Source organism: Gopherus flavomarginatus, chromosome 21, assembly GCF_025201925.1.
Source record: "Gopherus flavomarginatus isolate rGopFla2 chromosome 21, rGopFla2.mat.asm, whole genome shotgun sequence".
NCBI lineage: Eukaryota > Metazoa > Chordata > Testudines > Testudinidae > Gopherus > Gopherus flavomarginatus.
In genome coordinates, this window is record NC_066637.1 from 17,544,003 (window position 1) to 17,612,536 (window position 68,534).

At 59.9% G+C, this 68,534-nt stretch overlaps 1 protein-coding gene and 1 long non-coding RNA gene across 6 annotated transcripts; one reads left to right on the forward strand and one right to left on the reverse strand.

Moving 5' to 3' along the window:
• The first annotated feature begins 5,162 nt into the window (after positions 1–5,162).
• ARHGEF19 (Rho guanine nucleotide exchange factor 19) lies at positions 5,163–33,723 on the forward strand. Of its 5 annotated transcripts, none has more exons than XM_050931201.1 (16): positions 5,163–5,499; positions 13,703–14,352; positions 18,504–18,896; positions 19,560–19,656; positions 20,554–20,630; positions 21,169–21,419; positions 23,049–23,209; positions 23,667–23,819; positions 25,712–25,841; positions 28,577–28,651; positions 29,252–29,341; positions 30,104–30,267; positions 30,863–31,021; positions 31,692–31,771; positions 32,492–32,596; positions 32,710–33,723. In XM_050931201.1, exons 2-16 carry the CDS (start codon positions 13,728–13,730, stop codon positions 32,865–32,867), a joined length of 2,718 nt encoding a protein of 905 aa, XP_050787158.1. In that variant the 5' UTR covers positions 5,163–5,499; positions 13,703–13,727; the 3' UTR covers positions 32,868–33,723. The 5 variants fall into 5 exon arrangements, with proteins under 5 accessions (XP_050787158.1, XP_050787160.1, XP_050787161.1 ...); XM_050931203.1 differs by having other exon boundaries at positions 14,249–14,352; XM_050931202.1 differs by lacking the exon at positions 5,163–5,499 and adding an exon at positions 7,328–7,386.
• Positions 33,724–34,019: 296 nt separating this feature from the next.
• LOC127038610 (uncharacterized) lies at positions 34,020–34,979 on the reverse strand. Its single transcript, XR_007770732.1, has 3 exons — positions 34,522–34,979; positions 34,388–34,453; positions 34,020–34,322 (listed from the first exon to the last, which is right to left on the reverse strand). It is a non-coding gene; the product is annotated as an uncharacterized LOC127038610 (long non-coding RNA).
• Positions 34,980–68,534: the final 33,555 nt, after the last annotated feature.

Genomic DNA, 68,534 nt, shown 5'->3' on the forward strand with positions numbered 1-68,534 from the left:
AGCGCCACTGAGGAGCTGATGTTTGCTCGGCGCTGCTGATCCCGCACGGTGGCTGGGGGGGGGAGGGGGGCAGGGGCAGCTGCCCCCTCCTCCTCCCGTGGCTCTGCAGGAGGCCGAATGGGCCAGCAGCGAGGGAGCAGGACTCTGCAGCATTGTGCCCCGTGCAATGGTGGTGGCCACCCAGCTGTCCCCACAGTGAGATCCTGGACTCTGCAGCATCTCACCTCACCGTACCCTGGTGGGTGAGGGCCATTTCCTCTCCAAAGCCCAGTGACTGACTGTGACGCTGCGGTTCTGGCAGGACCCAACTGAGAGTGCCAATTCAGGACCAATTGCTTAAACAGGGCAGTTACAGCCCTAGGCTGGGGTTTTTCCACCTCTAAGGCAAACCAAACCAGCCAGACAAAGAGGACTTTGGTCTCACCCCACTGGCTAACCACAAGTCACACAAGCAATTCCCTTGGGTTGTAGCAGTGATGGAGTAAACTGCAGGTTTAAATCAAGTCTCTGGAACATCCCCCGCTGGGATGGGTCATCAGTCCATTGTGCAGAGCTTCAGTTTGTAGCAAAGTCCCTCCAGAGGTAAGAAGCAAGACTGAAGACAAGCTGCAGATGAGGCATTAGCCTTATATAGGCTTTTCCAGGTGTAAGAACATCTCTTTGTTCTTACTGTGGAAAGTTACAGCAAAATGGAATCGGGAGTCACATGGGCAAGTCTCTGCATACTTTGCTGAGTTACAAGGCATGTCTGCCTTCTCTCCATGGGTCAATTGTGTAGCTGATGGTCCTTAATGGGCCATCAAGCAGGCTAGGCAGAGCTAACACCAACTTATCTGGGGTGTCTCCCAGAAGCAGAGCACAAATTTGAAATACAGACAGGATAGAGCCAATATTCATAACTTCAACTACAAAATGATACAGACATACAGACAGCATAATTATAACCAGCAACCCATAACCTGGTCTTAGACACCTTATATGACCCCCTTTACATAAGATATGGTGCCACTGCAGGACCTTGGTTGCAAACCGTGTTCTATACGGTCCTAGTTTATATCAATATTGTCACACTGACCACAGCAGAACCACCTCCCCCAGCACAAGAGACCATCCCAGCTGAGCCTACCAGACCCAGCTCACTCACGGCCCCGGGCTGAATTCAGAGATCCCGGCATGGAGCTCCCCTGGAAGCCCAGGGGCAGAAATCTCCTTTGTAGCAGCACGCCACCCCCACTCTCAGCCCAATCATGGAGGCGTGTCTCTCCCTCTCCCCAGTGTCCGGGCCAGTGCTGCCTTCATCTCCGTTCCAGGGCCCATGTTAACCCTGCTCAGCCATTCCAGAGTGGGTGACAGGGAGGTGCTTTCAGGAGCACGTGTTCTGGCTTGGGGGCAGGACCTCGCCTCTTAGCTCGCCAGCCAGGCCCGAGCGCCATCAGCACTGGAAGCAGAGAGGCCTTTACCGCTCGGTGCTCCAGGAATAACAGTCAGGTGGCAACTCGAACCGCAAGGAGGCCACGTCCCTCTTTGGCATTTGCCATGACGATGACAAATAACTCCCTTAGCTGGTGCTAAGAGGCTGGTATCCTTCCTTGTCTCAGAAATAGCCCATTACTGTAGGGCCTGGAGAGCCTGGCTGAGATCCAGGGCCCCGATGTGCCAGCTGCTGCACAGGTAACCCACACACCTCCTGGGTGTGGTGTGTGTCCCAGCTAGTGGCACCCAGACCACTTAGAGAGATTGATGAGTCTGGTCTACACCCTTAGCTAACAGCCCCTTGGCTATTCACTCATAGAATCATAGAATATCAGGGCTGGAAGGGACCTCAGGAGGTATCTAGTCCAACCCCCTGCTCAAAGCAGGACCAATCCCCAGACAGATTTTTCCCCAGATCCCTAAATGGCTCCCTCAAGGACTGAACTCACAACCCTGGGTTTAGCAGGCCACTGCTCAAACCACTGAAACTCCTGCACTGAGGTCCCAGGGTCGATCCTGCCCACCGACGCCTGGGGTCTGTGGGCATTACACACAGACAGAGTGAGAGCCAGTCCCTGCCCCAGAGCCCTGACAATCTAACTAGCCCCGGCGGATGCAGGCAGGAATATCACTGCCATTAAATAGCTGGAACTGAGGCCGGCCAGGATCCACAGAGAGATTTAGGCACCTGTCGCTCATTGACTTCAAAGGGTGTTAGGGCCCTAAATACCTTTGAGGATCTGGGCCCAGGGAATTGAATAGAATGTAGATCTCCCGTGTCCCAATCCAGCCCAGTTCTCTCGCAAGCCTCTCCTGTGAGCCAGCCACTAGCGAGAGGGCCGTCAGACTCTCAACCAGTGGGGAATAGCCAGGCTGCCCCCCAACGGGCCCCGTACAGAGCTGACAGGGGAGTTGAGCCTCTCTGCCCAGATCTACCCCCTGCAGTTGGTGCCAGGTGTGGTTTTGTGGCCTGGGAACTCATTTCATGGCCAGTCTGTCACAGGAGGCTGTGGGGCCACGCAGTGCCCTGCCAGGGGAGCCGTGGCACCATCAGTGGGTGCAGTGACCTGCTTTGCAGGGCACAGGGCCACGTCTCCATGCCACACAGGACAGGTTGTGGGCTGTGCCTGTGGGGACATGGCCCTGGCGATGCCAGTTCCACCCACACAGCCCGGTTTGTTGGCAGGCCCTTGTATTCCCTGGCTGCATCGCTGGGCTCTGCGGGGGGGGGGGGGGGGGGGGAGTGGGGGCTGGCTATCTCCAGTGGGGCCAGGCTGTAAGAAACTTGCAGGCTGGGATTTGGTGGGGGACGGGGGGGACTGCAATCTTAACATGCTGCAGTGAGTGCTGCAAACTTGAGCGGTGCAGCAACCCTGTGCGTGACCAGGTCACAACGCCACGCTCTGTGTGTGCGTGCGTGCGTGCGTGTGTGTGTGTGTAACAACCAAGAGAAGATGGCTGACTTTGTAAGTAGTGACTGTTCAGTTTGGCGACCAATCTTTTACTGCCCTTTTGCGTGTTCTGCATTACAGGTGGTGCAGTTATTTTTCGCTCCATTTTGTGACGTGTAACGCAAGGTGTGGAAACCGCCCCGTTGCAAGTGATGACTTGCCAGGCAGCGATAGAGGGATGCGTTTGAATCCCACAAAGGCGCTAGGAAATTATTTGCATGCCCCCCCTCCCCCGTGTGTTTGAACAGATGCTGGGAATCCATCTGGAAAGCAGGGATCCAGTAGCAAGCCCTGGCAAGTTTGTGTGTGTGTGTGTGTGTGTGTGGTACATGAACTGACCGCATCAAACCCACAACTTAAACAAATGTGGCCACAACTTCTGAACCCCCCAAATTGCTACTTCCTCACAGCGTTCTCCTGGGGAATCCCAGAGGGCCTCTTCACTAGCTCAGTTACTCTGTGATTTCAAGGGCATCTGTTAAAGGGAACAAAGGCTTTCCCAGAGATTCCCATTGTGGTGTATTGAAAACTGTGTCAAAATTACAGGCTGTCACACTTTAAAACCTAAGGTTTTTTCCTAGCCTGGCTTGCAGGTGAGGGGGCTCTGCAGGGAAGCCTGCAATCTAGTTTTAGAAGTCAGTGTGCAGAGAGCCAGCCTAAAGGAAGGTGGAGTGAATTGTGCCTCTCTTGGGGAGCAGCCTGCTTTGTCTCTCTCTGGTTTGGGGTTCTTGTGCATTAGCAATCTGGATTCTAGGAAATAAAGTGAAGTGACATCGAACCCTTCCAGCTAGAGTGTTTTGATGTTTTCATCTAACTTCTCTGTGTGCTGTGAATGTAACATCAACGCCCACCGGACAGCAGGTCATGGTTGTTTGATGAGGGGCTCACACACGACTCCTCTAGGTGCTGTGTTGGGAAGCTGCCCCCTAAACCATGGAGCTCACTGGGGCTTGGGCTTAAACACCTCCCTCTGTGTCTGCACCAGGTGTTGCTGGTGGGGGTGGTGGGGGTGTTCCGATGATGACGTGTTAATTACAACATGTCAGTTCACACAGCTCATGTTCCTGGTGCAGACCCAGCAGTGGGGAAATGGGAAAGGCCTGGTTTCCAGGCACTTGGGGGGAAGGGGTTGGCACCAGTGGTGGTGGGGATTGCAGGAGTGGTATTTGGTGGGTGGGTGTTTAATTCACACTCCCCCATGTAAACACAAGAAGGACTAAGGCCAGCTCTGGAGTCAGACTCCGTTCAGTGCATGAGGGGCAGGGAAGAGACACGTCCCTGGCCAAGAGGCCAGGGGCCTGGCTCTGAGTCAGTCGTCCCTGGCCATCCTCCTCGGGATTCGGAAGGGCCCATAACCCCGGGATCAGGGCTGTCCATTGCGACGGCTCCATAACGTGTTTGTGGGTGACACCCACGTACTTTTTGCAGTGGAAAGTTTTTTCTCAGGGAACCAACCTGCCCAGATAACCTCCGCTGGGTGCGTCTCTGAGAATGACGGGCAGCGCTGGTGTGGCCGTGTTGGGCCCAGGATAGTCCAGAGAGGAGATCTTTCCCTATGCCTGCTCGCCAGGCAGTGAAATAGTTAACGCCGGTGCCTTTCACGCTGGCATCATTAGGGCGCGAGTTACCACCCAGTATCAGTTCACACTCTCGGATGTGGCTGGTTTCCAGGACTGGCACTTGCATATTTTGGAAGTTTTCTTTGCCCCCAGCAGGGCTCCAAGCAAAGTTATTTCTCTCCAGGGCAACCCCCTGGTTCTTATCTAGCACTTTCTACCGGCTGAGCTCAGAGTGCTTTGCCAAGGCGGGCGGGAGCATTATCCCCCTATTGCAAGGGGGAAAGTGAGGCACGGGGGAGAGTGACCTGTCTAAGGTCACCCAGCTAGCTAATGACAGAGCTGGGACTAGAACCCGGGATCGACCACCGGCCCTGAGGACTCCAGGTCACCGAGCCCCTGCCCGGCTGTCTGCTGCCCGCTCTGGCTACCCGGGGGCAGGCTGCAGGCTCTCCCTCTCCGGAGCCGGCCCGGAGCACAGGGCAGCTATTGTGCCGCTCGCCCGCTCCCGCCCCTCCGCTGGCACCGTTCCCGGCTTCCTCTGCCTCCTGCCTCGCTACCGGCCAAACCTGTTTGCTTGGCTGCGAGGACCTGTCCCCCGGGGAGCGGGGAGGGCGCGGCGGGGAGCGGAGAAGCCAGCGGGCAAGTCAGCGCAGCCCCACGCCCCGCCGGGGCCTCCCCCTCCGCCTGGCTCCAGCGCCCGGGCAGCGAGGGAGTCACACGCACAGGCCAGCGGTGGCCACCGGCTACCCAGAGCCACCCCCGGCGCAGGCGGCTCCAGCAGCAGCCGGAGATGAAGCGAATAAATCTCTCGGCGCCGGGGATGCTTCGGGGCGGCTCCAGGCTGGCGCACGGCCGCTGAGGAGCCCTCTGCTCCCGGCGTCTCTGGTGGGCCGGGGCCGCTCGGCGGGGGGCGGCCCAGGGACCCCCGGGGGAACAGCTGCGGTGGGCTGAGGATGGACCCCGGGCGGCGGGGAGCTGCGGTGACATCTGAGGCCGGGAGCCGGCGGGCAGACGAGGTACCGCTTCGGGCAGGTCCCTTCTCCCCCACGCAGCCGAGAGATGTGACCCTGGGGGGGCGGGCGCCGGGTCCGGGGGCGGGGGGCAGGATCCTTCCTTTGCTTTGGGGCCGAGGGGCTGCACCGCGGGCTCCTAACCGAGCGCAGGGCAGCGGGGGAGGAGGTCCCGGGGGGGGCACAGACGGTCCCTGGCTCTCGGGAACGGGCAGCCCCCGGGCTCAGGGAGGGGAGAGCGAAGGGGGAGCCGCGGGCCGGGCTGGACGGCTCCAATCGGCTCCCACTCGCCTCTCCGGCTCGCCCCGGGTCCGCAGCCCTACCCCCGGGGCGAGCCGGGAACGGGGCCCGGGCGCCGTGTGGCGGGGGCCAGCTGACCCCGGAGCGGCGCTCCCCTCCCGGCAGGTGCTGATCCGGGCAGCCGCTGGAGCCGTTAGCGACCCGCGGGCCCGTTTCCCAAGATCCGGGGCTTAGGGGGCGGCCTCGCTAACCTCCCGCCTGCACTTTCACAGGGATACGGGCCACTTGCCGTCCTGCGCTCCCGTGCGGCCTCGCTGCGCGCCCGGGCCAGCGGTGCTGCTCCACCCCAGAGCCAGCTGCATGTGCGGGGCGGACACGTCCTGCCTGGCAGGCTCTGCTTCCGAGCTCGCCGCCTCCCTTACAACGCTCTGACTCGGGGTACGGGCCGCTGAGCCTTGGCCCAAGGGGTTAGCAGCGGGGGGAGAAGAGTCTGCAATGACCCCCCCCCCAGTGGCTGGTTCCTGTCAGCTGTCTCCGGCTGCGGGGTAGACCCTGGGGCTCAGGCCAGAACCAGAGCACCGGGTCCCGCTGGGTTCCACCCTCCTCCCCTCTCAGATGAGGCGATTTGGGGCAGCCCCCTCCGGGAGAATGGAGCCCAGGGAGCCCGCCCAGCGTATGGACATTGAGACATCCAGGTCAGCGGAGTTATGCCTGAGATCTGTCTGGCTCAGGTCCCTCCATGGACAGCTGGCAGGGTGCAGTGGGAGCTCCCCACCAGAGCCCTCCTTGCCCTGGAGCTCGTGGGACCCAGGAGTCCTAGCCCTGGGCCAGTGGTTGGCATTGAACCCCTATAAGAACCCAGCCATACTGGGTCAGATCACAGTATGCCCAGGGGCTGCTGGATCTTCCCCCCAGCCCTGGCGCGGGTGGCAGAACTTGGCAGGTCAGAAGAGCAGAATTGTTCCCTGATTCCACTTCAGGGGAACCCGCAGCTCCATTCCAGGATTTCGCCATGTCCCACATGCTGCTGCCTGCACTAAAGCCAGCTGGGAGGGGATCCTGTGCCCAGCTGGAGTATGTTTTGCTTCCAATCCCCTCCCCGGAGAGGTGAAGAAGCGGTGTGGCCGATGGAAGAACAGAAATGGGTTGAGAGCCTTAATTCCAAGACTGGGCCCTGTGGGCACCTTAGTTCTTGGGAAGTCACCCGCAATGCCCCTCTCCTCTGTTAAACAACAGGGATCTCAGGTTGCCCAGCACTGCCTCGCGCCCTTCTGGAACAGGGATAAACTTAGCCCACTGAAAACTGGGAAATACGGAGTTAAGGACACCCTACCCTATCATTCACCTTAACTCTGCCCCCTGGAGCTGGCAACAGCAGCAGGGAATAGCTGAATAGGGGTGCTGCCATCAGAAGACTTGAGGAAGGACTGGGAGAAGGCGGTTGTGTTGGGTTTCACTGATTTGAATCCCAGCATTTATTTGCATGTAATTGCCCTGCATGGTTTGGTGCAGTGGAACGGGGGAGGGATTGGCTGGCAGGGAGCACACATACCGGCACGGTTCCCCTAGAGACGCAACAGTAGAACCAAGCCCACGAGCCCTGCAGGACAACACCGAGCTCTTTCTGCTTGCTGCTACAAAACCCTGCTTCAGGTCAGAAACCCTCAAAGGCCAGGCTGACGGGCTGGGAATCTTCTGCAAGTCTGCCCCTAGCCCCAGCGCAGGGCGCACTGGGGTTTTCATTTTAACAGGGTGGAAAAGGTCTTCGGAAATGCTGCCTTTGAGGCTAGAGGACTGTTTTTAAAGGCTTAGTTTGTGCCCTGCTTAATTCAAGCAGTTCTATAGTCCTATTGTTTTATGTTCAACAGCTTGGGGGTGAGTGAGGTTTGCCAGGACTGTTTTAATAAGGGCTGGGTAAGGAACATTTTCCCAGTGTCTGAAATTTCCTTTAGCCCCCTTTTCCCAAGGAACAACAGCTCTTGTAGGGGTGTAAGTGACAGAGGACATCCCTTGGTTTGTGTAGATTGGTGTTAAAAGTTGGATTTTTGCTTTCTGCCTTGATTTCTCATGGGAAAAATAACTTGCTGTTTGACTGAAGCCAGAATCCTGGCACCACGTTGGTCAAGGCGGGCACCGTGCCAGTCTTGACAACAGGGCTTTCTGTGATGGGTGCATTTCCTGGTGCACAGCGACCCCTTTGATCAGGCTGCCGCTGAGAGTTGCAGATATTTGCTTTTCTTTGATCACACTCAGTCCCATTGTTCAGGAAACCCAGGATTACGTTACGGGAATGATGCTGCAAGGTACTGTCTTCCATCTTCCCTTGAGTTTAATGCTCTGCTCCTTGACAATGCTGCTGCCATAAAACTGGAGTCTGCCCACGGATTTTTGGAGCACTTTGGAACATCAGCTCTTAACGCGGAAGCTTTGCTCTGAGGGCAAAACTCTGAACAGGAGCCTCTGCAGAATGCAGCCAGTGTGCCCGACACCCATTCGTGAAAAGCTGGACATCAGCTGACAAAGCGTGGATGGGTCTCAGGTTTAATGACCCCAGCACGGCAGCGTGCTCTGACAGCTGGCTTTCTGCAAGTCCCCTGCCTTGCATCAGATCAGAGCCCTGGTCTTTTCTTTGTTCGGTGCCATAGTTCCACACGTTACCCCGATTCACTTCTTCAATATTGCTTCCCCAGAGGGGCAAGAAGTGCCAGCACCGGCCGAGATCAGCTCTGAGCAGGCCTCAGAGTGGGGCAGGTCAGAGCCAGGGTTGGAGCCCATGTGTTAGAAGAGCTGCCACATTTGGGAAGTGTGATATCTTTGTAGGGGGCTTGGATCTCAGGAACGCCTTACTCAAACAACCCCAAATTTGGCCTCCCCTCCCCTGATCCCTGATGAGGCAAACTGAGTCACCTCCCCCTTCCTATAGCACAGTGCCCCCTACTATGGTGTTGGGACACTGGCTCCGAGTCCCCCCTACTGAGTAACTTCCTGCAGCGCCCTGGATTTTTGGTGGCGGACTCACCTCTGGGTACCGATCGCTGCCAAGTCTGGTGAGATCTGCCCCTGAAGATGGTGGGGGCTGGATAAAAAGTCTTTGCAAACTTCTGCCGTGTCGCTTGGCTCAGTCTCCCCTTCCCACTCCCTCACCGTGCCCAGCTCCGGTTTCTCTGGTGCTCCCTGAGCTGCCTTCCTGATCTTCCCTTTATCCCTCTCTCCCCTTCTTTTCCCATCCCTCCCTCTCCTTCCCTGGGCTTTCCCCTCCTCTTCATTCTCTCCTGCTGCCTGTCCCCTTTTCACCTTCCCCTCTAACTCTCTCTCCTCTTCCAGCCCTGGCACAACGTGCCTGGAGTTACCTCTGGCCCACACACCTGCCGCTGGGGCGGGCTCTGGCTGTGTGCCTGGGCCCAGCGCCAACGCGAGTCCTGGGGAAGCAGGTGGTGTTCCACTGCCAAGGTCTTTACTGTTCAGTGCTTTGATCTGCACCTGGGATCCGTTTCTGGCTGGGCAGTAAACTCTGCTCCAGCCTTTCCCTATGACTGTGGCAGGTGAAAAGTGCTCCTGCCAGCCAAACCTGGGACGGGGGCAGACAGGCAGCCAAGGCAGGGTTCTGGGACAGGCTTTTTAGTCTTAGCCCCGAGGCCGGACCTGTCCTGGCCTCCCCGGCCTCCTCATCCACATCTTTTAAATTTCTCTAGCACCTCTCGTCTCAGTGCTGTGGAAATGCAGCCAGGTCTGGGGGAGGGCACAGACAGCAATGTGCACAGCTTGGGGAAGGAGCGATATTGACAAAGGACATCTCGGCAAACCCCATGGCTTATCCACTGCAAGGAGAGAGGACCTTGGTCTGGGGGAGGGCACAGACAGCATGTGCACAGCTTGGGGAAGGAGATCTTGGCAAAGGACAAAGATCTTGGCAAAGGACATCTTGGCAAACCCCATGGCTTATCCACTGCAAGGAGAGAGGACCTTGGTCTGGGGGTCTCTCCTGAAAGCTCCCTGCACAGCAAACTGCCTGGAACTCCCTGTATCTACAGGGCAGGTGGAAGGCCCGGGTCAGACGTGCAGGTGTTGAAGGTCGGGGGCCAGGCGCTGGTGAGTACCAGTGAGTCACCCGCTAGATCCTCGTGACCCCGTTGAAATGGGTGCTTGATCTTTGGAAGGATTTGAACCGCTGGGTTCTGCACGTGCTCCAGCACTAACTGAATATGGAACCAGTTAGTGAAGGGGGCTGGATCTAAACATGGCTGGTCTCTACCTGTGGGACATGCTCTGCAGAGGCTTTGGCTGGCTCAGGGCTGTCCCTGGCAGAGGGGATCCCCCCGTGTCACTGGACTGGCCCGTCCTCCTTCCTCCCGGCGCTCTGTGTGAAGGGGGATCCCCTAGTGTGTTGTGTCAGGGACTCAGTGGCCTCCGGGCTCGGCGGCCCAGTGAGCTTGGCTGGGACAATAAACCCTCGCTAAGTCCCTGTGCTCCTGGACTGGGCGGCAAAGCCACGGGATCCCCCTTGGAGCCCTGTAGCAACAGCCGCCTGCTTCCCGCCCAGCCCTCCTCCACACTGCCCCAGCGAGGTACAAAGCTGTAGCCAGCGCGATCGGTGCGGTGGTGTGTGGACACAACTAACTGCACTGGCTGTAACAGAGCCAGGGGTGGCCAGTTGTACTGACCGTATGAACAGGCCTCGTGCTGAATTCTCTGCCACGCACTCCCCGGCTCCCACGCCGTCCCCGTGGCCACCGGGCGAGGGTTCTCAGCCCGTCTGTGACGGGTGTGACCTGGGCAGCCATGCGGCGGTTTCACCTTCCGAGCAGGGGGAAAGGTGACCAATCAAACAGCCTCCGCGGGGAGCAGTCCTTTAGGTTTTCCAAGGTCCTTCGGTGTCGCCGAACGCAGGGCAAGCCCTGGTACTGTGAGCTCGCCCAGAGCAGTGTCTCATTGTTCATGCAGAGGAGTCACCGCTTCCCTCCTGAAAGTACCAGTGTCGTGTATGAAGTGAGCCAGGGCATGGCTGGAATCTGGCCCTGGGCCAGCCCAGGACCTGCTGGGTTCCCTTGGGCAAGTCACCTCCCCTCTCCAGGCCTCAGTTTCCCTGGCCCCAGTTGTCCAGTTAGACTGTAAGTTCTTCAGGGCCTGTAATTGTACAGCGCTTGCCATAATGGGGGCCTGGTCTCAGCTGGGGGCTCCAGGTTCTACTGTCGTACAAAGAATAAATCACGGCATCTTGCCCCCTGAAAGTCCTAACGCCAGGGGGACCTGCCCCATTGACCATAGCGAACTCAGACACTGGTCCCTTGAAAAACGGGATCTGGTCTTAACCAGCCCAGGGGCCATTCCCTGCAGAGTATGGGGGGATAGCTCAGTGGTTGGAGCATCGGCCTGCTAAACCCAGGGTTGTGAGTTCAATCCTTGAGGGGGCCATTTAGGGAACCGGGGCAAAAAACTTGAGCTGGGGGTTGGACTAGATGATCTCCTGAGGTGCCTTCCAACCCTGATATTCTAGAGTGACTCTGCTCCTGAGCTCGTCACCACGAGAGGCAGACGCCAGGCACATCCTGTAGGATCCTTCATCAGGATCTTGCAAGGCTCCTAGGCCAGCGTTGAGGTTGAGAACCCAGAGCCGGGAGCCCTATTTGATGCCATTGGCTCTGACCTGACTCTGTGGCCCCCTGTGCCATCAGGAATGGTAGGCCTGGAAGGGGGTGGATGTTTCCCTGGGCTCCTGTTCCTCTAGGCTTTGTGGTGGGCTGGCACCACCATGGAGGGAAGCTCCAGCTCTTAATGACAGGTGCACCCCAGGGTTGGCTGGCTGAGATAGGCAGCACCCATGGACCTGACACCTCGCCCCCATCTCCGGAGGCCCTCAGCAAAGCCCCGAGACGCTGGCTCTGGCAGGAGTGGGAGGGCACCTGGGGAACGCCCGCTGGCTTGGGTCCAGCTCTGGAAGCCTGCCCTGTTTCCTTACCACTGGGGCCAGTGGAGATCGAAGGGCGGTAAAGGGAGCGCCCGGCTGGTGGGGGCCGGGGCCCATCCCGGGGTGCTGTGCGGATTAAAGCGAGCCCGGGAATCGCACTGGGCAGCAACCAGGGCAGCGCCTGGAACACAGGGGCCCTGTGCCCACAGGGGGCACCTCATGGCCCTCCGGGCTCTGGTACATTCTGACCGGCTGCGCCCTGCTCAGCCCGTGTAGTGACGGCGAGGTCCGTGTCCCTAGCCAGCGCGCTGAGGGAGGGGATTGTAGGGTGGCCACCCGCCAGGCTGTGAGCTGGGACAGCCGGGCCCTGCAGGAGACTCCTGCCTCCTGTACCTCAGGTGCACACGGGAGAGCGGGTTACACTGGCCCTTGGCCATCTGGGCACCTAGAAGCCGCTGGGGCGCCTCACAGATCCCTTGGACTGCAACCCCCCTTGGCAAAGGGTGGGTGCCCCCCCTCGTCCCCACCAGTTCCTCTGGACGCTCCCTGCTACCCATCAGCACCTCGTCCATCTCTTCCCCTCCCCTGCTCCTAGCATGGCCAAGCAATGGGAGAGCAGGGCGGGCCCGATGAGGAGCAACCAGGGCTGCTGGCACTGCCACCTCTGCAGCTTCAGGAACATGAGGGGACCCTGCGAACACGGGAGAGACCTTAGGGAGGGGAGACTTGGTCCGACGCTGCCCTCTGGGCCTGGCCTGGCAGGGAAGGACCCGTGTGGGCAGCCCTGCCATAGAGCGCAGCACCCCAGCATTTCAAGGCAAGGTCGGGTCATTAGCCCCATTTTATGGATGGGAGAAACTGAGGCCCCGAGAAGGGAGGTGGCTGGCTCAGGAAGCGAATCCGGCTCTTCTGTCCTTAAGCCCCACCCACAGCTGTGTCACTACGATCACAGCCGGGGAACGTCACTGGCTTCCATGGAGCTACAGTGAATGACACCCGGCGGGATCTGGCCCATTAACGTCAATGGCGGTAGGCTGAGTTACACCAGCTGAGGATCTGGCCTTCTCCTACAGCCCTTCTTAGGGAGCAGATCACGGGGAGACACGTCCGTGTTCCCCGAGCTCGGTCCCCTGAGCCAGCTGATCTGCTGCCCCCCACAGCAGGCGAGCCCCAAATCCAAACCAACTGCAGGAGTTTGTGACTTGGGAGCCCCCCCAGGGGCCAGCGAGGGCTTGGAGCTGGCAGGGAGCGAGAGGCTCCGAGGTTCCCGGGGGGTGGGGGAGGAGTTTGGCAGAGGAGAGCCGGGCAGCTGCAAATGCCGGCAGGAGATTTTGTTCCATAGCTGTTCGCCTGTTGGCAGAGCTCAGAACCCCGGTCTGCTGGGCAGGACTCTGTCTGGGCGGCAGCGAGGGTGTGACAGGACGAGGGGTGCAGCGAGGGGTGTCTCTGTGCCGATTGCAGCCCATGCCCCTGGGTTCCCTGTTCTGGGCCCAGGCTCTCCCAGGAGGAGTTACCGTGATGGGGAACAGGTGTTGGGGAGCACGGACACGCCAGCCCCAGCCTCTCCCAGCAGGAGGCGCTGCAGGGAATAGGGCAAGAGCAGCAGGTCTCATGGGGGACCCGAGTGTCCTGCTCAAGCCCACACGGGTGCGGAGGGTCTTGAACCCAAGTCTGCTGCCTTGCAGGGCTGCCGGGCACATGCTGATGCACTCAGCGGCCAGGCCGTGTCGTGGGAGCAGACAGGGAGTGGGGATGAAGGGTGACATCTGGAGACGGGTTCTGAGATCCACTTGCAGAACGGGCAGACGGGTGCCCTGTTCCCCTTCCCCTCAGGCTGGCCAAGCCCAGGCCAGCTGGGAGAACTGGGTGGTTTAATGGTTGCTGCAGACGCTACCCTCTAATGGGGGGTGGGAGACTGATCCCATTTGGAGACACCCCCCCACTGACCCGGTTAGCTCCCGGGAAGATCTTGGGGGGCATTTCAGGCCCTGGCGTCACCTCAGAGGGGGACCTGGCCCATGGTCTGCCCGTGCCTGATGTGGTCCCATTGTTTCTCCCCTCCAGGTCTAGGGCAGGCCGGCCCTCGGTGATGGAATACCGCCCCCGGACAGACTTCCAGCCCCATCTGACGTCACTGCCGTACCAAGCGGGGAGCCAGCAGATGGGGATCCTCACCGTGGGTGGGCCCCAGGACCTGGGGGACAGGCCTTGCCGAGCGAGGCACCATGTGGCTGTCTGCAAACAGGAGAGTTTGTCCTTCGTGGAGCTCCCCAACCTCCAGCCTCCTAGTCAAGGGGACTTTAGTCTCGTCCCGTGCTCCTCAGAGGGCTGGGGGCTCCTCAGCTCCCACAGCAGCTCCATGGACGGGTGGGGAAGCCTGCAGCTGAGCCCCAAAGGCTGGCCCCCCTGCCATCACAGCTACCCAGACTTCCACCCCAGGCTGGGCTGGATCCCGGACTCCGGGGTCCCCTTGGGAGGCAGTGCTGCGAGCGGGAGCTCCGGGACTCACCCAGGGGTGGCAGGGATCTCTGCCCTGCAGGGACGGCAGGGAGTGGGGAAGGCGGACAGCTGGCCTCACAGCTCCACCTTCAAGCCACGCTCGCCCCACAGGGACTCTTCTCTCCATGACATCGTCAGTGGGCCTATGAGCCCCCCGCTGCTGCCCGAGTCCCAGGGGCGAGGATCTCACGGGGTGGAGAAGGAGAAGCTGGCCTGTGAGTATTGCATGCTGAGAAAAGGCTGGCCTCGTGGGGGAGGCTGGACAGGAAGGGCAGGCAGAGGGGGTCTGGCCACATCTTGGGAGTGGGAGCCCTGCCCACCTTGGATGCCCCTTTACGAGTACCACGCAAGCTGGGGGTGTCTGAGAGGGGGCATCTGGCAGGGCATGCTAGGGAGGAGGCCTAGAGCTGAAGGTCAGAAAGGAATGTTTATGATCTTCCACTCTCCCCTCCGGCCATGCTCCTTCAGCACAAGGGTGAGGCCTGTGGGGATCGAACAGGAGCAGGGGTCTGGTCCCAGGTCCCCAGCTGCAGGTGGTCCCAGCTGCCCTGCAGTGGCGTAAAAGCGTGAATGCCAACCTCCGGGCGGAATCTTAGGGCAGAACCCCCAATTGGTTGTGAGTTCCATACGTTGATTTCACCAACCAAGGATCAAGGGCAAACCCCTGTCACCGCCCTAACCATGGAGTCCCATCCAGTCCCCGTGGGCACCCTGATCTGTCTCGCCACCCGGGTGAGTCTGCCTTTGTGATGGATGGATGGCCGCTTACACCAAGGATCACAGCAATATTCAGATTACTTCCCATCCCACAGGACCGGTCTCTTACCCCAGGTCGATAGCATGTTAGAGCCTTACCCAAAGACGGAGTTTGTAGCCAATCCTGTAATAAAAAATCTGAAGGTTTATTCTAGAGCAGCAGTTTTCAACCTTTTCCCATTTGCGGACCCCTAACGCGTTTCAAATGGAGGCACGGACCCCTTTGGGAATCCTAGACATGGTCTGCGGACCCCTTTGGGTCTGCGGCCCACAGGCTGAAAAGCAAAGACGCCCCTCAGGGCTAACTCAGGCGAAGCACTGGGGATCTTTTGCTTCTGCCTAGTAACCCTTGCTCTCCTTCCCCCCAAGTCCAGGCAGCATAAAGATGCCGTTCCTTCCATTTAGGGCTTTTCATTCCCTTCCCCTCTTCTGCTCTGAGCTGCAAACTCAGCTAATGGGAGGAATTCACCTGCATGCCTCACCTTCATTGGGGAGAAAGTCTTTTGTCCTCGTTAATGTTCCAGGCTAGTCTGCCTGATGCGATGGGCCTTCCTTGCTGGGCAGACAACCCCTGCTGTGGGGGCCCAGCATTTCACATGACTAAGGCCTTGGCTAGACTTGTGAGTTACAGAGTACTGTACCTCACTCCCCGTCCACACTGGCAAGGCACGTACAGCGCTGTGTCTCTGCCACTGCAGCGCTGCTGGTACTCCACCTCCCCGAGAGGAATAACAGCTGCTGCGTAGCGGCTGAGACGCTGCTGTCCAGTGTAAACGGGGAGTAACATTACTACGCAGTGATTGACCTCCGGAAACTCTCCATAATCCTTTTAACTGGAGTGGCCTCTCTTGTTTTGTTGTGATCTCCGGAGGAGGAAGTGCCCTTTCAGAGCTCCGTTTTGGGGGCTGCTTATCAAAAAACCAAACACAGCTACAGCTAACGTTTGCTTGAAGAGAGGCAGCACGGGGGTGGTGGTGGTTGGGGTCTGTTTCGGCGAGCAGCTGCTTATCTGGTCTATGGGAAAAAAAGAAACAGCTGCTGTTTGCTTTCAGTGAGCGAGAGGGGTGGCGGAGGGAGGGGGGTCTGAACTTACAAGGCAGGGAGCTGACACACTCTCAGCAGCCCAAAAACCCACTCTCTCCCCCCACGCTCCCTGTCACACTCCACCCCACCCCGCACTTAAAAAGCATGTTGAATGCTGGGATAACTGCCCATAATGCACCGCTCCCAGTGCCGCTGCAGATGCTGCAAATGTGGCCACGCCAGTGCGCTGGCAGCTGGCAGTGTGGACAGGCTGCAGCGCTTTCTCTGCTGCGCTCTCCGAAGGCGGGTTTAACTCACAGCACTGTACAGCTGCAAGTGCAGCCAAGGCCTAAATGGGTCTCTCCTGTCTGGCGATTTACACAGCCCCAGAGGCTCACAAGGCAAGCGCTCAAACATTGCCCTACAATACGGGCTGCACGCTTTACACGTGAGACGAACGCCGGTGCCATGCACCAGCAGGCCGTCAGGTCAGAACACTAAGCACACTTGGATAACTCTAGTGCCTGTTTCCACAATCCCAATGCCCAGCTGTGTAGTTATCCGTAGTCAGCGGAGGCAGGGGGACCATGGCATGAGCTGGCACCTGGTCTACCAGCGTCACACCAGTGCTAGAATTTACCCCCCGCCAGAGCCTGGACTTGGGACCCCACCAGAGATGCCAGTTTTGGTTGGACGTATTTCTGGAAGTTTCATTGCATGACGTAATCTTGAATTCCTGGGGACTCCAGGAGGCAACTGTAGCCCCTACGGGGCACGTCATGTCAGTGATGGCAGGTGCTGAGGGGGTTTCTGGGAGGATCCTGTGCTGAACCAGTCTCCAAACCTTTGGGCTGAGCTTAGGGTGGCCCCCTGGCCCGTTTCCCGGGGTTGTTCCTGGTTTGAGGTAGCTGCCCCGGTAAATCTGTCAGGGTGCTCAGTCGCCACGGCCAGGCCAGTTTAACGGGCTCGGGATCATCCCAGATGCCCTGCTGTTCGGTTCCCCAGAAGTGGCAACCCCAGCTCCTGCGTTCCATGCCACACCCATGCCAGGAGAGAGCCCCAGCGTGGGCACAGCAAACCCCCGTCAGTAAACGACGGACCACGGAGCCCATCAGCCCCACAAGAGCAGCAACTCACTGCACCGGATGCTGCAAAGCATTCTGGGATAGCATTTCTGCAAAACTAGCAGGCCCTGCCATGCTCCCAAGGGGCCCCAGAGGTTTGCAGGGACCGGCCCTGTTCAGGGAGCAGATAAGAGGAGCTCAGTGAGCCACAGTCCAAACACAGGAGGCAATAGGTCATTCAGGGGGCCCTGTTCGCATAGCCCCTTGTCCTGGCCACACACGGTGCTCTGCAATAGCCCCCCTTTGGATAGCGCCCTCTGGGATCATAGGAAAGCAGCCGATCCTGGAAAATGCTCTTTGGTTATTTACTGTGCAGCGTCTGGTTTCGGACAGGCAGGACGGCCCAGTGGTTTCAGGGCCCTGCGAGCCCCGGGGTTCAGCTGGAACCCAGTTAGCACTGTCATTGACAATGCAGGAACCGGAATTGAATCCAGCTCCCTGGCCCGGCGCAGGGCTGCACCAGGAGCAGACTCCAGTGCCCTCTCCCCAAGCTGAGCCAGCTCCTGTGCGTGTGACAGGAGCAGAGGATGGCACACACCTCTCGGGAGGCAGCACCTGTGACAAACAGCTGGGCAGATGCCACTGTCTGCCATCTGCTCCCGCTATCTAGGGGAAGGAGGCTGCAGGTGAAATCCAGCTGGCTAAGTGCACATCACACGCCCTGGTGCCCTGGGGGGAACACAGTCCTGCCGTGCCAGAATCCGAGTCCCAGCTCCTCAAAGGGCTTGGGTGCCTAACTCCCATGGGCCCAGCTAATTCCATCTGGAAACACGTCTGCAAACAGTACCATGCAGACACGAGCCCACGACTTTGCTGGTGCAACCGCACGTTGGCTGCTCATGCTGCACCTAGAGGGAGGACGGCCTGGCAGCTGGGAGTCAGGAGGCCCAGATTCTATTTCAGGATCAGCCATTGGCTTCCTCTGTGCCTCAGTTTCCCCCTCTGTAGAACAGGGAACATCCTGTCTCACAATGGGGGCGGAGGGGGCAGCTGTGGGGCTTGATTTGCTGCGACCCCCTGGCCAGAAGTTGCTGTAAAGGTCGGGCGTTGTTGTGAAAACAGGTAGGGGTGGGCAGAAACGGGCTCAGCATTCTGGGGTCCCGGGGGAGGAAGGTTATGCACATGCCTTGTGTGTGTTGTGTCCTCTTCTGGTGATTAATCCACAGAGAGGATAATAGCCTTCTGCTGCTGCTAGCGGGTGGAGCTCCTTCAGCTCAAACGGCAGAGGTCTGTGCTAGCACTCCTGGGCTTAAGCCCTACTGATGTCCCGTGTGGCGGTAGCACCGTGAGGCTGGAAAAGCTCCCAGGGTGGCAGGCCACGAGTTCCAGGGGATGGAGCAGCCCCATGAGCTGTCTTCCCTGGGCAGCTCCGCTCCTTTGGGCCCAAGCAGCCCTGCTCCCACATGCCTCACTTCCCTGCTAGCTGGGGCCTAATCATCACTGTGGCTCCTCTCTCCTTCCAGGGAGGAAGATCAGGGTCTACTCCCCCGAGACCCTTAGCAACATGTCCCCCAGCCTGGACGGAGACGCCGTTTTCCTGGGGTCCCCAGTCCACGAGGATGGCAGGCATGTGGGGGAGCTCGCGCTGCGGGGGATGGAGCCGCTGGACCTGAGGCCGGCTCCTGAGGGGTCTCCACACGCGGTGCCCGAGACACTGGACCTGGCGCTGCCCCCGTGCTCGGCTGGCCGGAGCGCCAAGGGCTCGGCAGAGCAGGAGAGGCGGCGCTTCTCGGCCTCGGAGCTCATGAACAAGCTGCAGCTGGCTCAGCGCAGGGCGACCTTCTCCCTCAAGCTGAGCAAGTCCCTCTCCGCCAGGAGCGCTTCCAAGGAGAAAGGGGCTTGGGCGAGCCAGGAAGGTACTGGGATTCTCACACTGGGTTTACTGGTCAAACTGGTATGGTTGGCTTGGGGCCTGCCTCTTTCTTTCTTTCTTTCTTTCTTTCTTTCTTTCTTTCTTTCTTTCTTTCCATTGATTCCAACGCCCTTTGCATCAGACGCTGTGTCCCGCTATAGGGGCAGGTTAGTGGCTTTCACGCTATGGTGTACAGGCCTGTGGTCCTTGGTGCCCATCCTGGGGGACCTCCCTCCCAGTCCACATTCAGTGGCGAGGTCTGGGAGTGGTGATGGTGGTCCACAAGGCCTCTCTCGTTGAGTGGTCCCCCGGAATGAAGATGGTGGAGAACCACGTTCCTGGGAGGAGACACGGGCGGAAGGGGCACATCTGTAGTGCCAGCTCCCCCCTTACCCATGTGCTTCCTCTCGGACTGGCAGGGAAAACGTGAGAAGGGGGTGGAGTCGCCATGGCCGTGGTGAAGGGACGGGGTGGAATCCTGGACCACTTTCCCTCTCTGCCCCCATCATCGCACAGGTGCATGACGGGATTCTCCCTCTTCCCCTGAGCTGTTAGGCCTGTTCGAGGCAGGTTAGCGATGGACCAGTGGAGGCAGGGGTGGAAGGGCGCCCTGATGCCAGCCCAGCTCCTCCCTGCTCGGCTGTGAAGGTGCTGTCCATCCTTGCAGGTAAACCGAATGGAAGGGAGCAGAGCCGCAGCAGCACGGGCAGCAATGGCCTCCCGTCCCCAGACTTGCCCAGTGAGCCAGGGAACGTCTGGCCCAGGTAAGGCCAGCGGGGAGAGCCCACGACCTTAGGGGGGCGTTCCCAGCCCACCAGAAGGCACAGGCGAGTGGGCAGCCGCAGGGATCTGGACTGTCTAGAGAGGGGGGATGGAGGAAGGTGACGCCGAGTTCCTCGGAGCAGCTGGATTTCCCAGGCCATGGGCTGGCAGGGACTGGGCTGCAAACCCAGTTATCGATGAGTGCTGTGAACCAGACCCCAGAAACCCAGCGCTGCCCAGAAACCCAGCATCCCAATGGAGAAGGGAGTGAGCCCCCCTGGAATCCACCTCGTGGGCCCGAGCCCGGCCCCACAGTGTGGGGAGAGTGTTCCCCATTTCATCCACTGCAGCCCCCCAGGCATGTCTGAGCCAGGCTGGACGCCAAGGGGAGAGGCACATGAGAGGCGTTTCTCAGCCCCTCTGTTCTCTAATAGTCTTTTCTCTCTCCTTCTTATTTATTTTTGATTTTTTTTAAGATCCTAAAATAACCAGTAAATGATCCGCTCAGAGTTCAGCTGGCGCTAACAGCTGGCCAGGCAGGTGGGCTCTGGCCACGCTGGTGTTTGGAAGGGGGAGGGACACCCAGCCACACGGCCCCACTCGTTTCCCAACATGCTGATGGCCTTGCAAGGTGCATGTCACCCCCCTGGGGCTGGTGCGAGGCCTGTGCCAGGCGCAGGCGATGGAGGAGCAGGGCCGTGCCCATAGGGCTGGGTGGGGCGGTGAATGTCGTGAGAGCCCCTGGTCCCGTTGTGACTTCTGATCAGCACTGGGATGAACGAGCTCAGGATCAGGCTGCATGGCGTGACAGCCCCCAGGCCCTGATCCTTCACCCTACAAGTCAGTGTGGGGGGTGCAGACTCCAGCCCTCACCCAACCCCGTGTGTTCCCCTCTGTAGGAGTGAGGCGGAGCTGGGTGGGTGCCCGAGCGCTTTGGTCCAGCACGAGAGGCGGCAGTCGAGGTTCCTCCTGAACTGTAAGCAGCTGGCTCACCCCGCCCGGGGGATTTCCCCTCTGCCTTCAAGAGCCCACGTCCCAGCTGGCAGGACAGCCGTGCCGAGCCCTTTACCGCCGGGGCAGGGATCACGTGGGCCCCCCCACAGCCAGCCACTGCGCCCCTATCCCTGGGCATCTGCTGCCTGGTCCAGAGCCAGCTGGCAGCACAGGGCACAGATGCCAGAGAGAAGTGCCAGCCTGAAATGGGCACAGAGGGAAGGAGCTCCTGGTCTGTGCCCCTGGCCTGGCTAGATGGCAGAGGGCAAAGCTGGCATGGACCCTTCCTCCTGCTCTTATGGCCAATCCTCTTCTCCCCACCCCGGCCCTTAGACCCAGGCCAGTGCCCCTGCTCCTAGCCATAGTGCCAGCCACTGCCCCATCCAGGCCATACCCGCCTGGGGTTACCCTAGGGCCCCACGAGGGGTGCCTCCTTCGCCCTGGGGATGGCGTCTCGTTCCCTGCTGAAGGGCCCCCTGGGCCCAGTGCCTGGACGCTGACCCCCGCCCCCACCCCTGTAGCCGTCCTGTACCAGGAATACAGCGACGCCGCCATTGCCTGGGAGATCCAGCGGCAGCAGTGGGAGGATGCCCTGGCGGAGGAGGAGGAGGCTGCCCTGGCGCCGCCCAAGACCAACCTGTCGCCCAGCAGCTCGTTCCGCTCGCAGCGCTCGTCCCGCGGCTCCACCTTCTCGCTGTGGCAGGACATCCCGGACGTGCGGGGCAGCGGGCTGCTCAACACCATCAGCCTTCAGGAGTGCAAGCTGCAGGAGGTGAGGGGCTGGCACCCTGCTCAGGGCCTGGGCACCGGGATGCAAAGTCTTTCCCAGCACCCGGTCAGCCGTCGCCCACACAGAGCCAGGCCTGGCATCAACCCCATCCCGGGACCCCAGGGCTGGCAGGACACTCCTGGGCTGGCAGGTTCCTGCCATTGGTTCCATTGTTCTGAGGCCCACATTGTTCGTTAGCTTCAGTTGCTCTTTCCCCTCCCTGCGCCACCCCCAATGCATTCATAGGGCCATCACCAGCACTGGGCTAGCGGGAGGCTTTGGGTCAGGGCTGAGGGGCACTGGGAGCTGGGGGAGAGGGACCCCAGGGCTGGGATAGCAGGGGGCTGTGGGTCAGGGCTGAGGGGCACCGGCAGAGCTGGGGAATGGGAACCCTAGGGCTGGGATAGCAGGGGGCTGCGGGTCAGGGCTGAGGGGCACCAGGAGCTGGGGGAGGGGGAACCCAGGGCTGGGATATTAGGGGGCTGTGGGTCAGGGCTGAGGGGCACCAGGAGCTGGGGGAGGGGGAACCCAGGGCTGGGATATTAGGGGGCTGCGGGTCAGGGCTGAGGGGCACCAGGAGCTGGGGAATGAGGGAGCCCAGGGCTGGGATAGCAGGGGGCTGCGGGTCAGGGCGGAGGGGCACCAGGAGTTGGGCAGTAGGTGACGGTTGCAGACCCAGCCAAGCAGTAGAAAAGCTGATGGGAATCGTGCACCTTGGGAGAGCTGCAGGGCCCAGGAGGTCGAGCTGCACTGGGGAAGCACCAGGCTCTGGCAGGGAGGCTGCTGGTCAGATCCCGAGGATCACTAGGTTTGGGTTGGGGAGTGTGGACAGCACCTGCCCGTGCTGGGCCCGGCTCTCGCCAGGGCTGCCAGGCCAGGACTTTGGGGAGCCCCCAGAGCTGTGATTCAGGAAATGCTGAGACGCCCGCAGGAGGGCAAAGGGGCAGGGGAGGGGCTCAGGCTCTGCCTCCCAGCAGCTGATCTCTGATCGGGCGGGGGGGAATAGCTCAGCAGTTGGAGCACTGGCCTGCTAAACCCAGGGTTTGAGTTCAATCCTTGAGGGGGCCATTTAAGGAACTGGGGTGAAAATCTGGGGAGTGGTCCTGCTTTGAGCAGAGGGTTGGACTAGATACCTCCTGAGGTCCCTTCCAACCCTGAGAGTCTATGATTCTGTGCAGTGCGTGCTGCTTGCACTGCTGCTGGAGCTGCACACCCCTGTCCCAGAACCCGCACCCCCACTACGGTGGCCAACTTTCTCCCCTGCCTCTTTCTCTTGAGGCCCCTGCTCCTCTTTCTCCCCCCACTGTGGCTCGCCGCTCTCTCCCCAACCGTCCCCCTGCCGGCTGAGCATGGCTCTAGGGGTGGAAGGGTGATTGGGGGAGGGAGAGACAGGCTCCGGGATTGGGGAGGTGAGTGGGGCAGGACAGGGGAGCCGCTGGTACCCCTCTCCAGCAGAGCCATTCCTGAGTGCTCCAGCAGCAGCTGCTGCTCTTCCCACCCCCGAGTAGTGGAGGCCGGTTACTGCAGGTAACTGGACTTTCAGTGTCCGGTCAGCACTGCCAGGTTTCCTTTCCGAGCAGACTTTCTGGTTGAAAACCAGACAGCTGGCAACCCTCGCTCTCGCCCCGGCAGGCCAAGTTTGAGCTGATCACCTCGGAGGCCTCCTACATCCACAGCCTCTCCATCGCGGTGGAGCACTTCATGAACTCGCAGCAGCTGAACGAGTGCCTGGGGGCCCAGGAGAAGCAGTGGCTCTTCTCCAAGCTGCCCGAAGTGAAGGCCGTCAGTGAAAGGTCAGCTCCTCCCAGGGGACAGGGCCTTTTGACCTCCTGCAAAGTGCTGCTGGGGGGCAGGGGGGTTGAGGCAGGAGTGAGCCGAGGGGCCATTTCAGGCTCTTCCCCCTGCAGCTCTGCCCAGCGCCCTGGTCCAGGTGGGCCCAGGGTCTGGAGATGCTGGAGCTCAGTGCACCGTGGGGTTGTGGTGCAGACGTGTGTTGCTCTCCGGTGCTCTCTTGTGGCCCTATCTCAGGGTCTAACACCTTAATCCAGGGCCGGGGGGAGCTGAAAACCCTTCTCCAGACAGGAGGGAGACCATTCCCAACGGTGTCTCGAGCGTCCACCGGGCGTGACCAGGGCATTGGCATAGTGCCCCCGCCTAGTGCTGGGAAAGGCGGGTGGTTTCCTTGGGGCCGGCTGGGCTGGGGTTCGCCTTCCCGCTGAGGCCCCGTCTCACCCCCTGGTTTCCCAGCAGGTTCCTGCTAGAGCTGGAGGAGCGGCTGGAGGCGAACATCCTGCGCTTCGACATCTGCGACATCGTTCTGCACCACTGCCCGGCCTTCCGCCGGGTCTACCTGCCCTACGTCACCAACCAGGCCTACCAGGAGCAGACCTACCAGCGCCTGCTGTGTGTGAACCGCCCCCCCCGCCCACTAAATGCCCCTCGCTGCTTCACAGCACCACCCCTGGGGGGCCACGCACAGATGGGAGAGCTGAGTGGGGAGCTCTGGACTGGGGGGTGGCGAGCAGGCGAGGGGATCTCTGGGCTGGGGGGCTGGTGAGCAGGTGGGAGGAGCTTTGGAGTTGGGGGCTGTCACGGACTCACAGATCGTGCCCACTCTTGGCCCCGTGTGGTCCGTGGGGGGTGCCCCTTTCAGTGCGACAGCCCTTCTTGGGGGTCCACTCTCTCTCGGGGTCAGGCCCCTCCACCTCCTGGAGCCGCACCTCTCTGAGCTTTAGCACATCTGTTTCTCGCCATGGGCCCCCTCAGGGAGTCCCCTTGCTCTGGACTCCCAGGGCCTCCAGCCCCAAAGAGGTTGATGCAACCCTGTTCCCTAGGCTGGAGCGACTCTCAGCCAGCATAAAACAGGAGGGTTTATTGAGCGTTGAACACAGCACAGGAAACTCTCCGGCCTCAGGCCTGGCCTCCCTCAGCCCAGCACATCCCAGTCCCCCTGCATCCAGGTGGGCTCTGCCTGCTCCCTCTCTCCAGCCCAGAGCCCCCCTACTTCCCAGCCCAGCTGGGCCTCTGATATCCCCGGCCCCAATCCCCCCCTCTGTCCCTTGTCTTCTTTCCAGGTAAACAGGGTCATAACACAGTTGCCTGGGCCTCCTCCCCTTGCTGGAACCGGCTGGTCAGGTCACCAGGGTCCTGCCTCTGCAGCCCATTGTCCTCCCACTGGCCAGATCCGGCTGTGACTCCTGAGCTGGGTCCCTGGGTCACCAGGTCACCAGTCGCTGGGGTCTCCATCCTCCAGGCCATCGGCTGGGGTCCTGAGTTCCCTCTCCTGTCCTCTGTACCAACAAACTCCCTCTCCCCTCCCCTCGTTAAACCAGTAACACCCGGGGACACTGAGTCCCACCCCTTCTGCATGCAACCCACTGGAAAACTACAGAAAAACAAGAAACCCCCCAATTTGTCACAGGGGCCAGTGAACAGGCAGCGGGGGAGCTCTGGGCTAGGGGGGCTGGTGAGCAGGCAGGGGGAGCTCTAGGTTGGGGGGCTGGTGAGCAGGCTGGGGGGAGCTCTGGGCTGGGGGGGCTGGAGAGCAGGTGGAGGGAGCTCTAGGTTGGGGGGCTGGTGAGCAGGTGGGAGGGAGCTCTAGGTTGGGGGGCCAGTGAGCGGGGGGGGAGCTCTTGGTTGGGGGGCTGGTGAGCAGGCGGGGGGAGCTCTGGGCTGGGGGGCTGGTGAGCAGGTGGGGGGGCTCTGGGCTGGGGGGCTGGTGAGCAGGCGGAGGGAGTTCTGGGTTTGGGGGGCTGGTGAACAGGCATGAGGGGAGCTTAGGATGGGGGCCAGTGAGCAGGCGAGGGGGAGCTCTGGGCTGAGGGGCTGGTGAGCAGGCGAGAGGGAGCTCTGGGCTTGGGGAGAGGAGGTAACCTGTGTTCCCCACAGCCTCCTTCAACCTTTCCCCCATCTCTATGTGTCCATCCCTGTCTCCTCTGAGCTCTTCAGGGATCTGGTCCATCAGGGATGCTGGGCGGTTCTCACCAGCTTCCCCTTCCCACCCCCTCCTGCCCTGGCCTGTTCGAAGGCTCCTGTCATGCCCTGTCCGGGATCCTGCTAGTTCCTGCAGGGATGTCTCCTGCGGTGGGGGGGGCAGGGGTGACAACTCCTGGAGGAGGCCCCCGGGTGCTGCGGTGGAGAGCTCTGGGTGCCGCAGCGCTTGCTTGTGGCCAGATCCAACAGCCCACTCATGTCAGTGGAAAGACCTCTGCCGACCCCGGGGACGTGGCTGGGCATGCTGCCCTTAGCACCCTAGCTCTGGGGACTCGCTGACGTTCCTGTCCACATTTCTCCAGGCAGGACAATCCTAAATTCCCAGGGATCCTGGCAAAGCTGGAAGAGGGGCCAGTGTGTCAGCGCTTACCTCTCACTTCCTTCCTCATCCTGCCCTTCCAGAGGGTCATGCGCTTGCAGATGCTAGTGGAGGTGAGCTTGGGGGTGGGGGCAGAGGTGTAACTGGAAAGAATCAGTCTGGCCAGAGCTGGCCTGGCATTAAAGGGAAATACCCTGAATTATAGGGCACCACATGCAATCTAAGGCCTATCTCTGCCACTGACCACTGTTAGTCCCTGGGCACATCGCTTCCCTGCCCCGTGCCTCAGTTTCCCCCGTCCCATGCGGATACCCCACCTTTGTGAAGTGCTTGGAGAGCTGCAGCTGAGGAGGGCTCAGTGTTACTACATGGCCCCGTTGTTTTGTTATTACTTGGGCTGAATTCCCGATGGGCTCCCTGGGGGCTGCGCCCGAGTGACAAGCAGCGTAAAGCCATTGTCAGAATGGCGGGATGTCCCCCGGAGATTGTTAAAACCCATGTCACCTTTCACCACCCACCAACGCCCTTTCTCTCGGTGGCACTACACTGGTCAGTCTTAGGCGGTTTCACTTTCCATCTCTCATGCCGAGCCCGGGCCTGTGGTATTAGCAACCCAATGACGCAGGGCTTGCTTAAAACCTGGTTGCAGGGCATTCAGTCATTTCTGCTGGCTAGCTCTCTACGTAGATCAGAGATCAGGTCCCAGTAAACTGCCAGGTAGGGGTGTTTTAAGTGCCTTACAAGGGCAGCAAGTGTCATTTTACAGATGGGGAAACTGAGGCACAGAGGGGCGACGTGGCTTGTCCAAGGCCGGGAAACTCAGGCGGAATCTGCCTGATTCAGAGCAGGGTCTCTGGTAACCGTGCTGAGTGCCCTAACCACCTGGGTTCTGGCTCTTCTGGGGTGGGTCTCTCCTGCTCTCTCCGAATGATTTCGGCTTTCTTTCAGTAAGGAACAGGACATTTTTTTGAACGTCAAACATTGTCACAGGATGAGAACACCCATGTCCTGCCCGGCTCTGTTATTAAATCTTCCCCCAGCTATCGGCAAACATAACGCAATCGCGAGCTGTCGGGTGACAGTGGTACAGAATAGCAGAGGGAGTCACTTTCTTCCAACACTGCACAAGAAACCCTCTCTGCTTCCCTGGAGAGCGTCTGCCAAGGGCTTCCCCCGCATGGCCCCTGCCTGATGGTCTGCTCCAGATGTGAAGAAAAAGCTCCTGGACTGTCCAATGTGCCACTTCCCACAGGCTGGAGATATCCGAGCCGCAGACTCGGGCAGCAGCCGCCTTGGGGCTTCACAGTTAGACCCATGGCAGGAGCTGAAGGCTTTCAGAGGCCTGGGATGTAGGGCACCAGTGACCTGCTACCACCCTCACCTCTCCCTTATATCCCACTCGATCCACACACCCTTTCTTTGGTACCCGGTGCCTAACTGCATCCGGAAACAAACTCCCTGCGCTGGCTGCCACCGCGGTGCTTAGGGGGACCAAGGGCAGCAGCGTGGCCTGGTGGATAGAGCCAGATCTGAGTGTTATTCCCAGTTCTGGTACCGGCTTGTTAGGCAACCTCGGGCAAGTCACAGCCCATTTGTGCCTCAGTTTCCCAGCTGGAAAATGGGGGTGAAGATACTGATCTCCTTTGGGCTCTGCTTTGAGCTGATAACAGAGTCGTCTGAGAGCTGGCTATTATTGTGCAGGAGAGACCAAAGCCTCCATGGAAAGCTACCGATTTGCACTGACCCTGATCAGACACTCTAGATTGCCCTGAGATTTCCCCAGCTGCCTGGAGCTCCCAGTACAGGGGTGGGAGGGCTCAATATACCCTCTCCCCCCAATACTGTAAGTGTTACCCCCTGTGACAGAGTAGGGACTGTCTGCATGGGGTATGGGAGAGCAGGGGGTGACTTTAGGTGATGGACAGGACCTGAGCCTGTAACCTGAGCCAGGCAGGGGGTGGGAGGACACCTTTGCCTGAAGCTGGACAAAGGAAGAGAGCCGGCTGGAGAGGTTTTTGGTTTCAGTTTTGGGCTCGCTGGGAAGAGGCAGGGAACCCCACGTCTGGGGTCTAAGCTCCTTGCCCCCCAGAGGGTCCTGGCTGAGGGGTCCTGGTTGTACCTACAAGCCCTGCTTGGGACTGTGTTCCTGTCGTCTAATAAACCTTCTGTGTTACTGGCTGGCTGAGAGTGACGGTGAATCGCAGAAAGTGGGGGTTGCAGGGCCCTGACTCCCCCACACTCCGTGACACCCCCATGGCCAGGTACTGTGCCCGGGACCAGGACTGTTATTAACTAGCTCGAGTGTCCTAAGTTGTTTTTTAGGACACACTGGACCTCGTTCCTCGTGGCTCTGGATGGAGGCGACACTCACCGGCACCAAAGAGGGTGGAATGGATTTGGCAGCTTTTGCCATCGCTTTGCCCTGGTCTGTGTTAGCCAGGAGGCCAGAGCAGAGCGCAAAGGGCCCTGTAAAGGTTTGCCCCAGGGGCAGGGTCACAGTGCATCGGGCTCAGCCTACACCAGCCATGTCCCCGGCCACAGAGAACTCACAATCATTGGGCTACCGAGCGCCCGTGCTGAGATCAGCAAAGTCCCCCTGGCTTCACAGGGCACCAGCCGAATTCGACCTCGAACACGCTACAGGTCTGAGTCTGTAGCTCCGGCATCAGCTGGTGCTGTTGACCCATTCCGCTCCTGGGACATTTTGCACTGGGTTCATGATGCTGATCTGTGAGGCCGGTACCGGTCAGGGGTCCTGATCTCTGGTGCTGAGGGGTTTGGCTTGGGACTGACATCTGGGGCGTCTGACGCTTCTTAGGTCGATGTGTTTTTTGCCTCCTGCTTGCAGAACATCCTGAAACGCACATTGCAGGGCTCCCGGGACGAGGCCACGGCCACCAAGGCCTTCAATCAGCTCAAGAAGGTAATTGACGAAGGCCAGGACGGGCTTTCAGAATGGGATAACATCTCTCCCGTGGTTCTCTCCACATGGGCTGTGAGGAGTGGGCCGGTGGGACAGCAGGATGGGCACTGCTTCGTCTTTGTGACTGGAGCTGTGTGTGTGTGGAGAGGGGAGGGTGTACGTTGGGGCCTTTCTGATTAGGGGGTGTGTGTGACTGGGGCAGGTGTCCTTGCAGGGAGAATTGTGGGTCCTCTCTGTCGTCTTGGCCCAGATTCTCCATGGCACTGAGTAGCAATGCTGTGCCGCACAGAGGGGACTGTCAGGGAATCGCTTACACCTCAGCAACACCCTGGGTGTTGGCATGGGTTAGAGCAGCCTTGGGGCAGCTCTAACTTCCACCAGCTGGCAACAATGCTCCCCGTGTCCCCAGAGGACTGTATGCCAGCCAGGACTGCCTGGAGCACTGGGCTCTCTGGGTATGACGCCGGGGCCAGTTCTGCTGGCTCTGTGCCATCTGGGGGAGATTCTCAGCTGGCCGGCCCTGGGCGCTTTCTGGCCCCTCTGCACTGACTGAGCGGAGATTCGACGTGGTGGCGGCTAACGGCTCCCTTGCCTCCTCAGCTCGTGAAGGAATGCAACACCAGCGTCCAGTCCATGAAGAGAACCGAGGAGCTCATTCATCTGAACAAGAAAATCCACTTTGAAAGTAAGGTGAGCGCGGTGACTCACGTGGCAGGAAGCGGAGGGCGGGCAGAGTCCTTGGAAAGTCGGTTTCCCTCAGAAAGCAGTGAACCCAGAGAACACAGACCGAGGCTGGATCTCCCCTAGAGAAAATACAGCCAGGGCATGTGTGTCTTGGGCCATATACGTCTTGGGCCAACTCCAGGGACTGCAGAAGATGCCATGGGGCAAATCAGCCAGATCTAGCGTGTGTCCAGTGGAGAGAGGCAGATGTACGCCCTGTGGGGATCTGGCCCCAGGCTCTGAACAGAGTGTGCCCCCACCCAAAGGTGTTCTAGCCACAGACACATCTGGGTTCAACACTGTGTGAGTTGGACAGGGTGACGCTCGGTCGGCCCTGCCTGGGAACCCAGGATCCAGTGGGGTTTGAAGTCCAATCTCGTAACATGCAGGTGATGAGCTCTGAGTTCACACACTGACATGGGTGGAGACGTAGCGTCTATGGGCTCTGGATGCCTCGTCCATATGGCCACATATTCCTTTGCGCTCTGTATCTTTCACTGATCACCCAGCCACCCCAACCACAGCCAGAATAAAATCCTTACTGAGCCCCAGGCTTCAGCTGAGCCCCTGGGCTCCAGCAGCCAAGCCCCTGGTGCAGCTACATCATAGGAGGTTCACGCTGGGCCATTGATGTGTCCTGGTCTGGTGATCCTCGTGTCTCCGGGATGGAGCCTTGCACACCCTCCTGGCTCTGACGTCTCCTCCTTTCTGGGCCGGGGCCCTGGGCAGATCTTCCCGCTGATCTCGCAGTCGCGCTGGCTCGTGAAGCACGGGGAGCTGGTGGAAGTGGACATGCAGCTCAGCAGCACCCTCGCCGCCAAGTTCAAGCTCTCCACGAAGACGGTGTATCTCCACCTCTTCAACGACTGCCTCCTGCTCTCCAGGAGGAAGGAGTGAGTGGCGGGGCAGGGCGGGGCGAGCTGCATGGGATGGATGGGATAGTCTGCGGCGCGTGGGTCTAGCCAGCCTGGCTCTCCTCGGCTGGAGTTCACGTGCTGGCCCCCTCGGACTCATGGGGCCGGAGGAGCAGGAGGGGGCAGTGCGCTGTCCTCCCAGCAGTGGGACGAGACCCTGGGCTAACAGGTTGTAGATAGCTCTCCTGCCAGGTCTCCGCTGCATGCCCACTCATGCTTGCCCCTGTACAGGGAGGAGAAAGTTAGTCACAGCTCGGGAGCAGGTGCTCGAGGCTCCACATTCACCCTGCAGTCGGCACTCTGAGCCTAGACAAGTTTGTGGTGGTTTCTGGCCTGCAGGGGAGAGGTCCCGGTGGAGTCTGGGGGATGTGCAGCCTGAGCCTGGGCCCGTCTGTCGTGCTGGGCAGGCCCCAGAGTGAAAGCCGATCCTGCCCGTGCCTTGTTTCCCGGTTCCCTCCGGCACAGGAGCAGCGTGTCCCGCTCCCCAGACGTCGGCGCCTGCCACGCACCGGTGCTGAGCACCGGGAGCTGCTGCCCCTCGGTCACCAACTCTCCCTTTGCCTGTCTCACCCAGGACAGGGAAATTCGCCGTCTTTGTTCACGCCAAGATGCCGGAGCTGAAAGTGACCGACCTAAGCAGGAAGCTTCACGGGGTCCCAGGACAAATCTTCCACCTCCAGCTCTTCGACAGCCAGCGGCTGAAGCACCAGGTCTTGTTGCGGGCACAGACTGAGTGAGTGCCCAGTGGGGCAGGGCCGTCTCCATGGGACACTCCCAAACACCCCAGCTCAGCTCCCCAGGGGATGGGGAGAGGAGGCTCCTGCCCGCTGTCACCTGGCTCGGGTGAGGTTTACGCACCAGCCTGAGACGGGAGCCCTTCTTGCTGGCCGACTGGTGTGGACCTGGCCAGCGGACAGCCAGCATTTCTGGGAGCTGCTGCTGAGCGATGACCGGGGGGCTGTCTCTGACTCCACCAGCAGGGGGCCTGCTGAGCCCTTGAGCAGCGCCAGTGTCCCAGCAGCGGGCACAGCTGACATGGGCACCAAGCCCGCCTGTGGCAGGGCATCACACGCATCCCCCAAGCCACCAGGCTGCTGGGTAGGGAGGGACCCAGCTGGCCCCAGAGGTGGGCTTACCGGGGTGGGAACCATAGAGTGCTCATCGGGACGGTTCCACAAGACTCCAGCCAGGACCAGAGCTGGTCCACAGGCTGCCAAGTCTGGCGCTGCCCCCGGGGCTGGATCTGAACCATTCTGGAGTTCTGGGGCATCAGGGTCTGGGATTTGGGTTTGGCTCTCCCCAGTTCTGAGCCTGTTCAGATCAGGGGGTCGACCTGGGTGGCTCTCTGGGAGCCTTGCCTGTCCTGCCAGGACTGCGCTGACCAGCTCCATCTGGCCCTGCAGGAGTGAGAAGCAGCGGTGGATCTCGGCAATGGTCCCCTCCAACCCCCAGACGGACAGGGAGCATGTCACTGAGAACGCAGGTACCCCTGAGAACGCACCCGCCCTCCTTGAACCCAGCAAGGGACCAGCCTGGCCGCAGCAGGAATGAAGTCTGCCAAGGTCTCGGGTCCCAGGGCATGACCCTGCTTCGGACACGGCAGCTCTGCTGTGACTTTTGGCTTCTGTCCCTCATCCCTGGGTACTCCCCTGCCCCGGCACCTAGCGTCCAGGTGCCCCAATCACACACAGGTAACATGGTGCCATGGAGCAGTCACTCCTGTCAGGCCAGTGCCAGCCGCCCCGTTTCCGCAGTCACGCGCCCCTCACTGCTCCCAGCTGAGCTCAGGCAGGGCTAGGCTGGCGCCGGGGGGATGTGTCCAGCCACATCACTAGGGAGATTTTGTCCCTGGTGGAACCTTGAGGGCCACAGGCCACAGGCTCCGTGCTCTTTCCCCTGCTGGCGCTCCAAAAGCAGCACCTCCATTTCCCTCTGCCGAGGGCTGCACGCGTGGGCCGATCCTTGCTCGGCACGTGGCCCGATCGGCTCCGACCAGCAAAAGGCAGCAGCAGAATCCCAGCCATGGAGGCTTCTGCTCCTGCTGCAGCCCAGGCCGCTCCCTAGCGAAGGCGATAATAACCGGAGCATGACAATCGCTGCGTTTCCCTCAGCACCTTCCTTCGGATCCCAAACCCTGCTTACAAGGGCCCTGTCTGGGGTCCCGGATGGCGCGTGACCCTCTGTGTCTTGCTGCTGCTTCCAGATACCGCCCAGGTCCAGTGCATCAAGGCGTACAAGGCCCAGGAGCACGACGAGCTGAGCTTGGAGAAGGCGGACATCCTGGGGGTCAAGACGAGGACCAGCGACGGTGAGAGGCCCTGGCTTCGTCGCTCTTCTCCCTCTCCAGCCCCAAAGCCGCAGCGGCTGGCAGGCCAGGCAGTGCCACCTGCCCTCCCTAATGTTTCCTTCTCTCCCGCCCAGGCTGGCTCGAGGGGATCCGCCTGTTGGACGGGGAGAGGGGCTGGGTCCCTCAGGGGCACGTGGAGGAGATCACCAGCCTGGGTGCCCGGCTGCGCAACCTGCGTGAGAACGACCGCATCAAGCATGCCACGCGCAAGCTGGAGGAGGAGCAGGAGTGAGCCGGCCGGGGGAGACCCTGGGAACACAGCCTGAGCCCTGCAGCGTGGGCAGGACCATGTACACAATGCTGGGGGCAGGGCTGCCAAGCCAGCACCCTGGGCACACCCACTGAACTGCACCGGACGACGGTAGCAACAGGTGGACGATCTCCCACGGCCTCAGCGCTCCCCACTGCTGACTCAGGCTCCAGGGAGGGACCGAGGCCCCGGGAACCCTCTCCACAAACAGACTTGCTGTTCCGTGCTCTCTACGTGGTTTCCTGGCTGCTCTGGGTGGGATCCTGGCCTGGTCCCCGTGGGCACGGCCAGCCGGGGGGAACCATCTGGCAATGAATTCTCTGCCCTGGCCCCTGTCTGAAACAGGATACTGGGTGAGGGGGACCCTTGGTCTGACCCAATGCGGCCGTTCGGGTGTTCAGGCAGCACCCACTCAGAGCATCATCTGCTTGGAGCGCAGGGACCAGCCAGGCAAGTGTCTCCTCAGCTGGGATGGGCCCCTCGCGGGGGGAGCAGCATGCCACCTCCACGGCCCCCAGGTTTCTCCGGGGTAGGGTGGGGGCATGTTCCTGCCGCTGCCAGCCTGGGCCAGCATCACTCCAGGGAGGAAGGACCCCATTAGTGATCCCCAGAGCTGCCCATTCTTTGAGGAGGGGCTGCAAGGCAGGGGGTCACCCCCCAAACAGCATCGCCAAAGCCGGGCTTCAGGCCCCTCCCCTTCCCTGGAGGTTGTACTGCTCTGCGAGCCGGGCACCGCTGGCTCGGCACGCTGCCACCAGCGCTCCCCGGCGATGGCCTGTGGGGCTGGATCTGCCTCGTTGTCATGGCAGGGGCCAGCCACGGCTCCCTCCACCACGGCCCGGCCCAGCTCCTCCCTCGGCCTGAACAGGGCGGGGGGCCAGGATCCTCTGCCCATAGCTGGGGGTCTGCAAAGGAGCCAGGGTGGGAACAGCCCCCGCTGCCGTCTCACCCGCTGTTCCAGCCTGAGCAAAGGAGGGAGATGCCGGAGAGCCGGGGCAGGGCCTGAGTTTGCATGGACTCCGCGTCAGTAAAGGCCTTAATTTGCTGCTGGGGGACGGGTGTTTCTTTCACTGGTTCCATTGGGCCGTGCCCACTGCTGGGCTGTTCCCCTCCTGAGCCGGCCCCCCTCCCCCAGCTCCGCTGATGCCCCTCAATCCTGACCCGCAGCTACCTCCTATTCCCCTAAACCGCCCCCCCAGCCCTGCTGGTGCCCCTCAATCCCGACCTGCAGCCACCTGCTATTCCCCTCCTGAGCTGCCCCCCCTCCCCCAGCTCTGCTGGTGCCCCAAAATCCTGACCTGCAGCCCCTTGCTATTCCCCTCCTGAGCTGCCCCCCCTCCCCCAGCTCTGCTGGTGCCCCAAAATCCTGACCTGCAGCCCCCTGCTATTCCACTCCTGAGCACCGCCCACACCCTGCTGGTGCCCCTCAATCCCAACCTGCAGCCCTCTGCTTTTCCACTCTTCAGCCACCCCCCGCCCTGCTGGTGCCCCTCAATCCTGACCTGCAGCCCCCTGCTATTCCACTCCTGAGCACCGCCCACACCCTGCTGGTGCCCCTCAATCCCGACCTGCAGCCCCCTGCTATTCCACTCTTCAGCCACTCCCCCCAGCTCTGCTGGTGCCCCTCAATCCCGACCTGCAGCCCCCTGCTATTCCACTCCTGAGCACCGCCCACACCCTGCTGGTGCCCCTCAATCCCGACCTGCAGCCCCCTGCTATTCCACTCTTCAGCCACTCCCCCCCAGCTCTGCTGGTGCCCCTCAGTGGACAGGGATTCTCCATTGCTATGGCAACGCACCTCAGTCCTGTCCTCCTGCTACCTCAGCCCAGGGCTCCCCCTAGCTCTGCCAGCGCCCCTCAGTCTTTCTCCCCTGCATCCGCTGTTGTCCCAGCTGTGGCTGGGCTGTTCCCGACTGGTGTCCTGCTCATCTTGCAGGTCACTCGCTTCTGCCCACTGGCCCCCCACATGAGCGTGGCCTGCTTGGTTATTTAGCACATGCTTAGCCCAGGGCTGGCAATCACCCACCGCTGAGGGCAGCCAGGGAAGGTGTGTTGTTGGGAAGAAGATCAGGGTTGGAAGGGACCTCAGGAGGTATCTAGTCCAACCTCCTGCTCAAAGCAGGACCAGTTCCCAACTAAATCATCCCAGCCAGGGCTTTGTTGAGCCTGACCTTAAAACCTCCAAGAAAGAAGATTCCACCACCTCCCTAGGGAACCCATTCCAGTGCTTCACCACCCTCCCAGTGAAATAGTGTTTCCTAATATCCAACCTAGACCTCCCCCACTGCAACTTGAGACCATTACACCTTGTTCTGTCATCTGCCACCACTGAGAACAGCCAAGCTCCACCCTCTTTGGAACCCCCTTCAGGTAGTTGAAAGCAGCTATCAAATCCCCCCTCACTCTTCTCTTCTGCAGACTAAATAAACCCAGTTCCCTCAGCCTCTCCTTGTAAATCATGTGCTCCAGCCCCCTAATTATTTTCATTACCTCCACTGGACTCTCTCCAATTTGTCCATATCCTTTCTGTAGTGCAGGGCCCAAAACTGGACACAGCACTCCAGATGTGGCCTCACCAGTGCTGAATCGAGGGGAATGATCACGTCCCTCGATCTGCTGGCAATGCCCCTACTTATACAGCCCAAAATGCCATTAGCCTTCTTGGCAACAAGGGCACACTGTTGACTCTCATCCAGCTTCTCATCCACTGTAACCCGAAGGTCCTTTTCTGCAGAACTGCTGCTTAGCCATTTGGTCCCTAGTCTGTAACAGTGAATGGGATTCTTCCGTCCTAAGTGCAGGACTCTGCACTTGTCCTTGTTGAACCTCCTCAGGTTTCTTTTGGCCCAATCCTCCAATTTGTCTAGGTCCCTCTGTATCCTAACCCTACCCTCCAACGTATCTATCACTCCTCCCTGTTTAGTGTCATCTGCAAACTTGCTGAGGATGCAGTCCACACCATCCTCCAGATCATTAATGAAGATATTGAACAAAACTGGCCCCAGGACCGACCCCTGGGGCACTCCGCTTGAAACTGGCTGCCAACTAGACATGGAACCATTGATCACTACCAGTTGAACCTGATGATCTAGCCAGCTTTCTATCCACCTTATAGTCCATTCATCCAGCCCATACTTCTTTAACTTGCTGGCAAGAATACTGTGGGAGATGGTATCAAAAGCTTTCCAAAGTGAAGATAAAGTCAATGACCCCCCAACCCTGGGGGTAAGGTGAGGGGCTGGATCCAAACCTAGACCCAGATCCAAACTTTGCCAGAGGCCCGTTATGAATGGCAGAACCAACCAGCTGGACGTGACCAACCCAGACCTTGGGCTGGAGACGGGCCCAATCCAAGCACGGGCCTGAGCTGAGTGCTGCTGCGGGGGAAGCGCTGGACGGCAGCGCAGTGGTCAAGCCCCGACCCCAGGGCAGGTGCCATCGGGGCTGGGCTGGGGGAGGCGAATGGCTGGGAGGTGCATCCCAGGGCTCTCAGTGGCACAGGATTAGCAGGAAGGAGCCAGGTGTCCTGGGGGAGTGGGTACTGTGTTACTGGCTGACGGGCTGGGCTGTCTCTGGCAGGGGTGAACCTCAGGTTCTCAGTGGAGCTCCCCCGTTCCCAGTGCCTGGGCCAAGGGGGTTCTGTGACTTTGGTCTGCTGGGTGACCTGGGCCATGCTGCAGACTGCCGGGTGCCGTCTCCGTCCTGGGGCAGCAGGACCAAGGCTGGAGGCTGGCGCTGGTGCCAGCCCTGGGCTCGGGCCAGGGTGGTAGCGAAAAAATCAAAGACAGGTTGTCACAGAGTGCGGGGGAGTCAGGGCCCTGCACCCCCGGCTTCCTGCGATTCACCGTGACTCTCAGCCAGCCAGTAAAGCAGAAGGTTTATTCAGACAACAGGAACACAGTCCAAGACAGGTTTTGCAGGCACAGACAACAGGATCCTCCCCAATTAGGTCCATCTTGGGGTCCCGGGAGCATCACTGCCCCTTTGGGGGGGGTCAAAGCCCTGTCTGTCCTTCCCTCCCTTCCCAGCCAGCTCTTGAAACTCCTCTCGCTCCAGCGTCCAGCGTCTCCTCCCCCAGCCTTTGTTCAGCTTCCTGGGCAGAGGTGTCCCCTGACCTCTAACCCCTTCCTGGGTTCTCACGTTACATGCTCAGTCTCCCAGATCATCCTCCCAGGCCAACACCCCCCACTCAGCATTCACAGGCCACAGTCAGAACAGTCCCAGTTCATCACACAGGTCCTCGTGTGCTGCAAAAGAGGCGGCTCTGGGGGCCCAGGCCGGAACCAGCCCTGCCTCCAGCGCTGCAGGTGGGGAGAGCATCAGACTTAAACATAGGGCCAGACTCACGTGCTGGAGTAAACCGGGGTGTCTCCTTGCTGCCAGTGGGGTTACGCTGGTGTAAGCAATGGGAGTGTGGCCTCAGCAAGCATCTGAGCTCAGAGGGGCCAATGGAACTGGGCCACTCCTGGCCACTGCGGCCTCCCTCTCCAGCACCGGGACCAGGGGAGGAGGCACCTGGCAGCCCGGCCCCACAACCTCGCCCACCAACTCCCTGCCCGGGCCAAGCATGGCAGGCAGGCTGCCTTCGGCGGCTTGCCTGCGGAGGGTCCGCTGGTCCCACAGCTTCGCCTGCGGGAGCTCCACTGAAGCCGTGGGACCAGCGGACCCTCTGCAGGCAAGCCGCCAAAGGCAGCCTGCCTGCTGCCCTTGCCGCGCCGGCAGAGCGCCCCCAGCGGCTTGCCGCCCCAAGCATGTGCTTGGCGTGCTGGTGCCTGGAGCCGCCCCTGCAAAGGAAGGTCCCTGCCAGCCCTCAGCCAGCCCTGCAGTGTTGCCAACTCCATCCCCATAGCCGGAAGTCACCAGACAAATCCTGAAAAGTTCCTAGATGCAGCTGTTTAAGCTCTCAAAAGGAATCACAAATGTCACCAAACAAAACTGCCAGAGAATTCAGCAGAGAAACACACACACACACAAAATCATTCACAAGCAGATCAGTAGTGTTAATAAAATCCATTCCATGCTCTTCTTACTATGTTCTGTTCGACACCAGAACGCTGTCATCATCAGGAGGGCAACCCTGCTCTTTGGGAAGGGCGCTCGGTACAGGGCAGCCCAGCCTGGCTGGGGTTGGTTAATTTCAGCCGAGCCTCCCTTTCTTGCCAGCCTGGATCTGAGCTGACGAGTGAGTGAAAGGAAGAGCCCAGAGCCGGGGGGAAAGGGGGAATTCACCTGACCTGAGCTCGGCGCTGCAGGGGCCAAGAAAGCAGATTTAAAAACAAAAATCTGCTAGCTGGACCCCTTCCCCCTGCTTCCAGGGGTTCATTTCTGAAAACAGCTGGGCAGCGAACCCCAGGCCAAGCCAGGGGAAGGAGTAAAGGGGAACTGAAGTCAAATGAACTCCACCTTTGATCCTATAGTCAGGGCTTCATCCCTGGGGGCACTGTGCTTCTGCTCCATTGGGGCATATGGCCCTGTCTCATCCCACCCCACCTTCCATCCGTGCGGCTCTCCTCGCTGGCTAACCTGCCTCCTCCACCCTGCCTGCTTCGTTAGCCGTCTCCCCCTGCATCACAGGCTGTGCTGGCTACTACGGAGCAGTGAGAAAGAACATCTGGGTAAAAACAAGCCCTGGCCAATGTGCTGCTTTCTCCGAAGTGCCCCTGGCTTTAGCGACGTATTTAATTAGCCCCCACAAACTTCTGTTGCTCGCCTGCAGATTAGTGATCCCAGCCCAAGCAGTCCTGGAATGCGGTTCCTTCCGAGGAGCCGCTCCTCCGAGACGGGATGACACTGACTTGGGGTGCAGCAGAACGTAGTAAGAGCATGGCATGATTTTATAAACACTAGTGAGCTGCTTGTGAATGGTTTGGTGACCACACGTATTGGTGACGTCTGTCTCTGAACATCACTGTCACTGGCAGTAGATTTGTCGCTGGTCACTTGGACCCTTATTTTCTCACTAGGGAACCAAAAAGTCACTAAATCTGGTGACAAAGACGCTAAGTTGGCAACACGGCCGGCGGCACCTGCGGGCTCTGCGCCTTCCTGGGGCCATGCCCACCACGAGCCTAGGGCAAGGGGCGAGACCCAGAGGAGGCTGGGAAAGCCCTCGTTCCGATGGGGCAGTCGGCCAGAGGCCAGGCTGGTGCTGGGGAGGCAGGGGAGCACTGACTGAGGGGCCTGGCCTATCCCCTCGCTAGCGGAGGCGGCCAGTCCCGGAGCTCACGCCTGGGGTCTGAGTCCAGTTCCCTGGTGCTCACTCGCACAAGGGAGGGATCTCTGCTCCCCTGCTCCGTTCTCTCACTCAGTCATTGCCAACCTCCTCCCCTGGGCAGTTCTGCCAGGACAGACAGCAGCACAAGCCATGGGGTATCCCCATAACCCTCAACCCCTCTCCTGCCCCTTCCTCCCACGGATCTCTGAGGGCTTCCTGGCCCCTGGCTCCGGGTGGAGACACCTGGGGCTCAGCCCACCCCTGAAGTGGACCCATGTGCAACAGCACAATGTAGGAGGCAGAGTCATTTGGGCAGGCGGCCGGGAAAGGACAGAGGGGGATTGGGGCCAGCCTCCAGGGTTAATCCCCCAGGGGCTCAGGGCCTCCTGTTTGCAGACTGGCCCTAGGGGGAAGCCTGCACCAGCTCCCCTCCCAAACTTAGAAACTGGGAATGGGCTCCTGCTGGGAGATCTCCCCACATCCTGCCCTGGCCCTAGTTAGGAAGGTAAATAGCTCCCACCTGGGGGAGCCAAGGAACCTCCCTCCCCCAGCACTGCTCTCATTGCCCTACTGCCATCTGATTCATTGGGTGCTCACTCTTGCTGCCCTTGGCTAATAATGCCCCTGATGCGCTGCCCCTTTAAGGAGCCGCTAACGAGGGAGCCCTGGAGGTTATTTATTTGCAGGTGGCAGCAGCTGTAGCTTCTTGCTCTCGCTAGCCTAGGGGATCCTCCAGGTAAGAGGCTGCTTTTAGCCCTGGGAGCTCTGGCCCTGGCCAGGAGCTATTGCCGAGGACGGTGTGATACACCCAGGGCCAAGCAGGTGAGCAGTGGCATGGCCCTCGCATTGCATCTCCCTGGCCATGGGCGGGAGGGAGCCAGCTGGCCCCTCGGGCCTGCCTAGCCTGGAGCAGAGTTCCCCTTGGGTGCTGTGCCCATGCTTGGCTGGTCCTGATCCCAGAGCACAGAGGGTTTCCCTCCTGTGGCCTCCTAGAGGTGAGCTCAGGGTGGGGCATCTGCCCATTAGCTGGATTCTGGCCTGTGGGCCAAGCCCAGACAGGTGGCTAGGGCTGCAGAGAGGGCATGAGCAGAGCCCTGGGCTAGCAGCCTCTGAGCCAGGGTGCTGATGGAGCTAGGGGGAGCTGAGGCCACCCCAGCCCTCCCAGTGCCACCCAGGGACCTGCTCGGCGAGCCACGACCCAGCTTATGTGCCTGGTGTTTGGGGTGTGGTGCCGAGTGGCCCAGTGAGCACGCCAGGAGGGCACTTGACCCTGTCGGTGTCCCCGGTGGCCTTTCCGGGTGCCCAGTTGCCGAGAGAGGCCAGCCCCTGAAGTGGGAGCAAGCCGCCCAGCCAGGACTGAACCTCCTTCTCCTCCCTCCGCCAGGCCTCTCGTTGCCCCCATGGATTTCTTCTGCCGGAAGCGCGCGCGGTCAGACTCGCCACCCAGGGCCACGGCGCCGGTGAAGAGACACGGCTCCTGCCCGGTGACCCAGAGACCCCAGCCGGCCAGACCGGAGAGCCGCCCCGAGCTTTGCCCCTTCCTGGCTGGTCTCTTCCGCCCCAGGAGCGCCAAGGCCGGCCTTTCCGCAGCCCGCCGGGGCCGCTCCCGGGAGCCAGGCTCGACGGCAGGGGAGAGGGTACCGCTTCTGGACGACAACTCCAAAGGTCTGTGCGCCCATCTCCTCCCTCCTTCCCCCCCGCCCCAGGTAAACGCCTCGATCTCTGCCTCCCTCTGGCCCCGTTTCCAAAATCGTCCCACTCCCATTGCAGACCAGTGACCCCCACCCATCCCACCACCACCTTGGGGCCCATGGGAAGGAGTGGGTGCTGAGCCCCCTTGAAAATCTGACCCGCCTCATTTGGGTGCTTAGATGGGGGCTGGGCTTGGTTGCTAGCTGCTATCAGGACCCCGATGCCACCTGGCCTGGATCCCGAGGACCCAGGTGTCCTGCCCCCCATCCACTCTGGCATGGCCCACTCATCAGCAGCTTTCCCTGAGATCTGACTGGCAGCATCCAGGGCCCAGCGCGCGACGGGGGCTGTGGAGAGACTGGCCCGAGAGTGCTTTGCCTTGGATGTGGGGTGAGGGCAGGGGGCTCTGATCCCAGCCCTTCTTCTTGGAGGGCAGGAGTGCCCTGGAGGGGGTGAGTTTCAGTGCCCATAACTGGGACCAGGCAGCGTCCTGGGCCTGACTCCCACTAACTCTCAGGCCTGACCCCCAGCACCTGCTATCCCAGCCCTGCCCAATGCCCCTCAGGCCTGACCCGCAGCACCGGCTATTCCAGCCCTGCCCCGTGCCCCTCAGGCCTGACCCACAGCACCTGCTATCCCAGCCCTGCCCAATGCCCCTCAGGCCTGACCCCCCAGCACCGGCTATTCCAGCCCTGCCAGTGCCCCTCAGGCCTGACCCCCCAGCACCGGCTATTCCAGCCCTGCCAGTGCCCCTCAGGCCTGACCCCCCAGCACCGGCTATTCCAGCCCTGCCCCGTGCCCCTCAGGCCTGACCCCCCAGCACCGGCTATGCCAGCCCTGCCCCGTGCCCCTCAGGCCTGACCCGCGGCACCGGCTATGCCAGCCCTGCCCCGTGCCCCTCAGGCCTGACCCGCGGCACCGGCTATGCCAGCCCTGCCCCGTGCCCCTCAGGCCTGACCCGCGGCACCGGCTATGCCAGCCCTGCCCCGTGCCCCTCAGGCCTGACCCGCGGCACCGGCTATGCCAGCCCTGCCCCGTGCCCCTCAGGCCTGACCCGTGGCACCGGCTATGCCAGCCCTGCCCCGTGCCCCTCAGGCCTGACCCGTGGCACCGGCTATGCCAGCCCTGCCCCGTGCCCCTCAGGCCTGACCCCCCGGCACCGGCTATGCCAGCCCTGCCCCGTGCCCCTCAGGCCTGACCCCCCGGCACCGGCTATGCCAGCCCTGCCCCGTGCCCCTCAGGCCTGACCCCCCGGCACCGGCTATGCCAGCCCTGCCCCGTGCCCCTCAGGCCTGACCCCCCGGCACCGGCTATGCCAGCCCTGCCCCGTGCCCCTCAGGCCTGACCCCCCCGGCACCGGCTATGCCAGCCCTGCCCCGTGCCCCTCAGGCCTGACCCCCCGGCACCGGCTATGCCAGCCCTGCCCCGTGCCCCTCAGGCCTGACCCCCCGGCACCGGCTATGCCAGCCCTGCCCCGTGCCCCTCAGGCCTGACCCCCCGGCACCGGCTATGCCAGCCCTGCCCCGTGCCCCTCAGGCCTGACCCCCCGGCACCGGCTATGCCAGCCCTGCCCCGTGCCCCTCAGGCCTGACCCCCCGGCACCGGCTATGCCAGCCCTGCCCCGTGCCCCTCAGGCCTGACCCCCCGGCACCGGCTATGCCAGCCCTGCCCCGTGCCCCTCAGGCCTGACGCACCGGCTATGCCAGCCCTGCCCCGTGCCCCTCAGGCCTGACCCCCCGGCACCGGCTATGCCAGCCCTGCCCCGTGCCCCTCAGGCCTGACCCCCCGGCACCGGCTATGCCAGCCCTGCCCCGTGCCCCTCAGGCCTGACCCCCCGGCACCGGCTATGCCAGCCCTGCCCCGTGCCCCTCAGGCCTGACCCCCCGGCACCGGCTATGCCAGCCCTGCCCCGTGCCCCTCAGGCCTGACCCCCCGGCACCGGCTATGCCAGCCCTGCCCCGTGCCCCTCAGGCCTGACCCCCCGGCACCGGCTATGCCAGCCCTGCCCCGTGCCCCTCAGGCCTGACCCCCCGGCACCGGCTATGCCAGCCCTGCCCCGTGCCCCTCAGGCCTGACCCCCCGGCACCGGCTATGCCAGCCCTGCCCCGTGCCCCTCAGGCCTGACCCCCCGGCACCGGCTATGCCAGCCCTGCCCCGTGCCCCTCAGGCCTGACCCCCCGGCACCGGCTATGCCAGCCCTGCCCCGTGCCCCTCAGGCCTGACCCCCCGGCACCGGCTATGCCAGCCCTGCCCCGTGCCCCTCAGGCCTGACCCCCCGGCACCGGCTATGCCAGCCCTGCCCCGTGCCCCTCAGGCCTGACCCCCCGGCACCGGCTATGCCAGCCCTGCCCCGTGCCCCTCAGGCCTGACCCCCCGGCACCGGCTATGCCAGCCCTGCCCCGTGCCCCTCAGGCCTGACCCCCCGGCACCGGCTATGCCAGCCCTGCCCCGTGCCCCTCAGGCCTGACCCCCCGGCACCGGCTATGCCAGCCCTGCCCCGTGCCCCTCAGGCCTGACCCCCCGGCACCGGCTATGCCAGCCCTGCCCCTCAGGCCTGACCCCGCGGCACCGGCTATTCCAGCCCTGCCCCGTGCCCCTCAGGCCTGACCCCCAGCCCCGGCTGTTGCAGGCGAGTGCTCTCCCGTTATCCAGGTGACGGGTAGGTGGCATCAGGCTCGCCATGCAGAGGCAGTTGCCAGGATCTCCAGCTTGCTCTGCCAGTGTCTGGCTCTGATTGGGCCCCATGAGGCTGGCAGCTCCCTGGGGGCGCTGGTGAGCTCAGCCCAGCGGCGATGGGGAGCAGAGGCGGGCATGGGTTTTGTTTTGACGACGTGGCTCCAGTGCATCGCGGTGCCAGGCCACCCCCTCTGCCCCTGCACCATCCTCATCCCCTCACTCCTGCTCTCCCTAGGGGCCGACCCGCCGGGGAGCACTGTCCCTGCCCCCCTCTGCTGCCAGCCCTCTCCTCCCACAGTCGAGCTGGAGGCCCTCGAGAGCATGGGCCCAGAGGAGCCGGTGGAGGAGCCCCGTAGCGCTGCAGGGCCAATGGGCCCCGCTGTCCTGCTGGAAATGGGGACAAAGCAGCCCACCCCAGTCCCTGGGAGGAAGGTCCTGCATGGATCCCTGCAAGATCTCTCCAAAGCCACAGCTACACAGATGCCAAGTCCAGAGCGCAGGTAACCCGCCTCCCTCCAGGGAGTTCCTGGGGCTGGGAGGTTCTCTTAGTTGCAATGTAACTTGTGCATAGAGAGGGATTCTTGCTTCCTTTTCCTTGAAGCCACTGGCATATCCATGGCAATACCCCGTAATCATTCTGGGTGGGGTGCAGGAGTTGAATGGGAGGATACCCAGCGATGCCCTCTAGTTCCCACCGCAAACCAAGCTGTGCCCGTGAAGTGCCTGTCTTTGGGCAAATCTTTGTAATATGATTTATAAGTTCTTTGGTGCTTTGGGCGTTGATGCTTTATGTGCCATCATTAGGTTTCAGGGTGAACAACTCCTTGGATAAAGCAGAGGGCTGTTCCTGTATGCTCTCCCATAGCTGTGGTTCCAGGCTGCCTGCAGGCTTAGTGTGTTGTGCCCCGCTCAGTTCCCATTTTTATAGTTATCGTTGCAGCCAAAGGTTCAATTCAAGCCCTGCCCAGATCCTTACACTGCCCAGGCCCTGAAGCTGGCCTTTCCAGCTGGGACTTATTGCTATAATGGGATGATCCAAACATCTGGAACTTTGGGGACATTTGGAGCAGAGCTGGGGTTTATAGTTCAGGCTCGGCTCTGACGATGACCTTATTTCTCTGGTACCTTTCAGAGCGGAAGGATAGCCCAGTGGGTAGACCACTAGCCCAGTACTGGGGAGAGCTGGATTCAAAGCCCTATTTTGCTGCAGGTTTCATGTGTGACCAGGGGCGAGTCATGTGGGTTCTCCTAGCCTGTTTCCCATCTATAACATGGCCATCGGAGCACTTTCTGTCCTCACAGGGGTGTTGTGAGGATAGATACAATACAAAGATTGAGGCATGGTCTTACACACCTCCTGTGTGGGAGATAATGAACACTATACATCACCCAATGTGCTGTTACTGTGGAACTCACTGCCACATGATGTCGTCGGGCCCAGAACTTGGCAAGATCCAGAAATGGTTTGAATGCTAATATGGCTAATGAGAATACCCAGAGTTTCCATGGTTCAAGGTAACAGTTCTGTAGGGATGGCAAACCTCCCACTTCAGAGTTTTAAGCCAATCTCTAGCTATAAGAAAGCCGGAAGAGACCTAATCTGAGGAGCAGACTATTCCACACTGCTACTGTGGGTTCTCACACATCCTCGGAAGCAGCTGGTGCTGGCCCCTGTCAGAGACGGTCCACTAAGCCCAGTGTCCTTTATTTCTGATCCACATGGCATGTTCCTACATATCCATTTTACACCTGTGTACATTGAGGCACAGAGAGGTTTTGATTTGCACAAGGACACAAATGAGTGACAAAGCCCAGCAGGATGTGCTGTAGGGCATGAGGAAAGAGCCAGAGTCATGTGGGAAAGTTCATGTTTGCTTTAGCATGGGGCTGTCCCGGTGGGACCCGGTTTAAAAGTTGCTTCTTGCTGCTGTTTAGACTATTCCGCCGACCGCTGGGGAAAGGGGCCAAGGACACGGACAAGTGGAAGAGGGAATCTAAATACGTGCAAACACGTGAGTACTGACCCACTTCTTGTGCGATGGCCGCAGGGTCTCGGGCATGGCGGGATGGAGGGAAATTTCTAGAAGGGTTTCTGAAGGCTGCTGCCATGAACAAGCCCTAATGTGGGCCCCACAATGCTATTTCCACCAGTCCGGCCCTAGCCAGGGAGGGGAAACCGAGTCACTAAACATCACAAGCCTGTCCCAGAGCAGGCTGTCCCTTTAAGAGCCTACTGGATTGTGCTGCTGCAAAACCATGATGTCTTTGTCTGTTGTGTGCTGGGCCTCAAATGTCTCAGACCTCTCCTGGGCAGCAGAGGGGAAGCCCACACCCTGTGCTCTCTCCTGGATGCTCCTCTCTTGTTCTTTCTAGTCTGGTTGTTTCCCTTCAGGTAAAGTTAGTGCAGTTGGACTTACACGCATCACACTGAAATTGGAGCCACGAGATGCTAAAACCCAGCTCCCTCTGCACTAAATTCACTCTGAAGAGAGCGAGCTTTTCCTTGCATGCAGATTGTGTAATGGTCTCCGGCAGTGGGGGGAGAAATGAGAGAACCACGGGGTTAGACAGGACTGCGAGGGTCAGCTAGTGTAACCCCCTGATGGGATGCAGGGTTTCTTGTGCCTCATGGTTTAGACACAACACACGACACAACACACGAACACCTGCGATCTGGTCAGGACGGGTTTGAATGTGCCGAGGGCATCTCCAGGACCCAAAGGGTGGTTAGGACACAGCTGGCTACTCCTTAGAGGTCCTTCAGGTCTCCAGCCGTTACCGGTGACGGCAGCATGCCGTGACTTCCGTCTGAGTGGGCTCTGGGCACTCATTGGCCAGCTTTGCTCATGGGGATGCTGGGCCAGGGCCCCGAAATGGCTATGGGCACCCCAAAGAGCAGGAGAGGGTTTTCCAGTGTCCAGGGCCGTGTGCGGAGCAGGCGGGTCATGTCACCAGACATGGGATTACATGACTCGTTGAAGGACTGCAGTTACTCATGAAGCACTCTGGGAACCCCCGTGGCTAATGTCCCGCTCATTTCGCTCCCTCCTAGAGCCTCTCTACCAAGACTACTGGCTGAAGCGCCTCAAGGCGGCAGAGCGCAAGCCCAAGGAGTCGTCCTTCCGGGTGGACGCCAGCCTGTCCATCGCTGGCCTCCTCTCCTCCTCCCTGCTTGGTGCTGCCTCGCAGAGCTCGTCCCGCGACTACAGCTTCTGCTTCTGGCAGGAGATCCCAGAGGTGAAGAGCAGGCGGCTCCTGGAGAGTCTCTCGCCCCGGCAGCGCCGCCTGCAGGAGGTAGCAGAGGGAGGCCGCCTCTCAGACTGGGAGGGAGGGGCTGATGGTTTGATTGCACGGCTGGCTGGCAAGTAGGGGTGGGACGTTCCCACACGCCAGAGACGAGTTCAGCCCAAGCAGAAGCTGCCCCGGCAGAGGAGTCCCCCACGAGATGAGGGGAGGGACAATGTTCTGCAGAGAGCTGCCATCTGCTGCAGCCACAGTCTGGTCACACTGGGGCACCTGCTGCAGTGTGGGGATGGTACTGCAGAGTGGGCAGTGCTGGGGCGGGGGGAAGCAGGGTGCCCTTTGCCCCCAGAGCCAGCAGTTCTGGTCCCTGCCCTGGTGAAAACAGAAGGGAGGCATGAGGCAGTGCTGGGACTGGGCAGTGTAAGCTCAGACAAAACCCTGCCCACTTGGGGGTCAACCATTAACATGCAACCTTGAAAGCTGGGGCCAGGAGACCGATGGGCTCTATCAGCCTTGAGGGCAGAAGCTGGCCTGTGGCTTGCTCTGGGATGTGCAGCTCCCTCTGGTCTCTGGGGCTGGCAGACTGGCACCCACCCTGTTCTCCTCCTCCAAAGAGGGTATTTGCCCCACCTCTGCCCCCAGCACCTTAGGGGGTTCCCAGTGCTGTTGCTCTAACAGAAATAGACGCAGCATTGGAGAGCCTGGATTTCAGTGTGTTCCCAGCAGGGCTGGTTGCTGACGCCTGGTCTCCGAGCACATGGTGCCACCCTCACCAGAGGATGGTGTGAAGGCCAAGACTCGAACAGGGTTCAGAAAGGAACTAGATAAGTTCAGGGAGGACAGGCCCAACAATGGCCCTTAGCCAGGATGGGCAGGGATGGTGTCCTTAGCGTCTGTTTGCCAGCAGCTGGGAACAGGGGATGGATCACTTGATAACTGCCCTGTTCTGTTCATTCCCTCTGGGGCACCTGGCATTGGCTTTTGTTGAAAGACAGGATATGGGGCTAGATGGACCATTGGTCTGACCCAGTATCTATTCTTATGTGCCTGCATTAGTTGATTAAGCCTCAGGCCTGGAAGCTGGACTCCATTCCCGGCTCTGCCCTGGCGCAGCCCTGTGCCGGTGCCCAGTAGGGATGCCAGCTTTGGTTGGATAGGATTCCTGGAGACTCCAGGACAATCCTGGAGGGTTGGCAAACCCTACAGCACCCAGAAGGGCCTGCCCCTTGGCTGTCTGGCTGCTGCTCCCTGCAGGAGTCCCCAGAGCAAGAGGCCAGTAATGGAAGGGAAGTGCTTCCTGTAGGGGCATGGCTGAGGCATTCCCCTGTGCCAGCGCGCTCTGGCTGCAGGAGCAGCCCACAGGGCTGGCACAGAGCTGCCCAGGTGGCTGTGCGCTGGCCCGACTTGGGTACTCATGTTTGCAAAGTGATTTAGATGCCTGGGTCCCAGTGAGATGTCTAAGTCCCTTTAACCAGCTGGCCCGGGGCCCCTTGGTGTGTCCCACGGTGCGGGGGGTTCCCAGGCCCTGCTGTGCTGGCTCGCTCGCCCCCATCTCTTGACACACGGTCTCCGCTCCAGGCCATGTTTGAGATGATCACATCGGAGGCCTCCTACCTGCGCAGCCTCTCGGTGGCCACAAGCCACTTCAAGGGATCGCTGGTGCTGCAGGAGACGCTGACCAGGGCCGAGGTGCACCGGCTCTTCTCCAACCTGCAGCAGGTGAAGGATGTCAGTGAAAGGTAACTGTGGCCGGTGGGGAGCGCCCAGTGATGCCAGCCCCAGCCTCGCCCAGCGGGGGGCGCTGCAGGGAGGGGGGCAGGAGCGCTGGCTGTGGAGGGAGCTCCCAGCTACTCCAGCCCGAACCTCGCTCAGTGGCAAGATCCTTTCCCTCAACTCATGGTCTCCGCAGGTTTCTCCTGGAGCTCGAGGAGCATATGGACAAGGATGTCTTCCTGACGGGGCTGGGGGCCGTGGTCCTGAAGCACTGCCCGGCCTTCCACAGGGTCTACATTCCCTACGTCACCAACCAGATGTACCAGGAACAGCTAATGCAGCAGCTGATGTAAGGAACCACCAGGGCTCAGGGGGTGCGGCGGGGGGAGGAATAACCAGAGGCTGCTTGTGCCCCAATTGCTCCTCCCCACTGTCTGTGCCCCTTGGAACAGCCTATCTGCCCCTTCCCAGATGGCTCCCCTCTCAATGGGGACACTGAGGCTGAGCCTCAGGAAAACCTTCCCGCAGACTGTCAGCTCTCACTGGCATGGTGTCCCCGGGGGGATGCTTGGACTGTTCGGAACTAGACTGGGCACCGCCCAGGGGAGTGGACTGTAGGGGAAACCCCAGTAATGTCCCTTGGGGAGGATTCCATAACTCACTAAGTCTCTGTCCTCTCTGACTTCTCCATCGTGGAGAGGTGTTTCTGCTGAAAATGGTCACCAATTGTTACACTACGTGGTTGTCATTAAGTTCCAGAGTTAACACATTGTGATGCCTGAGGGCAGCTGACCCCATTCCTCTGCTTGCTTACAGATTTGGGAAGGGAGGAAATCAGGACATGCTCCCAGCTGCAGGTTCTCTTTGGGGCTGGTAGCAGCTTGCTGGTTCCTGGCCTAGGCGATGCAGAAGGGTTTAATGGGGAGCAGTGGGGACCAGGTCAGGTCCCTCCTGGGCTGGGGCAGGAATTGATATGGGGCTGCATTTCAGTTTTGTACCTTCCCAGCTTGGGGGAGGAGGTCCTTCAACGCCTCGCCCGCACCCCAGAAAAATACCCCCCCCCTCGCCCCCGGGAAATCCCAGCATCAGGCCTTGCCTGTACTCAACCTCTGGCTCTAGTGCAAACACAGCCGGGCCTGTCCAGCTGGGGTCTCTGGGCAGCGTTTGCCCTGGCGCCTGTAGCCCAGTGAGGGAGGGAATTGAGGGACAATCTACTGGGGTGGTTCTGGCCTCGGGGCCCCTCACCCGCCCCATCTCCCACACGCTGCAGGCGGGAGAACTGGCGCTTCCGGCAGGTCCTCAGGAAGCTGGAGGAGCAGCCGGTGTGCCAGCGGCAGCCCCTGAAATCCTTCCTGGTGCTGCCCTTCCAGAGGATCACCCGCCTGAAGATCCTGCTGGAGGTGAGGGGCCGTCTGGGATCTCACTCGGGGGGGCTGGCTAGGGCTGGCCTCCCAAGGATCCTGCTTCAGAGGGTGCCCCGGCCAGCATCCTCTGAGCTGCAGCCAAAGCAAAACGCTGGCGTGACCGAGGGGGCTTGTGTGCAGGAGGAGAGGGGTAGGGATGGGCGGGGAGAGAGGGGAAGGCTCTGTCTGTGTATGGGGGCTGGGAGGGAAGCAGAAGGGCTGTAGGGAGATGGAGGGGTGGGAGGGAGGAAGGGCTGTAGGCATGGGTGGCAAGTTTGTAGAAATTTTGGTGGTGCCCAGAACCCACCCCCCCAAACTCTGCCTCCACCTGCCTAAGGCTCTGGGAGTGGGCTTGAGGGAGGAGGTCTGGGGTGCAGATCTGGGCTGAGGTTTAGGGTGCAGGGTGCAGGCTTTGGGATGAAGTTTGGGTGCTGGGTGCAGGCTCCGGGCTGGGGCAGGGGGTGGGTGTGCATGAGGGGGTGAGGGGTGCAGGCTTTGGGACAGTTTGGGTGCAGGCTCTGGGCTGGGGGTGGGAGCATAGGAAGGGGTGAGAGGTGCAGGCTCTGGGAGGGAGTTTGGGGATAGGAGGGAGTGCAGGGCTCAGGGCTGTGGGGCTGAGGATGAGGGATTCATGATGCAGGAGGGGGCTCAGGGCTGGGGCTGAGGATTAAGGTGCAGGGGGATGAGGGCTCTGGCTGGTGCTGAGGGGTTCACGATGCAGGAGGGGGCTCAGGGCAGAGGGTTGGGGTATGGGGTGAGGGCTGTGGGGCTGAGGATGAGGGATTCATGCTGCAGGGGGGCTCAGGGCTGGGGCTGAGGATCAGGGTGCAGGGGTGAGGGCTGTGGGGCTGAGGATGAGAATTAGGGTGTGGGGGGATGAGGGCTCTGGCTGGGGATGAGAGTTTGGGGCGTTGGAGAGGCTCAGGGCTAGGGCAGGGTAAGGGCAGCCTGCCTTGCCATTAGTGTAGGGCAGGCACTAGGACCCTGGCGCAGCAGACAGCAGTTCTGCTGGGAATCGCTCTACTCCCACGAGTAGGCAGTGCTTAGGCAGGGGAGAAGCGCGCGCTGCTTTCTGTCAGGCAGGGACCTGGCGAGGGGGGGTGGTGCGGGCTGGGGCCTGCTCCAGGCAGGGGTGCGGCGGGGGCGGGGAGACCCGCGGGGGCCAGGACCTGATCCAGGCAGGGCCGGGGGAGAGACCCAGCTCCAAATATTGCTGGAGCAGGGCACCCGGCCCTGAATATTCCTGGAGCCCGAGCACCACAAATGTATCTAACGCGCCGCCTATGGCTGTAGGGAGATGGAGGGGGAAGGGGCTGTAGGGTGGTGGGAGGGAGACCCTCTCCCATGACAGATCCTCCTGCTCTCCCCTCTGCCCCACAGAACATCCTGAAGCTGGCCCCGGTGGGCTCCGAGCTGGCCAGCTCCATCGACGCAGCCCTGATGGCCGTGGGAGAGGTAAGGGCACCATTGGGTGCTTGGGGAGGCAGCCCCAGGCTGGCTGTGCCAGTCCCTGCGCCGTAGCAATCCTCACGCCGCCTGCCTGGACCCGCTGTTCATGCCCCAGTGGCTCTGCGAGGCAGCACGCGGAGGTGGGCTACAGTCGGGGGGCCTGCTCCTCGGCTCCCTGGCAGAGCTGGGGGAAGCGGTAGGAGAAGGTTCTGGTCCGAGTCTGTTCCTGGTTCTCTGCTCGTCCTGGCCCACAAACTCTCTCTGCCTAGTGTGGACTCAGCCCCCGACCGCTTCCCGCACGTGCTGCATCCTGCTGGCCTCTGTGCTCAGCGACCCACTGCCTTTTGTGCTTTGAAAACCTCTTATATTGGGGGCCTGTCTCTCGGTGTTCCTGCTCCTCCCTGGTCAGACCTGAGCTTGCTGAGCTGTCTGGCCAGCGCGCCGTGCTGCCTTCCTGGGACGTTATCCGGGGGAGTGATTGTGCTTGTGGGTTTTTAGAGCTCCAGCCAAACAGTTTTCTTCCCCAAGGGAGACCAGAATGCAGCATGTCCAGGGTCTCACGTTCCCAGGCTCTGGGGAGCCCAAAAAGTGCCTGGAAGGGGACGATCAAACAAGCTTGGGCCGTTTTATGCCGCTGGCAATGCCAGGAAGGTGTTTTTAAATAAGGGTTTTTCCTGCTTGTTTGCTAGTGTGGTAATAGCCCGTCTTCTCTTGCCTGACTTCCCCGGAGCCCTTCAGCGAGGGGGTGGGAGTGAACTGGAGCTTCCTCCTCTATTAATTGGGGGCCCGGGTTGAATCTTTAACAAGTGCTTTTCTCCCAACTGTTTCTCAGTGAGTTAATCGTGTTCACAAACAGCCCGAGTTTAAAAACAAAAATCCCTCCCCGTCTGAATGAATCGGGCCTCGCTTCCTTGTCCTCAGACTCGCACCGATTCTCCCCGGAGTCTTCCCCAGGAGTAATGGGGCAGGCAGGAGTTGGGATTTCTTACCTAGAACCAGCAGAAGCGCTGGGGTGAAAAGACTCCTCCGTCCCCACTTCAGATGCTCTAGCCAAGGTCTGCTCCCCAGTCAGAACATCCCCTATGCATAGGGCCCTGGGGAGACAGCATCCCAGGAGGTCTCTGCAATGTGTGATGCCTGAACATCTGAGCCTCTTTCCCCAGCACGCAGGGACCTAATGCGACACCCCACAGCCCATCCTGAACCTGGCTGGTGGCACCCCGGGGTGTGTGAGAACTAGGGCAAAGCCTGGGCACCTGCAGCAGATCCTGGGCCAGGAGGCGCCATGTGCACCCAAATCTTCATCTTCGGAGGGAGCAGGGCAATGTCCCATAATGCCCCAGACCAGCAGTGTCCAAGGGATGGAAAATCTTCCTTCCTGTCCCCTGGATTCCCTGGTCTCTGCCCCCTCCGGTGGGCGGCAGGGGATGGGGGAAGCCCTGGCCGGAGTGCCCAGCTCCCCCCTGCAGGGCCTGCAGCTTCCCTTGCCCTTCCTCAGATCGTGTCGGCCTGCAACGAGAACGTGCGGCACATGAAGCAGACAGAGGAACTGGTGCTGCTGGAGAAGCAAGTCGAGTTCGTAAAGACGAAGGTGAGGCCTGGCTCTGCGCTAGGGCGGCTCTTGGTGATCCAGCCCCACGGCGTGGGCTGAGGGAGGCTGGGTTCGGACACGGGAGAGGATGCTGGAGTGGGTGGAGCGGGACATGGGGGTGCTGGAGTGATGCATGCAATCTGGTGAGCTGCATGGTGCCATGATCACGCCTGTCAGAGCTGAGTGCCCGGTGGGACCTCCTGCCTCCCAGCCTGGACCTGGGTGCATTGCGGGTGGTGCCCTGCAGGGATCCAGTAAGGGGCGCTGGTGCATGGCTTGGGCCGGCACTGATCCTGCCCCTCGGGGCAGCACAGTGATGGTCTCTGCACAAGCTGATCTGTGTCTCTCTCTCCCCCCAGTCCATCCCGCTCATCAGCCGGGGCCGCTGGCTGGTCAGGGAAGGGGAGTTCTCCCAGGTCCTCATCCAGGAGGTGGGTGTGGGGTACAGACCCCGCCTGAGCACCAAGCCCATCCACCTGCACCTCTTCAGTGACCTGCTGCTTTTGTCCCGCCGGAGGGAGTAAGTCTCCTGGGCTCTACCCTCTGCACCCTGGGGGCCTTGCTGCCCTGGCCAGAGACACAGAAACCTCCTGGGTGGGGGGTGCATCAACCTGCTGCTGTCGTGGCCACTGCATGTCAGGGTGCCCTCCTGCCATTCCCCTCCAGTGTCCTGATGGATCCAGCTGGCAGGGAGAGCCATCGGGGGTTGCATTGTCTCCAGCCCTGGAAGAAGGAGCAGGCAGTGGGGCAGGATGGGATGGGTACGGTGGCAGTGCCCATATCGTAGACTCATAGAATATCTGGGTTGGAAGAGACCTCAGGAAGTATCTAGTCCAACCCTCTGCTCAAAGCTCTCTTGGGGGGGGGGGAAGCTGGAGGTCCCAGGTGGGGATTCCCTGTTTATGGGTACGGGAGCTCATGGCCTATTGTGGGAAGCCAGGAGCTGGGCTTATGTGGGGGGGGGGGGCGGGGCGGGATGCTGTCACCTGGCTTCACCCCATGAACCCCACCCCTCATGCTTCCCCCGCAGCGACGGCAGGTTTTCTGTCAAAGATTACGCCCAGACCTGCCACGTGAGAGCGGAGCTCCTCAGAGCCAAGCCGCTGGGACTCCCCGACACGGCCTTCCTCCTGTGCCTCTCCTGCAACCACCGCGGGGCCAGCGCCGAATTCATCATCAAAGCAGCCAGCGAGTGAGTGTGGGGCTCCTGCTTGGGGAAACTGGCTGCTGGGGGGCTGGGAGTGGGGTTCCTGGGCTGGCTGTGGGGGGCGGTGTTGGGGGGTTCCTGGGCTGGCTGGGAGCAGGGTTCCTGGGCTGGCTGCGGAGGGTGGAGCTGCTGCAGACACAAAGCCGTGCTGGCTGCGGAGGGGGCGTTGGGCCTGCCAAAGTGGCACCATTGGGCAGGAAGGGGGTTGTGCAGGAGATGTGCCAAGCCATAAGTTGCTAGTAACTGAACATCTGGGGAGTGTCGTAGCCTGGTTTCTCCGAGTGCCGCTTGGGGGATCTTGGTGGAGGCCTTGAGGGGAAGGTGCAAGGGCTCGCAGACCCTCTCCCTGGCGGCTTGATGGGGAGGAAGCCAGAGAGCACAGGTGGGGACTGTGGCAAGAACCTGCCAACACAGCTCCTCCATCCCCAGAAAACAGGAGCCCTGCAGTGTGTGCTGAGGCTCTGACAGACCCCAGAAATGACGTGCTCCCAGCCCCCTCCTGTGAGATCTCGGGGGCTGTGAACTGGTGGGACGTGGCTAGGGGAGGTGTGAGTGGGCAACGGGGGGAGAAAGAGGATGGCGGCACAGGGGAGGGAGACAGTAGGGACGCCCAGCCCTAGAATTACCATTCAGCTGCTCCATGAGCATGCCCTGGCCCTGGCTCGTGCTGGGACCTCAACCTCAAACTGAGGGGCAGCTGTGGCGTGTGGGGAGTTCCCCTTTTGGAAAGATACAGGGGTGTGGATTACAGGGGCTTGGTGTGTGACCCCTCTTCTGTCCGACCTCTCCTAGGGCCCAGAGGCAGGAGTGGATCTCGCTGATAACCAGCCAGGCGTCCCCTCGGCCTGCGGCTGTGATCAAAGCCCTGAGAGAGAACTGCGCTGGTCTCTGACTCACCGGGGCCCAGGCCAGCTGAACTCCATGCTTGGCCTTTCCTCTGCCCACCCCTGGCTGCTCTCCCAGAGGACGACCTCCCGCGAGCTGCACAAGGGATCTGCAGCCCCTCGCCTCTTTGGAGCCCTGTCTGGGGCCAGCGGTTCTTCCCAGGCCTGGGAGCTCGGCTTGGGGACCTTCGGCGCAGGCTGCACCGGACTCCACTGTGGGGTGGGGAGGGGTGGTGCACGGCCTGGCAAGCTGCTCTCTATGAAAGCCACACGCTCCAAGAAGCAAGGCAGGTCTGGGGGCGGGAGCTGATCTCTGTGTGCTGGGTGTTTCTGTGGGATCTGCCCAAATGGGGTCCCCTGCCAGGCCCCAGTGAGGGGGGTACAGATTCCTGGGGGTATATCCAAGGGGCGCCGAGCCTTGACGTGCGTCAGACCAGTAGAGTGTTCGGGGCAAGGGTGAGACCCTTTGCCAAGAAACCCTTTGGAAAACAGCCCGGGATCTGAGCCAGAAGCCTGGCTCTGACCCTCGACCTGGGGGGGAGCCAGTGGGAAACACTAGGTGGTAGCAAGTACTAAGTGCTCGTGTCTGTCAAGTGAATTCCCGGCTTCTCCGTGAAATCTCCTGCTCTTTGATCTGACTGTAACAGCCCCGGAGAAGCCCAAAGCTCCCCAAGTGGCCCAGCAAAGGGGAAGATGCGGCTCACTGACCCTTTGGGGGGAGGGGTGTCCCCTACACATGCCTGTTGCAGAGGACATGATCCTGCGGAGGGCGCTCTGGGGGAGCTGGTCTCTCCATTGCTAGAGCTGCCTGGCAGGATATTGAGCCTTGGTCGCTGAACGTCGTCTTGCCCATTGGTTTATTTTTTGCAAATGGAGCTTGTAGTTTCCCCCCCGACTCAGGCTCATCTGGAATTTGGGGGGAGCGGTGGGAGGGGGTGATTCCCACGGAGGGTCTGCTGGCTGGACCAAGCGGTGTCTTGGGTCCAGGTCTGTATGGGCCATGGTGTGCGTTGGATGCTATTGGCACTAACCCCAGAGGCAGCTATGCGAATAGGCCTGGCCCAGCCATGTTCCCGGCCTGGATTGACCCAGGATTGGGGGGCTCTGGAGCAGGCCCACTCCAGGGTGCTCACTCCTGTCACGTGGGTCCAGCTGTCTGCACTTCGGGGTGGTTGAGGGGGGATTTTCATTGGTTGTGGTTCTAAATGCGGCTCTGGGGGCCTCCTTCCTCCCGGGAGGAGCAGCTGAGGGTACCAGCCACCTGTCTGCTGTCTCCTTCCTGGACTGGGAAGTGCTGGCTTTAGTGGGGACTGGCTCTCGGAGCTGCTTTCCCCCCAGTTGTGCCAGATGTCAGGGCCCCTCAGCCCCTGGGGGAAGTGAGAGGTGTCCGGCTGCTTCTCCCCACCAGCTGGGCAATTAGCAGCTCCTGGGGAATGTTTGTTGGCCCAGCTGGGCAGGAAATGCCTGCCTGGAGAGCTGCAGGGGGCCACTGCTCAGAGATGGTGTGGGGAGGGCTAGGGGCTGGGGATGGAGGACTGAAGGAGGCTGCGGTGCTGTCCCCTGCAAAGCCCCACAAGTCATGGCTACACTGAGTGGTTGAGCCGGGCGCCACTGACAGAAGAGAAGGTGTTTGGCTGGGGAGGGGTCTCAGTCCAGACCTTGGGGCCTGCTGCCCAGCCTCAGTTGAGGGCTCAACCCCTCCGAGTCCAGCTGTGCCCTGCATGTGGGGCAGCTCTCCTGGGATCGCTAGAGGCAAGGAGCGCAGTCCCTGCTGTGTCTGACCCTGCCACAGGGGATGGGCTCTAGCCAGCGCAGTGTCTGAGGGGCTCATGTTCGTCAGTCTCTCATTCTGAAATAAATCTTGACCTTGTCTTAAGGACATGCCCTGCTCTTGTGTCTGCGGCAGTGTCCTTCGGGGGGGAGGAAGAGACCCGACCCCTTAACTTGCAGGCCGCCAGGCAACGTGTTTCCAGCAAAACTTGATTTAAAACAAGGCACCAAGAGCCAAGCTTTGGCCATGGGCTGGTCTGTGTCTGCTGATTCTCTCCCCTTGCTGGGACCAGCAACGGCCGCTGCATGAAAACTGAGATTCTGGCAGGTGGAGGGTTAACTTCTCCAACAACTCATCCCTGGGGCCTGGCGAGTGCCTGAGGCTGGCTCTGGCAGCACACATCTGCTCCTCCAGGTAAGGACTACGCCAGGGATCGGCAACCTTTGGCACATGCTGGAAGCAGTGGCCAGCACATCACTTGGCCCATGCCGCTTCCCGCAGCCCCCATTGGCCTGGAACAGCCGAACCTGTGGACGTGGCAGGTAAACAAGTCCAGCTGTGCCCTGCATGTGGGGCAGCTCTCCTGGGATCACTAGGGAGGCAAGGGGCGCAGTCCCTGCTGTGTCTGACCCTGCCATAGGGGAGAGGGCCCAGGGCCCGGCTGGGCTGTAGCCACGCATGGTGTCCGAGGGGCTGGAGCAGCGAACTGTGGCCAGAGGGAGCCGCGATCGGCCGAACCTGCTGACATGGCAGATAAACAAATCGGCCCCTGGCAAGCCACGTGCCAGAGGTTGCCAACCCCTGGACTACGCTGAGCTTCCAGAACCTAGGGTTTGAGTGCATCTCTTGCCCCTTCCTCATCCCTCCCTTCCCAAATGCCTTGGCTTAGAGGAAGCGCCTCTCTCTTGAGGTTAGAGGGTGAGGCTGGGACTGGAGATGGGGTCACGTCCTGACTCTGCCATAGCCTCTCGGAGCCCTTGGGTAAGTCACTTCGTCACTCTGGGCCTCGCTTTCCCTCAGCTGGAAGTGACAATCCCTGTGCGGTTAGAGTGTAAGCTCCTTGGGGCAGGGACTCTTAAGCAGGAGCGGAGCCAGGGTTTTTGGTGCCCTAGGCGCAGGGCTGGCTCTAGCCATTTTGCTGCCCCAAGCACAGCGGCACACTGCGGGGGGGCGCTTTTCCGCTCGCTGGTCCCACGGCTCCGGTGGACCTGCCGCAGGCGTGCCTGCGGATGCTCCACCAGAGCCACGGGACCAGTGGATCCTTCGCAGGCACGCCTGCGGGAGGTCCACCGAAGCAGCCTGCCGCCCTCCCGCGCTCCTGGTCGGAGCTGGCCCTGCCTAGGCGGGGGGGTCCTTCCCGTGGTCCCGGTTGGCGGCAATTCTGCGGTGGGGGGGGGTCCTTCTGCACTCCCGGTCTTTGGGGCACTTCAGCGGCGGGTCCCCGAGCGAGTGAAGGATCCACCGCAGAATTGCCGCCGAAGACCTGGAGCACGGAAGGACCCCCCGCCACCGAATTGCCGCCGAGGATGGCAAAATGCTGCCCCCCCCCCAAATCCTGGTGCCCTAGGCGACCACCTAGGTTGCCTAAATGGAAGCACCGGCCCTGCTCTTAAGCCAGGGCATCTCTCTCGCTCTCTATATACAGCACCAAGCACTGCAGGGCCCTGACCTCAGGTGTGGCCGCAGGGCATCACCCCAATAAAATCAAAAATTGGTTATAAAGAACTAGGGGCCCGAGTGCTGGGGGCAGGGAATCCAGCAGGGGCAGGTTTTCTAAAGGGGCAATCTGGAGGAGGGCTGAGCTGTCCTAGCAGTAGTGAGCAGTGGAAAGTTTTTCAAGGGCTGAACAATTTGATGCTGGCACCGGATTCCAATTTGTGAGATGGGCCCTTGAGCTTTGCCCCCTGTGCCTGTAGGAGGGATTCCCTCAAGCAGCCTGTCAATTGGTGTTGGCAAGCAAAGCTCTGGCAAGGAGTCCCACCACTGGGACGAGCCCACTCTGTGTAGGGCAGAGATCCCTCTCTGAGTCACCCAGCAGGCTGGGGAGCTGCGGATGGGGTGTAGCGGGGAGGGAATGCGCTCTCCATTCAGTGTGCGCTGCTTCCTGGGAGTTTGGTGTGTGGGTGGATGGTGGGGGTGTGGGGGTTGGGGAATTGGAAGATCCTTGATCTCCCTCCACCCAGCACCCCCCTCTCTGGGAGCAGGAGCCCAGCTGTCAGGGGTTGCCACCCCCTGGACCCATCGTTCCGGACAGCAGGGGGCAGCAGAGCTCTGAGTCTGGCTCCCTGGCCTTAGGCCGGCCCTGTGCCTGTCTTCTCACCCCACAGCAGCCTCTGGGCAGGGCCTGAGCCACTCAGAAGGAAACTGAGTCACAGGGCCAGGCCTTGCACATAGCTCCCTTGGGGCTGTTTCCCAGGCCCAGCTGGGGTCCTAGACTGCAGTGTGGGATGGGTCATGTTAGGCATCGTTTTAGGGGTACATACCTTCCCAGGGAGGCAGGTAGTGACTGGAGGGCTTGGCCCCCATGGTCAGTGTCTAGTAACTTGCATTGCAGTGGGGTCTCAGTTGCAGCCATGGCCCAAGCCCTTGTTGTGCTAGGGGCTGTACGAACCCACAGCAGAAATGCCGTTGCTACTGCAGGAGCTGACAGCCCGCGAGGCCAGCCGATGGGGGAGCACGAGGTGAGAATGAGCAGGCAATGCTATCAGCACATCAGCTGTCTGAGCATTGGCATGTTTTCTGTCACCTGGCCCCAGGGGGTTGGCTGGAGGGAGAGCACAGGGTGAGGTTGTGCAGCCATTCCAAGGGGGCCTCTGGTGCCTCCCTGCAGCTCGGGGAGGACTGGTGGGTGGCTCCAGCCTGCCCCTTAGACTGTGAGATGCATGGGGGGAGGTGGGGGCTTCTTTCCACTGAGACCTTAAAGCAGAACTCCCTTTTGATGCCACCGTGAACAGGATCAGGCCTTCACAGCACAGTCCTGGGTGGGCTTCAGCCCTTATAGCCCATGTCATTCTCCTTCCAAAGCTTTCTTCCCTGTGGGGCTGAGCCCTGCATCTGGGTGAGTGACTGTGCTCCACCCCAGAGATGGCTGCAGAGACGTGAAATAGCAGCCTCCACGAGTGGTTGGTTAATGAACCGGGTCCTCCCTATGCAACTTGAAATGGTGAACCTGGCTTTTTTACCATCTGCCAGCTACAGCCATGGTGCAAAACTGCACTGGATGTGTGGGGGGCACATGTTGTCTAATTCTAGATACCTGCAGTTTTCCCTGACGGATAAGTGCTGCAGCTTCTGCTCTTCATCTTCCTTGTCCTTGATGTACCTTGGCTTGGGCTATGACCCCTCTTCCTCACCCTCTAAAACATGATTCCAGCCCAAATGTTCAGGAGTCAGGCCCCTCAAACTACCCAGGAATGGCGAAATGACCCCAGCAGATGTTGAAAAGCTCAGTGGAGGGTGGTGGTTCTTATTCTTTGTATAACATGAGACTCGTCATTAAACCAGGAGCACTGGCCTGTTCCTGTGTCACTCCTCGCTCTGCTGCTGGGCCAGCCAGCCTTTTATTTCGGGTCAAGTGAAAAAACAGAAGAGTTCCCAGGCGTGAGAGCACAGGGGTTTGCAGGGTCTTGGCTGCTCCAGTCTGTGCTGCACTAGGCACACAGCGGCTGCTGTCTTGGCACAGGCCCAGGAGTTAGAGAGGGGAAGGCCTGGTACCCAGAAAGCAAAGGCACCGTTGTTTCCTGGCTCCTTCCACCCGGCTTCAGCGTTAGCACCACCTCCCAGGAATAAGGGAAGCTAAAGGACCATCAGTCCCAAGGAGTCACATAGGCAGGTACTACTCGTTCACCCTGGAAGCAGGACTCCATGCCCATCTCTCTCCTCCATTCCCAGCGTGGTTTAGCAGGAAGAAGCATGTAAGGCTGAGAGAATAGCTCGCTCACTCTTTTGATCAGTAGCATTATCCCCATATTACAAGTGGGGAAACTGAGGCACGGGGTGGTGAAACACCTTGCCCAAAGATCAGTGGCAAAGCAGGGCTAGAAGACAGCTCCTCCCTCCATGTACTATCCACTAGGCTCCTGCAAGCTCCTCAGAACCAAGGCCCTTGGCTTGTGCTTGGCGCTGTACACACCTCTCTCCTGACATACTGTGGTTTCCATCACAGCAGAGACCCCCCCCGGGTCCCGCCCCCAGGCTGGGCTGCAGCGGGCCAGTCTTGTCTGTGGGTAGCAGTTCAAGCCCAGAGCTGTGTGTGCTGGCTGGCTCTGGGGAGTGCGGCCCTGGAATCCAACCTCCCCTCCTGCCAGTCCCCTAGCAAGCTGCATGCTGGGCTCTACACTCCTCCACTGCCTGGGCCGGGCCGCCTGCCTGCTGGGGCTTCAGGTTTTCACCTGTGCGTTGCCCTCCTGCACCTGATCGATCAGTGCAGCCTCTGATGGGCCAATCCAGGAGCCTGTGCAAGAAACCCTCTAGCGGGCAGTTCTGGAATAACCGGCTCCTAGTGCAAGCTCCTTCCTGACCCCTATTAGCAGGGGGCCAGCTGCTGCCCTGAAGTCATTTGTAAAGCCCTTGGTGGTGGTTTAATTCTTACTATTAAAACCCTCAGACTTGTTCTCCATAGAAATAGCCCATCCTGCTAAGCGCTTGGCCTCCAGCCTGCCTTGTGGCAATAAGTTCCACAGGCTGTGTCCCCACCCATCTTCATAGAGGGCAGGGGATATTTTTGCCCTTCGGGAGCCAGGAATCTGAACCAGAGTCCCATGGGGAAAGGCTGGTCTGCAGGCCCTGCAGCACGGTGGCCTTTTAGCAAAGCCTCCCTGAGGAAACTGCCTTTCTTTCCCACAAGGGAGGGGGAGCCTGTGCAAGGAGACCTGAGCAGGCTGGGGGGGGGAGTCTCTGATGCAGTTGATAGATCGTATGGCTGCAGGCAGAGCTGTGTTAGCCCCATTTCACAGATGGGGAAGTGAGGCTCGGGCTGGTTTAAATTACTTGCCCGAGGTCACAGAGTCAGTAGCAGAGCCAGGAATTGACCCCTTCACCCTGCCATCCTTTTAAGTAGAGTCATACACTGTCATCTTCTCCCATCCTGCCCCATTCCCACCTTACATAACCTTGTCGTTCCCACACCCACAGCTCCCTCCCTCTGCTAGTTACCTGGCGTTTGCAGGCTGCAAGGGCGTGGAGCCTGGTGCTTGTCTTTCTCCCGAGAGCGGCGGGACTCTATGGCCCCTGTAGGTGACCCTCTCGTGTATGCGGGATCATTTAGACAGGGCCACGGGACTTTACGGCATCCCTGTCTGGAATGATGCTCAGTGGGATGTGGGGAGAGTGTCATTCACAGGGGAGGCAAGGCGGTCATTTGGCTTTGGTGTACTGTGCCTTTAAATATGGCGGCTTCTTCCTGCCTGCTGCCATTTTTGCATGGCATGGCAGAGTGAGGTGCGCACACTGCGCTCACCCCGGCTGGGGCACAAACGCCCGCTCCGTTGGGCCCTGGGCCTCGCCTGTCCCTGTCAGCCGGCCACCTGCACTAGTGTCCCGGGCACAGCATTACTGACACGCAGTGTTCCAGAAATCAGGAGTCAGGCCCCAACATGCTCATGAGATTTGCAAAGCCATGTTTGTAGAAGATTATACGTTAGAGACGCTACCTCATAAGGGACAGTATTATGAACATAGGAATTTGGTGATGTGCCCTGGAGGCGGGGGTTGGGAACACCGCCTGGCTGTGTGCAGTGGCTCACTCCAGAGGCTCACCAGTTTTTATTAAAGTTTTATTCCTTTCTTGTTCACTAGTTTATTATTGAATTAACCCCAAGATCGTTACATGGTGTGAGAAGTGGGATTTGAACCCACGCCTCCATAGGAAGATCACAACTTGAGTCTGTCATGCACCCCAAGATTGGCTCTGGAAATGATAGGATTTTTAAAAGCCATCATAAAGTGAGCAGTTCTTATTTGTCTTCTGTTTTTCTGAGCTTTTTAAGGTACCACTTTCCAAGTTTTCCTTTGCAGACACCAGGGCTTAAAATAGCAAGCTGAGCGGCTCAGCTGATCACGTGACTCCGGGAGCTGGGGCTGTATGAAAACCCCTGAATTAGTGCAAGACTCCTGAGAAAATGGTGACAGTTGCCTGTGCTGACTTTTTTCAGGCTGTCCCTGTAACTCACTGGTGTTAGCCCCCACCCTCCCCTTTGGCTCAGTCCATAGAGGATATGAGTCAGTTGCAGCCCCATGCAAGGATTCTTGGTGTCTTAGCTCATGCTTTTGGCTCTGGGGACCCCTGTGCCAGTCCCTGCTACAGTGGCTGTCACACCATTGTTATTCATGGAGCACCTGGGCCCTGCTGGGTGCTGGATAGGAGGAGGAGGAAGCAATCAGCGCCACACTCGAGGAGCTGATCATCTAGCAGCCGCTCCAGGGCTGGTTTGGCAAAGGCCAGCTTCTGCAGGCTCTAGTCCAAGGCACTGCTGGGACTAGGGCATCAGCAGCGGGGCTGTGAGGCTAAGTACATTGAGAGGCTCGGTGAGTGTGGGGCTGGGGCCCAGAGCTGGCGACGGCACAGCCTTTGCGGGTGGGTGGGGCAGGGCTCCATGGCCGCTGATGGGCAGCTGGGCTCCAGGCTCAGGGCTGGGAGCAGAACGCATCTTTCTTGCACGGCAAGTCCTGTCCAGTGATTATCGGACCAAGCGTCTCCCAGGCTGTGGGGGCTGGAATGCAGACAGCTTCCCCCCAACCTCCCCTGCCCCCCCGTGTGCCAGGGCTGGGGGAGGGGCAGCTGGGGGGCTGCTTTTCATTAGCAGGAGGTAGCTTCCCCAGGCATGTGTCCCTCCTCTGTGCCTAGCTTATCCCTCAGTGACACATGATGGGGTGGCCTGGCCTCTCCTCACAGCCCTGGACTCTGCAGAAAGGCCAGATCCATGCCAGACCTTGGGATCAGACCCTCCCAGGCTTGGAGGGAGCCGGGTTGAAGCTTTGGAGGCCCCTGGATCCGTAAGTCCCATGCCCCCTTTCGGTGGGGCAATGCCGGGGGTCCTGGCAGATGCCTGCTCTGGGGCTCAGACAGTGGACAGGCTGCACACCTCTCCAACGGGTGAGTGTAACAGTCCGGCTGCAGGGATGGTACTGGCAAGGGGCTTCCCACTTGCTCGCCTTCAAGCCACAGGCAGTCGCAGGGGGCGAGTTAATAACTAGCCCGCTGTGTTGCCCTTTTCAGCTGCCCATCTCCGAGTGTTTTACCAACCAGTCCAGCGAGCCCACCTGTCTCTTTTCAGGCAGGTTGGAAGTGGTATTATTAAAATGCAGAACTGTCAGCTGCAGGCCCCAACCAACATTGGTGCCCACCTGCGCTAGGCGCTGTACATACCATTGTGAGAGACAGCCCCTACCTTCATATGCATATAATTATTATCTCCATTTTACAGATGAGGAAACTGAGAAACAGAGACGTTAGGCCCAGGTCTTGAAGGTAGTTAGGCTCTGAACTTCCACTGATTCCAATGGAAACTGAGCCTAAATACCATGAGGTTCTGGCCCTTAATGACTTGCCCAGAGTGAGTGTTATTGCTGAGAATAGTAGCCAAGAGTCCTGCATTGTAGCCCTCTGTTCTAACTGCTTGATGGAGTGCGGTGGGCCTGGGGCTGCTATTTGCTGATTGATTAGCTGGGCCGAGGGCTGGGAGTTTTAGTACAACATGCTACCAACAGCACACGGCTAACTGATCTGCACTGGCAATGAGTCGATATGCGAAACTCCCTTCCCTCCTAAGAGCCTGGCCCTCCCCTTCGGCTTGGGGAGAAGAATTCCTTTGATGTAAAGGTTCTGTGACTGGGGTGTTAGTGCTGATGCAGTGGGTTATGTACACAGCTGTGCATTTTCATAGCAAACAATTACTCTTGCTTGTCCCCTTGGGGAGCAATGTGTCCCTTGGAGCCAGCTACTTCTGACCCTCTCATCCGTCTTCCTGCAAGTTTCATCAGAAGTTGACTAGAACAGTGGCTTCTGCTGACAAGCGGAGCGAATGTGACTGACAGCAGCGGGGTAACCTGGATTGATACATCCTCCCCGGCAGGGAAAGCGAGCCCGCCTTTGATCTTCGGTGGCTGCTTGGCCACAGGCCAGGAACACGAGGCAATTGCAGAGGAAGAGTGGTGCGTTTGGCTGGTGCAAGGGTCTCGTTAGCTGGGCCGTATTTCAGGAGAGAAGCATGTCCTCGTTAGCTCTGGTATGTTTTCCCACAGGGAGCGCAGCCATGACTGTGGTATTTCTAACACCGAGCAAGCTCATCCGGGAGGGTATATTTCACTCAGGCAGCGTGCTGCTTAGGTCTGGTTAATTTCCCTCTGGGAACGCACGCCTGGGTGGCATACTTGGTAGCGGTGGTAAATTTCGCCATGGGGTTCTCATGCATCCATGCCACGTACATTCTGTTCTCTAGCCAGTGAAAATACAGTTCCCTTCCCCAGGGAGCTCCCTCCAACTGCCAGGCCGCTTTTCGAGTTCAGAGCCTTCCGTAAGATGCACTTCTCAGGGTTAACACTTCAAGGAAGCAGGCACATGGCTACGTGTGATCCGTCGCTCTTAAAATTGTCAGCTCCTTGAGGCAGGGTCTGTCTATTGTGTTTGTACAGCCCCGAGCACAATGAGGTCCTGCTCCAGAACTTGATTTCCTTAATTTGACCACAATATGGACTTGTCTTATCCAAATAAATTCTCATTTTCTGCTGATAATCCAAACAGATTCTTTTTAAAAGGCATATTTTAGTAAATAAATAAAACCAATCCAATGACACTTGGTATGAATTTAACTGGCAGAGCTTGAATTCAGATCTGCTGCTTCTCAGAATTCAGGGGAGGTCCGAGAAGGGCTTTTGATTCAACTACAACTCTTTATCATCAATACAGCCAGCTTTGTTTGGCATGCAGATTTTCTCCCCGCTGTATTCAGGGCTGGGAGAGCGGTGCTGTGTGAAGATTAGCCCAGTATTAGCTACTTCAGTAGAGCTGGTTGGGAAGTAGGGGGGTTTTTCCCTGCAAAAAATTATGAATTTTAGTCTAAAACCTCAAAACTGAACATTTTGCCCAAAAGGTGACATATTTTGGCTGAAAGTTTGGGGAGGGGGAAGAGTTGGTTTTTCCAAGGAAAGCCGATGCTTTCTCAGAAATGCCCATTTAATTGACACTCCAAGTTTTCCATTTTAAAAAGAAAGTTTCAGCAGAACATTTTTGAGCAGCCCTGTAGTGTGCGTGCTGCGGTGAAGCTGTTTAGCGCATACCATGTGGACAACCCCAAACTGCTGGGAGAGCGCTTAAAACAACAGCTCAGAGATGAGTCAACTGTCCTAGTCATGTGTGCCTTGCCTCGTTGAACCTACGTACCTGATCTGTAGGACTGTTCTCCCCTTCCCTTGTGCCATGCACATGCACTTGGATGTGTCTTGTCTAGCTGCAGTAAAGTGTGTCGGTGTTCACTCTGAAGTCTAATGATGGCATTTAAATGTGAGCATTGTTAACTGTTTCACTGCTGCTCATTTTTGCAGAAACATCTAACTACTGCAGATCTGCAGGTGGAGCTGGGGTCGCCTTTCCCCTCCCCACCCCAGTCTGACTTGCTCACGTTAGAGCGCTGAGGCTGCAGGAGACTGAGGGAGTGCTGTTGTGTCATAACAGAGGAGCAATGCTATCCGAGGGGAATACAGAGGGATGCGATGCCTATGTAGGGAGTCCATTTCCAGGCTCATGAGACACTAACAGAGAGTATTTGGAGCCAGAGCATTTTATTAAATGGGGGGCATTGGTTGTGGGGGGCTGACTTGTTCTCATGGAGTTGCATCAGATCATGTGACACATCTGCCCTCACCTGGCCACTGCTCTGTGCATTCTGCTCCCTAACCAGTAGAAACAGGGGCCATTGACAATAGTGTGAACAGTTCTGTCTCGAGACAGAGAGGCTCATAAAACAAAGCAGAACCCACCCTGGGGGAGGCTGTTAAGAACTGTCTCACTCCTCAGACAAGGAAACTGAACAATCTGCTATTGGGATGGCAGGACGCTCCCGGAGGCATGTCCCTCACTGTACCGCTCCGCCTGCCTCCATCACTGACCTATGTAAAAAGCAGAGGCCAGGCAGGCTCATCTGGTCCAGACAGTGTCAACGGGCCTTCGGCAAGTGGAAGGCAGCCCGGAGCACCAGCCCAGTTCTGGTAAGCCCAGACTTTGACCAGCTTTTCCTGGTGTTCGCAGGCACCTCAGGCACAGGGCTTGCTTGGGGCGGTGCTGATGCAAATGGACGAAAAGGGGCAGAGACACCCCACCAGTGCACCTGAGCAAGAAATTATGCGACAACACGGAAAGGTTTGGCCATGGCGTGGGCTGTCCGCAAACTACAGCCTTACCCAATTGGGCTCCGTTGGCTGGTGTACACGCACCACTCACCTGGCTACACCAGATTAAAGGGACTGGGGCCAGGTTGCTACGCTGGAGCTTAGTGCTCCCAGGTGATGCCATGGATTCATCAAGGAAATGCCAGGTTAGTGGCTGGAGCTCTATCCAGGAGACCCAGCCATGGCACCCACTTCTTTAGGGAGGAGACGTGGCAGACCTGTAATATCCTGGACAAACCGTATGGAATTGAGTTTAACGTCTTTGGAGGCCATTTATTAAAGTCCAAGGCCCTGCTGGGGTTGGGGAGTCAGCAGGGGGGCCATGAGGCTAAGTACATTGACGCTGGGCAGAGGCTCAGCAAGTGTGGGGCGTGTCTGTATTTCCAGGGACAGGGCCTATAGGAGACCAGCAGGCCGTGATCGGGCAAATCCCTCAGGTTGTAACATCCTCATAGGAACACGGCCCCATGGAGAGGTCTGCGTATCCTAGGTCAGACTGGGTTCTCCAGGGACAATGGACGAAGAAAGGGGGTTTGGATAAATAGCTCGGTTTTAACCTGGCTCGGGGCCTCGGTTCTGACCGGCAAACAGCCTGCACCTCTGCTCCACAGTGAGCCCCATCCCTTAGGGGAGAGTTGAAAGGAGGCTCCTACTGAGGGTCCTAGACTGAGTGCTTGTTCTGAGCTGAAGCTGTGATGAACTTCTGACCACAGGGATCACCCCCGGGTGGGTTTGAGGAGCTAGGCACCAATCAGAGCCCTTGTTGGAGCGAGGGGGGTGATCTCTGGTAGGCTTATTAGCATGCATGTAGGTTCTTCGGTTGCTTTAGTGTGTTTTCTCTGCAGTGCTTTTACCTTAAGAATAAGGGTGATTGCTTAGCAAGAGCTGGGTGGTGCCTTCTCCCTGGCAATTGCAGCATGCAGCGTCTCGGAGAAGAGCCGTGGAGCCGGCTGCTTAGGCAGTCGGCTTTGGCTGGGAAAATCACAGTATAGTCAGGGAGCTGCTCAGCCTGGCCATAGCCCGGTCAGGCAGGAGAGGGACGTGGGGTCTCCGCCCAGGAGAGGCGCACGTGGGGTAGTGGAGGGGTGAGAGTGGTCAGCGTGGAACTACTGGCTTTAGTGAACACATCCCGCCTGGATCCAGGTTGACCCCCAGGCGATTGCTCGCCTCCCAAGTGCCCTGGCCCAGCATGCACTGGGTCTTGTGTTAAATCTGGGGAGGGGCTGTTGCTGCATCAGTTGTTCTGGAGTGCGGGGTGGCAGCGTGGGGGGACCGTGCCGGGATGTGACAAGTACGTGCCTCAGACCACCCGGACGTTCCATGCACATCTGGCTGGACGGGAAGAAAGGGGGCTCGAGAGGGAGAACTGGGGGTCTCCCAACTGCCCTAGCATGGAAAGCAGAGCCTGTGAGTTAACTGTACC

Coding starts and splice junctions, on each gene's coding strand:
- ARHGEF19 (XM_050931201.1), top strand. CDS start 13,728: ATGGAATACCGCCCCCGGACAGACTTCCAGCCCCATCTGACGTCACTG. Junction 28,652..29,251: donor CCTTCAATCAGCTCAAGAAG/GTAATTGACGAA, acceptor TTGCCTCCTCAG/CTCGTGAAGGAATGCAACAC. Junction 30,268..30,862: donor CTGCTCTCCAGGAGGAAGGA/GTGAGTGGCGGG, acceptor TGTCTCACCCAG/GACAGGGAAATTCGCCGTCT.